Source organism: Cololabis saira, chromosome 15 (genome assembly GCF_033807715.1).
Source record: "Cololabis saira isolate AMF1-May2022 chromosome 15, fColSai1.1, whole genome shotgun sequence".
Taxonomy (NCBI): domain Eukaryota; kingdom Metazoa; phylum Chordata; class Actinopteri; order Beloniformes; family Belonidae; genus Cololabis; species Cololabis saira.
In genome coordinates, this window is record NC_084601.1 from 34,197,534 (window position 1) to 34,269,622 (window position 72,089).

Below are 72,089 nucleotides of genomic sequence, written 5' to 3' on the forward strand. Positions count from 1 at the left end.
AACAACATACACCTGCAGAACAAGAACCAGTAGATTCATATGAGCTGGATGAATTGTTTCTAAGTAGAGTCGTTGTACCGCTCTGAGACAGATAAGATGTCAACCATCTATTCTTGTTCAAACGGATCCCTCCTTATTTATGGGATTTTGCTGGCATGCCCTGTTTTCTTCGTTGATGTTAGAAGTTTTTCATGAAATATTAAAATATAAGTTTAATTTGATGGAATATTTGCTTTCTTTCAGTAAATGTTGCAGCTGCTGAAGGCTTTGCTACCGAGGCTGAAATATTTCATTTATTAAGTAGTTCATAAATCCTAACGGAGGAACTACATCCCCAATCCCAAACAAGTTGGGACATTGTGTAAAATGTGAACATTGAGGAACATTTTCTTGACATTTTAACACAGTTTGTCACATACTAGTGAGGGGGTCTGCCCAGCTCTGAAAATAAGAGGCTTTGCTGTCTTGTCACTGTCAACTTTGTTAGTTGTTACATTTTCCACCAGTTGTGTTTGATTGGATTTTATATATATATATATATATATATATATATATATATATATATATATCGATTTAACGCAGAACCGTAATTCAGGCTTTAAGATCCATTTACACCGTGTAACTGCATGCGAGCGTCCGACTATCGCGTCGAGCTGCGTGACATCGGACGCTCTCTGTCCACACTGAAACCGTTAAACTCGCGGCCAGTTCAGGGCTTTCCACAAGCGCCGGCTGCCGGCCATATAGCCGACTACACAATTAAGTCCAGCCGGCTACTTTAATGACCATTATTTTTATAGCCTATAAATATTATTTTTTGATTTTAATAAAATTAAATGTTTTTCTCACAGACTGACAAAATGTCAAACTGAACCGCACTCATTAAAGTTGTGATTCGCTCTGCTTGTACTGATAATAACCACAAATTACTCTGATAACCGCCGACTTCATTGAGAGAAACTCCGCGGCCCCGACATGGGTGTGTGTGTGTGTGTGTGCGCACTCAGCGGAGTGAATGTGTCGGAACTCGGAGGCAACAAACAGAGCTCACCATGATGCTTCTTTTGTCACCATAAAAACGGTACGTCCTTACTTACTCAGGCTGTCCACAGCAATCATCATCATCAGTTTAATCAGTTCGTATTAAAAAGAGACGCCAAAAAGCCTAACCGCATCGCATTGTTTAGCCCAAAACGTTCTACCGGTAATCCAGTCTTCTCTTCAAGCGTTCAATTAGCACCACCTGCGACACGTGAGTGTATTTTCATACACTTCCTTAGTTACACTAATGAATAAAAGAAGATGCAATGTGTTGTTGTAATAATAATATATAGAGTAGATATTGATGGTGATAATAATAATAATAGAGCAAATGTCTGAAAAATTCATATAGCCTGGCTATTACGCAGGCACACTTAGGCTAATACAGTGTTTCCTACAATTGTACAGGCTTGGCCCCGCCAGGCCAATGAGAGCCCCCGCCAGGCCAGAAAAGAAAAAAATTATATGCTAAAAATAAGCGACGTATCTATCCATTCGTTCAGAAATCAATAATCATTTCCATTTGGGAGCCTCTGTGCGGCGCTGAATATGCAATGCAGTGTTTTGCGACTTGCCGCCGCCTTCTCATTGAAATGACTGGAGGCAACACGTTGCGGCAGTGAGTAAGTCCCTTTAGGCTAATACTGTGAGAAATAACCTCTCATAAAAGCCGCACTACAGTTAATAAATGTAATAAATGCTCCTACTGCTGTTTCTGGTGGAGCAATAAGTTCGCCTGCTGGCTACTGAGTCCCATGAGTGGCGAGTGAGTTTTAACTCCTTAATTACTAACCAGGAATGTGACACCGTCAGAGTCCCGCACAGTACACAAACTGTGATGTTAGAGAGCAACCTTTTGGTCAATTTAAGCAACAGCATTGCCAGCTGCTTGACAGTGGCTCAACTAATATTAGTTTACTGTTTTTGTTGTTAATAATGTCATTGCAATTTAATCTATGGAATTGTGAAAAAAAATTGCAAAATAAATGAAAAACTGTGAACAACCGCATTCGGTAGGCTATTCGGTGCTCATCCATCACCCAAGCCGAGGTCACTGAGGTGGTTCGTAAGCTCCTCGGTGGCAGGGCACCGTGGGTGGATGAGATCCACCCTGAGTACCTCAAGTCTCTGGATGTCGTAGGGCTGTCTTGGTTGACACGCCTCTGCGACCTCGCATGGAGGAAGGGGACAGTACCGCTGGAGTGGCAAACCGGGGTGGTGGTCCCTCTGTTTAAAAAGGGGGACCGGAGAGTGTGTTCCAACTATAGGGGGATCACACTTCTCAGCCTCCCCGGGAAAGTCTACTCCAAGATACCGGAGAGGAGAATACGGCCGATAGTTGAATCTCGGATTCAGAAGGAACAATGCAGTTTTCGTCCCAGTCGCGGAACACTGGACCAGCTCTACACCCTCCACAGGGTGCTCGAGGGTTCATGGGAATTTGCCCAACCAGTCTACATGTGTTTTGTGGATCTGGCGAAGGCATTTGACCGTGTCCCTCGTGCCATTCTGTTGGGGGTGCTCAGTGAGTATGGAGTCCGGGGCCCTCTATTAAGGGCTGTCCGGTCTCTGTATGATTGGAGCAGGAGTCTGGTTCGCATTGCCGGCAGTAAGTCAGACTTGTTCCCGGTGCATGTTGGACTCCGGCAGGGCTGGGCTTTGTCACCGGTCCTGTTCATAATTTTTATGGACAGGATTTCTAGGCGCAGCCAGGGGCCGGAGGGGATCCGGTTTGGGAACCACAGGATTTCGTCTCTGCTTTTTGCGGATGACGTTGTCCTGTTGGCTTCATCGGACCGGGACCTTCAGCATGTGCTGGGGCGGTTTGCACCACCGGGAAAGGGTGGCGTGCCTTCTCCGGGTGGGTGGAGAAGTCCTGCCTCAGGTGGAGGAGTTCAAGTATCTCGGGGTCTTGTTCACGAGTGAGGGAACGATGGAGCGGGAGATTGACAGACGGATCGGTGCAGCGTCCGCAGTTATGCGGTCGGTGTACCGGACCGTCGTGGTGAAGAGGGAGCCGAGTCGAAAGGCGAAGCTCTCAATTTACCGGTCAATCTACGCACCTACCCTCACCTATGGTCATGAACTTTGGGTAGTGACCGAAAGGACAAGATCGCGGATACAAGCGGCCGAGATGAGTTTCCTCCGCAGGGTGGCTGGACGCTCCCTTAGAGATAGGGTGAGGAGTTCGGTCACCCGGGAGGAGCTTGGAGTCGAGCCGCTGCTCCTTCACATTGAGAGGAGTCAGCTGAGGTGGCTTGGGCATCTGTACCGGATCATCTGTACACATCTGTACCGGATCCTCCTGGACGCCTCCCTAGGGAGGTGTTCCAGGCATGTCCCACCGGGAGGAGACCCCGGGGAAGACCCAGGACACGCTGGAGAGACTATGTCTCTCGGCTGGCCTGGGAACGCCTTGGACTCCCCTCGGAGGAGCTGGAGGAAGTGTCTGGGGTGAAGGAAGTCTGGGCATCTCTGCTGAGGCTGCTGCCCCCGCGACCCGGCAACGGATAAGTGGCGGACGATGGATGGATGGATGGAGGATTTTCAGCTGGAAGCAGCCAACAACCCTATGAAGACTTGAGGATCCAACAGAAAACAGTACTGACTGCCAGGCTAGTGAGTGCCCTTGAACTATTCATTTAGGTGTTCAATGATAGCGACAACACCATGGAGGCACTAGCTGGAATTTTGATCGATGCAGTATCAAAACCTGGCCATCAATCTGCAAATGATTTCTGGAAAGTAGTGCATGCTGCAAAGACAACCAGGCCACAAGTGAGGCCTCAGTGCAGCTTAAATGGTCTCTGGCTGATGAGCAGTGAGGAGCTGCATGGACTAAATAGGTGTTGCACATGAAGCTGATGAGGTGGTGTGACAGCGAGTTGTCTCTCACCACAACAACTCAGAGTGTGACACACTAATAACTAAACCAGCCTTCCTGCGGCAGCCGCAGTACTCCTTGTCTGGGGGCCGTACATTGAGCTGCTGATCTTCAAATAACCACCAGAGTCAGAAAAAACTACAATAAACTAATCCTTCTTCTAGATCCAGTTTGCCTTGAGAGACAGCTCCAGGACAACGAAGCTCCAGGAATCATTATGACATGTAAACCTTTTCATCACGATAAGTTGAAGTAAATGACTTCTGTTAATTTAAAGTAAAGTGATTGTGTGTTACAGCTCTTTTAGTCACCCTGGAAGTCAACCAGCTAAAGACCAAACTCAACCAACTTAACACCTACAATCAGCTGCTCAACAATGTTTCTGGTAAGAAAACTACTTATGAGCAGTTTCTCCAGCGAAAGAGACACAGCAAAAAAAAAAAAAAAGGGTCAGAAAACGGACTGAATGATGAACTTTTCCACCTTAATATAATATTTCCAGAGTCAGTGTGATGGTACATCAACTTACAACAGGTTTAATGACACCTCTGTCATGGTCTGAGGGGTCTGTATCACCTTCACTCGCACTATGTAACTTTGAGGTGCATGGTAGGAACCCTTCCACACTAAAAAACTACACATTTTTACGGCTTTGACTGCTTTACGGCATACGTCATTTCCCCATCCTTCCCGATTTGTAGTCGAGACGAAAACTGGGCGGGGCGTGGAGCGCAGAGCTCAGGTTGGTGGTGAGCTAAACACGGAGCTGTTATCATGGCGGAAGCAGCGAAAAAAAACGAAGAAAATAAAAGTTTTATCGGAGGAGGCGAAAAAAGAAAGCGGGAGAGTAGCAAGCTAAATGCACGGACAAAAAAAAATAATAAATGCCCGGACAAGAATAAACATTGGCCCGGCGTTCACTCGCAGGCGTGAGCTGAAAGACGAGGAGGGATGTCCGACAAGAGAGACAGAATTGTTATGATACAAATGTAAATGTAGAGTTCTATGATCAATAAGAATCAAAATTAGAATGTTTTCACATACAGGGGATACAGACTATTTTTCCTGAGAGAGAACTGTAAAATTGTGCAGGGCTGATCTGCAAAATATAAGGAATGGGCATTCAGCTATTCACAGGTTATAAAGTATTTTTTTTATTTTGTCAGTAAGTATGTTGGAGTCCCTCTAAGTCCCTCTAAAAAACGTGACAGGAAAAAGGTGCAGTAGTAGTTTGGGGCGCATTATCTTGCTGAAACAGGACAGGGGGGCGGGGGGGACTTCACTAATAAAGCCAAGTTGAACTTAGTGATTTTCAACATCGTCATATTATATTGTTTAGCCAAAAATAGATACATTACCTCTTTGCTATCCATCCTGCAAACGACCGCTGAAAACAGAAAAGTAGTTTTGAAAGTCAGTCCCGTCTTATTTCACTATCAAAACAAATGCACGCGACGGGGACGGGAGTTTTCCAACAGTACGCACTGGTGCTCATGGGAAATGTAGTGTTCTTTCTGGTAAAGCACTACCGCTTTTGTCCAAAGGAGCCGCCAAACTCAACAAAAGCTGAAAGTTACATTGTGCTGCTTTAAATGTGACATTTTTGTTCCCCACACGATGAAAACACTTGAGAAATATAGACAATGAAAATCAGAGTATACTATTAAAAAAGATCTGAAAGAGAGTGATAGTAAGAAAGAAATAAGTTCAGTTGTTGTCTCTCTTACTTTCTGAATGTGTGCGCGGTCACACGTGCACATGTGAGGCGAGCACATGTCCAGGAGGCTGAAACTGAGTGTATTCAGTTACAACGCTGCCATCTAGCGGTCAATATATGCAACAACATGACACATTTTCCCTTTTATTTCATGTTTCTCCTTCATAGATCAGTTTTCTTAAATCCACTTCCTTAACTCCAGGTACTCAGGACTCCACTTCCCTTCAGGTTTTAGATGTTTATCTGCTCCAACACACCTGATTCAAATGAAAATCTCACCATCATCTTACCATCAAAGTCTAGACAATCCTGTTAATGACATGTTCACTTGAACAGGTCATGCAGGTCTGTGGCCCTCGGGACCTGGATTTGGGAACACTGGGTTACAGTTTTGCTGTGTTATTTATGTTATTTACGTCTTTCATATTCATTTTTTACATTTAGTCTAATTTCTGTACTTCAGTAATGAATAATAGTTCACATCATCTATTCGTTTTTTTTTTCAACTGAAGGTCTGTTTGACCAATTCTTGTTCATTTATTTTATGTTTGACCAGCCGTCCACCATACAGTCTCAGAAAACTAGAGGTTTTTAGGTTTTAACCTGAAAGGTAAAAGTGACACCTGAAGGAGATACCTAAATATTGAAAGAACACTTATAAATGTGATGCTCAGTAACATGAAATCTTTCTAAAACACTTGTCTGTCTGATATCTGATATGAAGGAGAATGTCCTGATGGATGGCGAAGATTTGGATCCAGTTTTTACAGAAAATTCACAGAGAGTAAAACTTGGTCTGAGAGCAGGAGTGAGTGTGAGGAAAGAGGAGATGATCTGGTGATCATAAACAGCAAAGAGGAGCAGGTGGGTGTTTCATGTCAGTGTATTTGATGTTACTGCAGTTTTCTGTTACTTGTGTTCTCCACCTGCTGTCAGTCTGTGTGCTGCTTCTGTCTCCATCCTGATGGATTTCAGTTAATAATGTGTTTTTAAATCATTTATATTGTTTTCACACAATCATCAGGATACTGAGACAGATTTGCAGATTCATGACGGTAGAAACTACTTTTGTCTCGTCATTTAGGATTTTGTGGGACAACTGGGCACAAATGAAAACTCCTGGATTGGTCTGAAATCTGAATGGTCACCAAGTAAACGGGAATTTGAATGGAAATGGGTGGATGGATCACCACTGACAACAACGTAAGACAGTGTTTCCTTTACAATTTCATCAAAGTCATTGTTTCAAATTGTTAACAGGTAAAACAGCAAAACATGTTAAACTGTATCATCATTATTTCTGTAACACATTTATTTGACTGAACAGCTGCGTGAACTCTTCATCAGCAGTATGAGATTAATTTATTTCATAAAAACTCAACAAGAATTCTGATGAAAGACTTCAAACCTTCGTTCTCAACAGTTTTTAAATAGTGAATTTAGTTTGTGTTCTGTATTTTTGACCCGTCAGAACAACAGCAGAATGACAGAATTCAGGTCTTTTCCTCATTGGTGACTTTAAGAACATTAAAGATGAAACACGTGAACGTGAACATTAAAATCTGGGATGACATAAAGAGCAGTTTCACCACAAAGTTTTCCTGCAACCGTTTCAAGGTTTTGTCTGTAAAACTGCTGCACAAACTGGTAAAACAACAGCTCAACTATGACTCCTTTATCACCAATGAAACATGAACATTTAGAGACTGAAAACCTTGACAGTGTTTCTAGTGTCTGAGAGGATTCACAGTAGGACGTCTTCAGAAGAGCTGAGTGTGGTTGGGAACAGAGACACTAATGAGCATGTGCAGGGAGATGAAAAACCAGGAAGCAGATCAGCAGGAGAGAAGAGATTTGTGGAAGATGTGCAGACTGAGCTGCTTTCACTGGAATAAATGAATGGATACCATGTTGGAGTATTTAATGAAGACCTCATCCAACATCTGGAATCAGACCAAAAGTTCCTTGTGATCTTTAAAAAGTGAACATTTCTTAAGGAAATCATCTGATCTGATGGTCAACCAGGGATGACTCGGTGTTTGAAATTCTTTAAGTGTGTAAAACAATTAAAGAAGGCATCAGTTTTATAAGAAAATGAAAATCTTGATTTCCATCTCAGCTGAACATGTTTTAATACTTTACAGGTTCTGGGCTGCAGGATGGTCTCAAGATCAGCATAACCAACGTGAATATGCTGCACTGTGTTGTACTAATGAAGGGAAATGGACATATTCACGTCAGATTTACAAGAAAAACTGGATCTGTGAGAAGAAAATACCAGCTTTCATTGTGGAATCCTGATTAACTTCAGATAACATTTGATCACTTTCATTTATTGTGTTTCACATGTCATTTATGTAGTGATTCTGAACTTCATGTGTCCAGGGTAGTGAAGCTATCATCAGAACTTGATAATGCTGAAGTAAAATATAATGATTGTAAGTAAGTATAAATGCAGCTTTTCTTCACTTTGTTTACTTGGGTTTTTTTTTTTTTTTTTTTTTTTTTTTTTTTTTTTTTTAAATTGTATGTGTGAGAAATGAAGAGTTGTCAGTTAAAATAATTGTCTTTATTCTGCTACATTTACATAAGCATTTGTCCTCTTGCTTCTTTTTCCCAAAAACTAAAGTTACAATTTAGTTGTTTTTAACATAAAAATGTTTAAATCAAAAGATACTTAAATACAATAACACGAGGATGGGCAAACAGTTTTGTCAATTTTACATCAAGTTTATATTATTTTTACTTGTAATGTTCAAGGATTTGTAATAAAGATGCCGTCTTCAACTTAAGTGTGTTATCAGTTTTATTTTTTCCATTTCTTAAAAAGTTGTTGATGTTGAAACTTAAACTGATCAGCCAGAACATCACAGCCACTCGTTCAGTTTCTGGGTTATGGAGCAGCTCCTCGTGGTCCTAAAAGACCTCCAACCAGTCAGGATCTGAACAGAACTATCTGAGGGAGTCCTGCAGTGTCTGGTACCAGGATGTTAGTGTCAAGTCAACTCCAATTTTCTCCAAATGGACAGAAGGACAACAACTCAGCTTCTTTCCAACCTCTTCCAACTTTATTTTTCCAACTTTTCAAATCAATTTGTTGGTCTTTGTTGGGGGTCTTCGAATAGTAGCGTAGTTAGGTTGTTAACCTTAAAACAAGGAAACATATGATTAACAACATTGTCAAAATAAACAATTTTTTAAACAAAAAAGTCCTGTTTCAGTAGTTATATTTTTAAACATTTCTAAACAAATAATGTCTCTTAAATAAACAATTTGGTTTTAAACAAAGTATTTAAACAAATGTCATTTTGAACAAACTAACTGTTTTAAACAATTACATTTTAAATGGTCAAATTAAATTACAATAAACCATCTTTTAATTAAAGTGCCTTCAAACACATTAAACAAAGTGTCCTTTAAACAATTTTAAATACGTTTTAACACTAAAGTTTTTTAAACAAAAGCATTTCTTTAAATTACTTTTACTATGAAAGGTAGACACTTTTAAATTAAAGTCATACTAATCATTTACCAAAGTCAGTTTTAAATTATTAACCATATTTTAAATTAAAGCCATTCTATCCAAAATCATCATTAATTAAATTCAGTTGAAATTAAAGTTAAAGTATTAACGTCAACTATTTAACCAATATATAAATTAAAGTCAGCATTTTAATCACATTATTTTATAAATTATAAAGTAATAATGTCAAGCAGCATTAAAGCCAACATGCTGAAATGTAACTTTGACTAAGTTCACCTCTAATAATAATAATAATAATTCAAATTAAAGCCTACTGCAAGCTTTTAAATATACCATATTAACTTTTATCTAGATAAGTCAAGTATAATTATAATGAATGGTGTAATAAATCAATACTCAAGCAATCTTGTGACTATGACTATGGGCTATGTAGATGTGACCATGAGCCTCTAGCTTAGCTCAAACATTTTAGCAAATATTTAGGCATTTTTATAGTCTTTAAGTAGCCTTTTAAATTCATATAAATATAATAATAAATATAGTAAATGCAATTAATGTTATAGTCAGCATCTTCAAGTTTTAAGTCATTAGCCACTGGACTACTCAACAACTCCAAACTCCAACTGAGCAATACTGCTGTTGTCAAAGTCAAATATAACCAGGTATGTATAATGTTATACTAACAATACATTCAGCCACAGAGGAAGATTTAAACAGACTAAACAAAGCAGCATTCACCGACCATTAGAGCCTTGGAGAAGAATTCCAGGAGTAGACTTGCTTGCTTGTCGTTTGGTGTGTGTCTGCATGCTCATGGCAGCAGCTTTCTCAGGTGTTCTGGGTTGGCCAAACGAGCTCCCAGCAGCCACCTTGCTGCTGGTCCATTGTGGGATTTGTAGTCTTCTGGGTGATTGTCCTGTTCAATATAGAGATCTTTGCTCTCCTGGGTTAGGACTCAACAGTTAGAAACAGATCATTTAGACTTTCTAAACCTTTTCTCATCATGAATTAAAATATTTCAATTTTTTTCTTTTTTGTCCTAATTATTGTATTTTTCTGTAGTGTGGCCGAGCGCTTTAAGGCCCTGGATTAAGTCTCCAGTCTGAAAAGGGGCGTGGGTTCAAATCCCACAACTAAGACTTCAATGAACATTTTATCTGTGAACTACTTTGGAGTTAGAATTAAACAGAGGTGGACAGAGTACTCGACCCCAGTACTTGAGTAAGAGTAGGAATACTACTGGTCAAAATGTACTCAGTTACAAGTAAAAGTAGCTCAGTCAAAATATTACTCGAGTAAGAGTAGAAAAGTACTTGCTTTTAAAGGTACTTAAGTATCCAAAAGTAAATGCTTTTAAATTTACTTTAAGTAAAAGTAAGAGTAAGAGTACATTTCTTATTTTCCACATCAGTAAATTACTATATTTTTTCTAAATTAATTTAAGGATCTTTTAACTCTTGTTTCTGAGAATTGGATGTTGAGTTGTTGAAAGCAGAGAGGTAGTTCTGCTTCGGCAGACACAATAAACATTTGAAAATAAATGTCTGTGGTTTGTCTGTGCCCTCGTTTTTTACTTGGTCGAACTCAAACATTGAGTTAAGATACGGCCAAGGATTTTGTGAAAGTCCCTGCTCCGAGTCCGGCTCATTATCAGACTCAGACGACTCAGCGGATTGTCTTTCTTCTCCTGACGCAGGCGTAGCCGTTGTTGCGGCTCTGTCTTGACTTGTTGCGGCTCTGTCTTGACTTGTTGCGGCTCTGTCTTGACAAACGCAGGCTACTTTGGCGGTATCGTTTTGAGGAGGCTTGACGTATTTCCGCTTTACGTACATCCCAGTGGAGAGCGTGCACTGTGACAGGTCTCTTCCTTTGACAAAAACAGCTTGTGTCCAATAGGATTTTAGGGAAGAAGAAAAAAGAGCAGACCTGAAAGTAACAAGTACTTTTCAGCCTTCCTAGAAATTTACTCGAGTAAAAGTAAAAATATTTGTCTTGGAAATGTATTCAAGTAAGAGTAATAAGTACCAAATAAATCTAATACTCAAGTAAAGTACAAATCCTCTGGATATGTACTTAAGTACAGTACTCAAGTAAATTTACTCCGTTACTGTCCACCACTGGAATTAAAGATATGTTTGCAGCAGAATGACTGTGAATCTCCACCTGGGGTCTGTTTCACAAAGTGTTTTATGTTGAACCTGAACTCGGGGAAACACCAAGTGAGATTTCTTGACCCTGGGCAAGAGGGCTCAGTTCAGTCTGTTTCAGAAAGTGAGCTAACTCATACTTGGAGTCTAAACCGTCAACTAAAATGTCAACTCTCTTTCCTTCGCAGCCGTGTTACATTTTAGTGTGAACATGTGCTCATATGATTGAATGTGACTGCACTCACATGTTCAGTTCTAGTCAACTAAAATAGGAAGATCACTTACTATGCGTTGCCATGGTGAATCATGGTATCTGAGTTCAACTGATGATGGTTTTTTATCGTCGTGGTAACTCAGTCGACATACTCAGAGTTGACTGAACCGACTCTAAACATCTGTTGTGAAGCCCAAAACTCAGACTTTATGAACTCAGAGTTTGTTGAACCTCCTTTGTGAAACAGGCCGCTGTTTATTTGAACTCAGTTGTAAAAGCTTGTTCCCCTTCCTGGGTGTCACATTCTTCAGGAGAACATGTGACCTCGTCCTCTCTTCACACAAGATCATCTCAGTTGAGAATGTGGTCCGACTCCGGCCCTCGAGTGGCTGCTGTCAAATATACAGATCACCATCAGATGGTTCAAATCCCATCGTCCAAGGTGCTGCATTTAGACTCAGTCTCAGAACAGGCGTGGGTTCAAATCCCACCACTGCCATCAAGAAATGTTTAGAAGCTGATCACTACAGTTTACATCAAATATTAAAGCTTGTCTGTAATGATCATTGTTTCAGGGAGTTTTGACTGTTGCAGGTATCGTAAACTATGTGAATGCTTTATTAACTTATTGTTCAGTTTACCATTTTAACTGTAGCTTGACTGTTGTCCTCTGATGTGAGTCACTTTGGATAAAAGGTTCTTCTAAATATTCTGTAATGTTAGAATAAAACCTAGAAGCTTGAGGCTTCTCTTCCATGTACGATGTAGACACCTGAAAATGCAGGAGATCACATCAGTGACGTCACATTTCTGATCTGAACCTCATCTTAACATCCTCACACTTAAGGACTGAATTGTGACCTTCAAAAATTTTGGTTTTAGTTTCATGTCTTCATAATTTCAGGATTTATAAAACATATATTTGAATAATTTAATATTTTAATTCATCCAAATTATAATTTAACCTGCAATTTTGCCTCCTGTCATAAATGTTTACGAATAATTAAGTAAAATAATTGTATTCATTGAGGAGTCTAAATGTCTTCCATTTAACTTTCATTTAAGTTTATAATAATCTAAATCTTTCTGTTTTAAGTAAGTTGAATTCATCTTTAATCTTCTCAAACATAACAGTTTTTTTTCCTCTAAAACCTACAATAGTGGTTTTCATTCAGCTGTAAAGACTCCGGTTCTCTAAATGTAGTCTTGTCCAGGGATCTTCCAGGTCTCAACTCCACGTTGCAGGGACAGGTCAGGGTTCTTGACCGCTCGTTACAATACAGTCCAAGTCCAGCACCCGATCTCCATGATCCCCGCAGGACCAGGACCACTGCTGCCTCCCTGCAACAGCACATGGAGAGTCTGGTGAACGCAGACACCCCTGCTGATTACAGACACATATCCAACCTAGAAAGACCTTGAAGACTTACCTCTTCAAGAAAGCCTTTTAATGAACTGCTACATGCTTAATTTTTATGTTTTATTTGTATATGTGTATACAGTAGGGGTGTAACGATACACTAATCTCGCGATACGGTACGATACACGATATTGAGGTCACGATAACGATACAATACGATATTATAGCAGTATTTTTTAACAACCTTGAATAAGGAACATATGACTGGAAAAAATTGTCTTTTATTTGAAAGACACAAAATACAAAACAATGCTGTGCGTTTGCCCTATTGTTACAGTTTGTAATGCTTTATAACTGTTTAAGTTTTAAAGAGAAAACTTGCCACAAACTGAATAGTTTCTCTCATGTATGATTTGACTTTTTCCTTTTCCAGAAATTTAACAACTAAAATTAAATAAATAAATAAAAGTAAATAAATACATACAATTTTACATCATAAAAAAGATTGATTCATGCTCACCTTATAAGTGTAAGAGGAGATTTCTTTTTGTTAAGAAGGTTATTTTGGTAATTCAGTGTTCATTATTTTATAAATATATTCTTTATATTCTGTAAATCAGGGACTATAATTACACTAGTCAGTTTATCTGTAGTTGTTAGTCTGTTTTAGATTGGGCGGAGTGATACGCCACTGTACGGCACTAGGTGCTGTGTTGATGTTCTAAAATCCTACACTGTTGAGGGACATTAAAGTACACTGGAACTCCGCAGAAGTTGTCCCGTGTTTATCCTACTCACGACCAGAAAAAGGTTTAATTTAATAAGGTAAGGCTTAACTCTACACACCAGACTTACATAAGTAAAGGTTCAGAGCTCAAAACGGGACCGCAAAACGGGACTAGTTTCTTCTGAGCGGAGTAAGATTTTGGTCCGCCGCGGCCGCGGCCGGATGCGCGTTTCTAGTCAACACAATAGATTAATATTAATAACCCAATATCGCGATACACTTTGTCACCTCCACGACACGTATTGTGACGTTTTTGTATCGCGAAATTTCGTGGCACGATATATTGTTACTGTTACACCCCTAATATACAGTAGGCTATCTGTATTTGTCATATGCATGTGTTGCACACGCTGAATGAGGAGACTTTTCTTTCAGGCTCAACTGAATTTATTGGAGGTTGAACTGCAAAAGATAAAAAATAAAAGCCCAAAATGAGCAGAAACTGACGTGTTGGCTGCTGACGATGCTGCTCTTCGTTTACGCTGCTTTCCTACTGTTTTACGCAGTGGTTACAACCCAGTTACACACACGACTAAACCAAACCTGCCACCTATTGGTGGAATTTGTATCACGCTGCAGGAAAGTTGATAAAGTACAGGTGAAAATCCCTGTTGTTAACCAGGGATTTTCACCTGCACAGAAGCCATAAAGAATTGGAATAAACAACCAGAATAAGTATTAGTGGGAGGACAAAGATAAAACACAAAGTAATTATGGTATATCACACGGATACAATATATGCCCACTGCCCAGGGTGTCACACACGTCTGTGTGTTGATACATTTAATCCTGAAGCGCCGTTTCCAGAGTTTACCGCCCTTGTGTAGGCAGTGCGGGTTCGAGTCCCGTGCTGTCCCACCTTGCTGCGTGTCTTTCACCTTTTCTCTCCCCATTTCATGTCCACCTGCTTTCCCAACAAAGTCCACAAGTGCTATAAAAAATGTTAAAATGAAACAAAAGTAACGCTTTCAAACAGAAAAAAACAGGAAAATATCTCCAGTGTGTATAGTGTATAGAGCTCCTTCCACAGATTAATGTAAACTAAAGTAATAAGTAAAATTTGAGAAATACTTTAGTAATACCCACAATAATTCCCCAAGTTCAGGCATGAAAAATAGCCTACATGTGGTTTAATTGAGAGTAGAGTTGATTTAATACATACAAATCTGGGTTCAGTGAGCAAATCAACCGAAGACACACAACTGGTGAATTCAGCGACAGAGTTAACGCCTATTTGTCCCTGTGCACTTTACGTGTTTTCTTCTTCTCTGTCCTGAACTGAGATTAAGACAGACAACTGACCACGTTCAGAACCTTCCACCACATAACTAATAACTCCCAGTGGTATTTATGGTGTGTTTATGGCAGAGACAAACTTCTCATGGTGGCGTGAGATGTTGCTCTCTTTTTTTTTTCTTTTTTTTATCCCGTTTTTTCCCCCATTTTATCACCCAGTGCTCCTACCTAAGTAACAGTCCTGGGCATTGCCATCCTCTACCAACCCCGGGAGGGCCCTGCACTGAGCTCAGGTCTCCTTCTTACCTGAGGAGTGAGCAGGCCGCATCTTTTCACCAGACAGCGTGGAAGGATCACGTTATTCCGGCCGGATCCTCCCCACCCCATCTGGCGCCCCGGTTGGCCAGTGTTGTTTCCCGTTCGTGGACCTTCTCTTCCTGGGTCCTTTGGATTACTTTTTCCAGCCGTGATTTCCCTCCGGTCTGGGCCTTTGTTGGATTTTCCAGCCGTGAGTTTCCCTCCGGTCTGCGCTTTTAGTTGGACTTTCCAGCCGTGTTTTTTTGGTCTGTGATTTTGGGTTTGTCTTCCTTCCCTCCTGTGGAGCGCCTTTTGTTAATAAACTTTGTTATACCTGATCCTTGCTCGTGTTGTCCTGCATTTGGGTCCGCCCTTCTTCCCCCGAGCCATACAGGTGTTAGTGTTTTGAAATGTGTTTATAGTCCAAAAGTTCATACATTTAAAAAATGTATACAAAGGAATGCATCATAGGAACGTTCCATGTCACACAAACCCGGAATAAGCCTTTACCGTTAAGTAGCATCAGTGACCTTGAAACAGGAAGTAAACATTATTGGAATAAAATCCCGATGTGCTTTACAAAGTGCAAAAATTCAGATAAGATAATACCTTAAATGATGAACATATAACTAGCAAAAGGATTAAATAAAATCAAATAAAAGGTGGACATCCAGTTGAAAGGTGTGGATTAACATCCATTAACTCGTGTTTTACAGACAATATGTCTTTTTATGGTGGTAATTGTATGGACAGACCATCTAATACTTCTAATACCGTTTTGCAGGTACGTGATTTTTTACTTTTTTTTTCGTATCTCGTTTTATTATAGTACCGTAAATTAACTGCAAGGTTGTTTTTCTTTCTAGTTTTTCTACTGTAATTTCAGTTTATGTCCAGTAGGGGGTGCAGTGTGATTGTGATGGATCAGTTGGAGGAGTGCAAGTTTGCAACAGTGGACAAATAAATGTCCACTGTTTATGCAGCATTTCACTTGAACAATGTACGGTGGCCGACAAGAGCCAAACGCACTGCAACGGCCTAACGCGTCTCAGTTAAGGAAAACGGCTTCAAGTACAGAAACGATACAAATTCACAAACTCAAAACGAGGTACGAAAAGAGGAACGTGGTGCAAATGAAAAAACGTGCTGCAAAAAACAAAGACAAATGCAGCATCAAACGCGCTGCAAATAGAGAAACAATGCAAAGCACAAAACAATATAAAACAAAAGTTACGACTGACCGCCAGGCGGTGCTGTAAGCACTGGCGTCGGCATGGGATCGGTTCCTAGAATCTTCTCGCGAGAGCACGAGGATTCTGAGTGACCGGCAGGCCTAGCGCTCATCCGGGACCCATAGAACCGTAGTTGCAGTCGTATCTTTCGTTCTATTTCGTCCCTACTGACCGCCAGGCGGTGCTGTAAGCACTGGATGACAAATACCAACAACGTCACAAAGAATCCTGGTCACCAGCCTCACTGACCAGAGGCAGAAGAACCTGGGAGTAGAACCACGCCCAACGGTTGGGGAGTGGCGACGTTGATCCGGTAGGATCTGGAGAACGTGTCAGGCGACGTCCACAAAGCCGCTGTGCAGATGTCCTCCAGAGGCACCCCCTTCAGGGCAGCCCAAGAAGCTGAGACGTTTCTGGCCGAGTGGCACCTCACTCCCATTGGCAAGGGGCGGCCACTGGCCCTGTAGGCGTGCTCAATGGTGTCCACCACCCAGTGGGACAGGCGCTGTTTAGAAACAGCACGACCTCGGTTATGGCCACCATGGCAGATAAAAAGCTGCTCCGACCGTCGCACAGGCGCGGTAGCATCAACGTAAGCAGCAAGGGTCCATACGGGGCACAAAGGGCTTTGCCCACCCTCCGCTGGCTGGGGGTCGAACCGGGCAAGCTGGATAGGCTGATTAACATGAGCGCGTGGCAGGACCGTGGGCAGGAATGCCATGTTCGGCCACAACGTAACCCCTGAGCCATCTGGGTTCCATCTCAAGCAGGATCCGCTAACTGACAGGGCATCGACTCGCTTTGCTGATGTCATGGCGAGGAAAAAAACTGTCTTCATCGACAACCACTTAAGGTCCACCTGGGCGAAGGGCTCAAAAGGTGGAGAAGAGAGGGCACCTATCACCATGGGTAGGTCCCACACTGGGTCCTCGGGGGGCGCAACCTCAGAGAAAGAGCCCCCCTGAGAAAGAGAGAAACTAACCGGTGACACCCCACGGTGGCATTCCCAACCCGGGCATGTTGCGATGAAATGGCCGCTACATACACCCTTAAAGTGAACTGAGCACGGCCACCATCCAGGAGGGACTGAAGGAACTCCAGGATCGTGGCCACAGGGCAAAGCACAGGGTCCTCCGCCCTGTCTGCACACCAGGCAGAGAATCTCCTCCACTTGCACTCATACTGGAGGCGGGTGGATGGCGCACGGGCACTCAAGACGGTAGCCCTGACAGGCTCAGTACAGCTCGACACTAATGGGTCGGACCCTGCAGTGGCCAGACCCAGAGCTGAAGGCGGGGGTCGGGGTGCCAAATCTGACGCCCCAGCTGGGACAGAAGGTCCCTCCGGTTGGGGAGGCGCCATGGTGCACTGCAGCAGAGCCTCCGCAGCAGTGGAAACCATGGTTTCCCTGGTCAGAAGGGGGCCACCAAGAGGAGTCTGTGACCCTTCTGGAGGACCCTCTGCAACGTTAGCTTGCGCCAGGAGAGGAAGTCCGCCACCTGGTTCCTGTCTCCTGGCAGGTACATCGCCCGAAGGCCGGGCAGGCGAGGAGCGGTCCATGCTAGAAGGCCCCGGGACACCCGCAGCAGCTGTGCAGAGCTGGTGCCCCCCTGGTGGTTGATCCAAGAGACAGTGGACACACTGTCTGACCGAACCAGCACGTGCCTCCCCCACAGGTGTTGTAAAAAGTGTTCGAGTGTGAGGTGCAAGCCCGGAGCTCCAGCACGTTGATGTGGCGCGTGGGGACCTGGGCAGACCACTGATGAAACAGCGCCTAAGGGCACACCCCTCAGCAGGAATGCCCCGTCTTTCCAGGGTGCAAGGGCATGGACACACACCCGCGACACCCTGACCAGCCCGCGCCTCTGCCTCTCGGCATCCAGGCGAGGGCTGTCCAGCCACATTTGCAGGAGGCGTAGCGACAGCAGGCCCAAGGTACAAGAGGAGCAAGGGTTGCTGCCACGCACCTGGTGAAAACCCTCGGTGACAGGGAGAGCCCGAACAGAAGCACCCTGAACCGACAACGGCGGCCCCGGTAGCAAAGAAAGAAGAAAGAAAAACGCTTCATAACTACTGTAGTTACCAAACCTGCAGGGGGCGCTCTCAGTGTAACAGCTCTATGGACAGACACACGCGATGTAGAGAGAGACCGAACAGCTGACTGTAACGTTAAAATATAATGAAGAAACGTCTCGTAATGTACAGCGTTGTACAGTGATATAAACCACATTATATCACATTACAGTTCCCGCTGTATGTTTAAATCATGGATGTAAACACTGTGGTTCAGTCAGCTGTTCGGTCTCTCTCTATGTGTCTGTCCATTGAGCTGTTACGCTGAGAGCGCCCCCTGCAGGTTTGGTAACTGGTTATGAAGCGTTTTTCTTTTGTTTGTTTTGTGCTTTGCATCGTTTCTCTATTTGCAGCGCGTTTGATGATGCTGCATTTGTCTTTGTTTTTTGCAGCATGTTTTTTCATTTGCACCACGTTCCTCTTTTTGTACCACGTTTCTCTATTTGCAGCGCGTTTGATGATGCTGCATTTGTCTTTGTTTTTTGCAGCACGTTTTTTCATTTGCACCACGTTCCTCTTTTTGTACCTCGTTTTGAGTTTGTGAATTTCAATCGTTTCTGTACTTGAAGCCGTTTTCCTTAATTGAGACACATTAGGCCGTTGCAGTGCGTTTCGCCCTTGTCGGCCACCGTAACAATGTCATCATGACTGACTATTCTCAGCAGAGTAACTGTGATTATATTGTTGGGTGAACAAAAGTTAAAAGATATATGATTGTGATTTTATCGTGATAATTGCAAAGTACTCAAGCCCAAGTTTAAAATGACTACAATGTCTTCTAGTTGTGTCTTCTAGTTGTGACAAATGAAACATGAACATGGATACAAATTTAATGGATATAGATGATTATATACCACATAAATGACTGTCAGGACGTGTGTAAAAGAGTCCTAAACTTGGAGCAGGTCTTGTTTGTGTAAACTATCAAAAACAGTAGACTGAAGCTCAGACCTTCTTGTCTTGTATTTGTGTTGTTACATAGAAACATGTTGAGCTGACGTTTGTGCATCTCTCTGCTAAAGCAGGTGTTGTAGCTGAATCTGCTTTCTCACAGACTTTTACTTGTTGTTGAGAACTTGCTCTTAGAAATAAACAATACAATCTTGAACTGGACCCTGATAAATACATTTGTCAATTACCAAATACTTAAAGAGCATATTGCAGGTTAGAATTTTTTCAAAAATGATACCTGACCTTATGTGAAAATGACTATGTGAGAAGTTAATGTAGGATTTAATATGTTTTACAAGACATAAGGGTACGTATTCAGAGGAAAAAGTGGCTGATTTTAGCAAAGCTCCTACAAACGCTTTTTTTTCCCAACACCGTGTCATATGATGCAGCACCAGGGAGACGTCTCCACAGCTCTGCCCCATCTGACTGCGCAGACCCCTTACACATGTAGCCGGGTATCTGCTAAACCGAAGATATTTTCCTACGCTTGGACCTGTCATCCACATGAAAACGCAAATAAACGAATGTTTAAAAAAACTCCGGGCAAAGTGAAGATTTTTGAAAACTCCGTTTATGTAGATGCGTGTAGACAGAGACAGAGTCCCTGTCCACACGTAGCCGGGTATTTTTAAAACCGAATATTTTCCCCCCTCCGTTTATAAAATAATTTGTATCCACATTACATCGTTTTATAAAAAAAAACCCTTCCACACATAACCGAAGATCTGCGTTTTCGACCACATTCATAAGCATTCTAAACCTGTAGATCATCTGCGGCTCCCGGGGAAGCTGCGCCGCCGGCAGGTGCGTCTCCTTCTCGGTAAGCCGCAGTTAACGAGCCCGAGTTCCCCCGTGTCCCGCCACGGAGCTGCCGCGTTATCGACGCAGCCCTACGCCGTAGAGTCCGGCGTACGCCTACGGCGTAGGGCTGCATCGATTTAACGCGGCAGCTCCGTGGTGGGACACCGGGGGGACTCCAGCTCGTTACCCGAGAAGGAGACGCCGCTCCCGGGGAAGCTGCGCCGTGGAGGCGGCCCGGAGGCCGGAAGACCAGATGATCTACAGGTTTGGAATGCCTATGAATGTGGTCGAAAACGCAGATCTTCGGTTATGTGTGGAAGGTTTTTTTTTTTAACAACGATGTAATGTGGATACAAATTATTTTATAAACAAAGGGGGGGAAATATTCGGTTTTAAAAATACCCGGCTATTTCAGATGCATTTAATCAGAAAAAAGAGAAGATAATAAGCCTGTTTTCTGTTTAGAAAGTACAAACGTAGACAGATTACAAGTACTCACCCATCTTTTAGGAGTTACTTTCAGGAGCGCACGGCCGGGTGCTGCAGTGAATAAAGGCTGATTTACGGTTCCGCGTAAAATCGACGGCGTAGCCTACGGTGTAGGGTACGCGGCGCACGCAGCGTTCTGTGCGTCGCCGCGTAACCTACGCCGTAGGGTCTGCGTTGGTGTAACGCGGACCCATAAATCAGCCTTTTAAAAAGCGAGTTTCAGCTGTCAATCAAAAGAACGTCGGGGCCGTAACGGGTTCGTAATTATAAGGCTGTGGCCCGTCATATTGGTGTGAATACACATTCACAACCTCTTCAGTGTCACAACTAACATTAAGATCCATTATTTTTCCTATTGTTGAAATTCACCGCGCTCCCTCCAGATACGTCACTTCCGGTTCAGCTTTTTCAGATGCGGAAGTAAAATACTCTCACAAAAACAAAAATATAGTTCCTACATTATTTTCCTACACATTGATTCACAGGGGTCTCCAACCTGCAATATGCTCTTTAACTCTCAGAATTTAACTATAGTACAAACATTGTAAAAGCCACAAAAATATAAACTTCATGAAACTTTGTTCCAGTCAAAGGTTTGCAAGTTCCCTCCCACTGCTCACAGAAGGTGATGCATGAAACATTTTAGAGGTAGTTGTGGTTTTTTATGCTGTTACTTCCTGATGGTTTTTTCTATTGAAAGTTTACTAACCAACAAAGAAACAAAGTGTAGTCAGGTCAGTTACAGATTGCCTCTCAAGATGTCAACAGAAATTCAAACTGCACCAGATTTGAGAGTAAAATTCAGCAGAGGGGTTCATAGATATGGAAGAGACCAAGATCAATGTGAAATAGAGACGTTGGACGAAGGAAACCAACACTCTGATCAGGACTTACAACGAACTGGTAAGCAGTTACTCATGAACTTGTCTCAGTAACGTTGATGCTAAAAGGAAGTTTCTAGTGATTTGGTTTAAAACATAAACCATTATCAGTAATTACCAGTAACAGATGAAATCATCATTCATTTCAGATTCTGTAACTACAACATGAACAAGATTATTTAAAGACTTATTTAAAAAAGCTCATATTATTTTCAAATGTGATTTAAAATTACAAATTTTCTACATTAGTTTAACAAGACAAAGCTTTATAAGAGCTTCAGACAGGAACGTGGTGCATGGAGTGCTGCTTGGGTATTTGCAAAAATAGTATCCCTCAGGTGCTCTTCAGTCGGGGAGATCCATAAATTGTTGTAGACAGAGAACTGAGGCACTCATGAGGGTAAGGTTAATAAAATGCCTTTATTGTTGCATGGCTAATCTATTAAAAGCGTGTCTACGCGTTTCAGCCAAACTGGCCTTCGTCAGAAGTCCTGACGAAGGCCAGTTTGGCTGAAACGCGTAGAAGAGCGTATAAGAGCTTATTTCTGGATTCTGTTTTTTGCTTTTGTAGAGAAAAACAACAAGAAGAACCTCCCAGCTGTGAAAAGAAACTGTTTCAGAGTTTTCAACGTGTTCCTGGGAGTGTTTTATCTTCTGGTTCTGGTTGGATTCATCATACGCTGTGAGTATTTGCAAATTAATATGTCTGATGTGTTATATGCCACAATAGATTTACTTAAAGTGAAATAATTTAGCTGCTTTTGTTTGGTTCCTTATCAATTACAGATTTCAGTTTGAATCTGAAGGAATTAGATGATGAAGTTTCCCATGGAACCTTTAGGGATGAGATAAAAAAGAAAATACAAGTAGCACTTGCCAGACCATTAGGAGACACTCAAACCATCAGGTGGAAAAAACTGGAACAAAAGTGGTAAAAGGACCGATCAGTGGTCTCTGTTCTCTGTTCAGCTCTGTAGCTTTCAGAGTTTCTTTGACTGAATCAAAGTAATAATGGAAATAAGTGACTAGGCGTACTGAGGTAGTTCATAGATCATCACGTAGGAGCTAAACATTTAACCACATTGCTGCAGATCACACGTTTAACATCAGACTTTAATCTTTCTGGACAAACACAATTTAACAAGATGCATCAAATGAACATTTTATAAGAAACTCCATGTGACTGTAGAAGGATGAATGAGGACCAGAGTGAAGCAGTTTGTAACATTTAGAGATTAAAAGATTAAAAAGGTGGTGTTTCTTAAAAACCACTGAAGCTTCCGCTCTGTGTTTGCTCCTTATTTTGGTGTGAGGCACTACTATTTACTCACATTACAGAACACTTCACTCCCCCTTGTTAATTCCAAGTCTCATGAAGTATCTGGGGATGATGTTCTGCATCCAACCTGGGATATAGATTTCAAATTGAGAGTTATTCTATCAACCTGTGTGGTACTGAGCCATATGCTTTGGCAAGTATTCACCACACTACTAAGTTGTGCTCTACATCTTTTGGCACTCTGGATCTGGTCCCAAATCAAGGAAGACGACTGTATCTAGGGAAGCCTGGGATTCCAGCTTCTGGCAGCTGCCGTCAGTATATCCTTTTTCCAAGGGAATTTGGTCAACCTCCTTGCCAAAACAGAGAAGAAGATCTTTCCCTCTAAGTTCAACAACACAGTTGTTGGTGGGGCTGTGGTACCGACCCTGGTGGTGTGGTCTGTCTGTCCTCGTTAAAATAATGGTTAAAACACTTTCAGTCTCTCTACATAGTTACAAGAGAACCAAACCAGCAAGATAACGCCTCATCTCGTGTACAGGATGGTCATTCTGCAGTGTAGCTGTTAGTGTAATTCTTTGAAGTAAAACATGTTGCTGAGAATGGTTTTGAAAAAAACCTCTAAAGTAGAGCAGCCCTCAAAGTCAAGGGTTACTTACTAGGAAATGGACACATTTTAGCAGGTTTGTATTTTTAAATGGCAGTACTTCCTCAAAAATGTATATAAACCACATAGAAGGCTGAACAAGAAACACCAGCAGCTGAACCAGCACGGATGTCACATTGAATATTGTACAAGAGAAGATCAGCACTTCAACAGCAGATCCACAGTTAGTCAAGTACAGCACCTGTCCGGCTGTCTCTGTCCTCTCAGGATGTCCTCAGATATTTATTCTAAACCAGATTTATCAAAAAAGGTGAGATACAACAGAAATGAGCAAGAAGACAGAGCAGGATGGGAGGAGAGGGAGGTGGATATCTATGAGACTGTTGATGATTTATTTAACCTTTGTTTAACCAGGAAGTCCCATTGAGATACGAGATCTCTTTAGCAAGGGAGACCCGGCCAGACAACAGCAGCAATAAAATACACAATACAAAATACATCACTCAAAAACCACATCAAACAGTATATCCATTCTACAACAACTACATTCTTGAAGTAAATTGTTTCTTAACAAAGATTTAAATTCGATGATGTTGGGAATAATCTCACTGTTTTCCAGTTACAGGAAGAAGGTAAGTAAATGACATTTAGTTAATAAAGTTCAACTTTAGAGATAATTATGTTCAGGTATTAAACATTCATGTGTAGCGGCAAAGTTTATGATCTCTGGTTCTGCAGAACGACAGACTCAGGAGCATCATGCTCTGCAGAAAAGACCTGTCAGAGGTGCAACACTGTGTCTAGGAGTGTTGTGCACGGTGGTTTTAGTCGTGGTCGTCATCTTGTTCATATACAGTAAGATAAAATGCTTCACCTCAAAAACTACATGATGCATTTTGGTCACAAAGTAGAGAAATGGCTGTATACTGTATATCTGAAGTACTGATGACGTTGCTGAGTTTTACCAAAAAGCAAACAGAGAAGGTTGTCTGATAATAAGCCAACCTTTTTATTTACCTTTTTACTTGGGGTAGCTTTTACTTTGATTTGATTTTGATTTGATTTGATTTATTCACACTCACACATGTGAATTGGTCTTCTGGAGAAGCTATCAAAAGCTTATGGTAGGAGCCAATGAACATAAATACAGTAGGCAGGAATACATATACACTTGCACTTAATACACACAAAACAAAAGAACATGCACATTATACTAGACTACCACTTACATACAACATATCACATTACAAACACTTAACATGAAACATTTTGTAATCCCGGAGTGTACGTTTATATATATGAGCTTAAAGGAGCCGTCTGTAAGAAATGTCCAGAACTGGTACTGCAGTCACTTTCAAAATATTGTTGAGCGGCGTGTACCCTCCCCCTCCTCCCCCCGACCAGAGGTTGCCAGGTAGGCTGCAGAATGCAGCAGGAACGTAGGCTGCCATGGCTGCCATAATTAGAGCCGAGCTGGCAACCCGGATGCCGAAACAATACTGACTTGGTGATTGGGAGATAGGTGGAGGGTGGAGCTTCAGAAACAATACTGACTTGGTGATTGGGAGATAGGTGGAGGGTGGAGCTTCAGAAACAATACTGACTTGGTGATTGGGAGATAGGTGGAGGGTGGAGCTTCAGAAACAATACTGACTTGGTGATTGGGAGATAGGTGGAGGGTGGAGCTTCAGAAACACTACTGACTTGGTGATTGGGAGATAGGTGGAGGGTGGAGCTTCAGAAACACTACTGACTTGGTGATTGGGAGATAGGTGGAGGGTGGAGCTTCAGAAACAAATACTGACTTGGTGATTGGGAGATAGGTGGAGGGTTGAGCTTCAGGCCAAAACAAAAAATGACAACATAAACATCAGTTGAGGGCTGCAACTCCTCTTTTTAAACTGGAATATCCTGGCTTGAGTGCTGTTGTCAGTGACATAAGTATTTGAAATGAACATGATTTTTAAATGTCTGTTGACATATCGGGGTCATTTTATGATTCGTTTTATTTTTGCTCTTACATACAGCTCCTTTAACAATTGATTCTTTAACTGCCGTTTGAATATGGAGATGGACTGTGACTTTTTAAAGCTCATCATTCAGCTCATTCCAGATCTGTGGTCCCCAACACACAACACTCAAACTTGTTCCCACAAGTTTACGTTTTTTCCCTATAATAAGGTGTTTATGTCTAGTTTTGTGGGTGTGCTGGGGAACGGAGATTGGGATGAGTTGAGTTAGTCCGGGATTCAAACCTGAGACCACCTGATATATTATACAAGCATTATGGAAGTAGTTATATTCTTAGAGGCGAAGAATACCATAGTGGGCAAACAGATGGCGAGTAGGTGAACTAAATTCAGTCCAAGAGATGGCACGGATAATTTTTTTCTGTAAAACTTCTAATTGTTTTAGATGACTGGGGTAAGTATTACACCAAATAATATCGCAGTAATTTAAATGAGGTTCAAACAAGGTTTTATAAAGAGTGAGAAGGGCAGAGCGTGGAAGCAGGTGTCTCAGTTTGAAAAACATATCGACATATTTAGATAGTTTTTCCACAAGGTGATCTATAGTATATGACATTTAAAATTTAGACAGTCATCAATGAGGGCCCCAAGGAACTTTGTAGAGTTTACACTCTTTATTTCTTCATCATTTATTACGATCTGAAAGGCCACATTTTCCATATTTATTTGTTTTTTATTGAAACAAAATAATATATAATTTGCTTTCTTAATATAAAGAGAGAGTTTATTTACTTTAAACCAAATGTCCACTTTAGAGAGCTCATTATTAAGGAGGTCTTGGAGTTCATGAATGTTTTTATGTGATATAAAAAGGTTTGTATCATCAGCAAAAATGATTTTTTGGAAGACCTTTGAGCAGTTGACCAGATCATTTGTATAAATAATAAAGAGTAAAGGCCCTAAAATAGAACCCTGAGGAACCCCATATTTGATGTGTCTATATTTGGATTTGTTGTCATGGATATGTACATATTGTTGTCTCTGTGAAAGGTAACTATTGAACCATTTAAGAGCTGTGCCTCTTATCCCATAGTGGGTCAATTTGTTTAGCAGTATGTTATGATCGATGGTATCAAAGGCCTTTGAGAGGTCCAGACACACACCAATGCCATATTCTCCTTTATCTAGTGCATCGTTTACCCTTTCGAGGAGATCAAGTACAGCCATACAGGTAGTGCTTTTTTTCTGAATCCATACTGAGATGGTGTAATTATATTTAATTTATTAAGATAGTCATTCAGTCTATTGTAAACAACTCTCTCCAGTATTTTGGAGAATGTAGGTAGTATTGATATGGGGCGATAATTTTCTCTGTCATTTTTGTCACCAGATTTATATACAGGAATGATTTTAGCTATTTTGGTCATTACGGGAACAATACCTGTAGATAGGGAGAGATTGAGACAGTGGGCTAGAGGCTCGACAATTATATTTGCAATATATTTTAGGATTTTACTATTAATCTCATCCTCACCTGCCGAATTGGAGCTTTTCTTAGCCATTATAATGTTTAAGACTTGATTTTTATCCGTTGGTTTCAGAAAAAAATAATTTAAATAATTATCTGTCAAGTATTGCTTAAATGACATAGTCAAGAAACCAAGAACTACTGGGGTTTTTCTACTTACAACATGTGGGACATTTCTGTGGACAAATGCTTTAAGAGTTACATGTTAGGGTCAGAGATTATTGTTTTCATTGTAGTACACGTTATCTGTCATAAGTCTTGGACCATTCATAAGTATTGATCCTGATCAGTGAAACAACAACATACACCTGCAGAACAAGAACCAGTAGATTCATATGAGCTGGATGAATTGTTTCTAAGTAGAGTCGTTGTACCGCTCTGAGACAGATAAGATGTATTCTTGTTCAAACGGATCCCTCCTCACTTATGGGATTTTGCTGGCATGCTCTGTTTTTTTTTAATGAAACATTAAAATATTATTTTTTTTTATGATCAATTTTTTTATTAAGAATGTCATGGATACAAGATGATCAAGGTATTGTGATAAATGGGATATAGAATGGGAGCAGTATGGTCAGAGATTCCTCCTTTTTCTTATATTAAATAAAACAAAAAAAGAAATAAAAATTAAAGCTGCAAGCAGCGATGAACGGGCCCTCGCGCCTGCAATTTTCACCAATAAAAGTCAAGGACTCAAAACTTAAGTCCAATGACACCACCCATGACTCTTTATGTCAAACCATTCAAAAGTTATGGCAGAAAATAGGAACTATCAAATATCGACCAATCAGAAGAAGGGGCGGGGCTAATTAAAGCCAATGAAGGTCAAGTACTCAATACCGAGTCAGATGACACCACCCACGAGTCTTTATATCAAACCATTCAAAAGTTATGGCAGAATTCAATTCAATTCAATTTTATTTGTATAGCATCTAATACAACAGAGTTGTCTCTAGACGCTTTCCAGAGACCCAGACATGAATCCCCGAGCAATTATTACATAAACACTGGCAGGTAAAAACTCCCCTAGTGGGAGAAAAGCCTTAAGCCAAACAGTGGCAAGAAAAAACTCCCCTTTAGGAGGGAAGAAACCTTGAGCAGGACCAGGCTCATAAGGGGGGACCCTCCTGCCGAAGGCCAGACTGGGGGGTCGGGGACGTCAGCAGCACAGCAGGCAGGTGGAAGCAGCAGCGGGAATTGTTATGGAAAAGAAACCAGGCCAAGTTGAGTCGAATCGAGCTGAGATGAGTACAGTTGAGTAGGTACTAGTGGAAAAGAGCCAATAGAACCTCGGCAGAGTAGCTACAGAAAAAGTATCTACTCGGTACGGGTAGACCCCTAGTGGTAAAGAACCATACAGAGTGGACGCGAGTCGGGCTGAGAAGGTACTAGTGGAAAAGGACCTTTAGTGCTGGAAAGTAGTGCATGCTGCAAAGACAACCTGACTGCACATGAGGCCTCTAATGGCCTTAAATGCTGGCATGACATGAAGCTGTTGAGGTGGTGTGACACGGTGGTGAGTGAACGCACCACAACAATTCAGAGTGTGACACTAATAACTAAACCAGACTTCCTGTCTGGATCCAAGTGGCAGCGGAAGTACCGCTTCTTATTGAGCTGCTGATGTAAATTTAAATGTACTTTATTTATATAGCCCTTTTCAGCCACCTCTAGGTGAGCCAAAGTGCTTTACAGAATAAAACATACAGAAATACAACATACAATCATAAGACAGAGCAAAAAAATAAATAGAATAAAAGAAAAAGAGTAAAAAGTGTCACCAAACTACTGGGGGGGGGGGGGGGGGCTATTGAAAAGGCTCGGTCACCCCAGCGCTTGACCTTTGTCCTGGGCACTTCCAACAACAGTTGGTTTGAGGATCTCAGCGCCCTGCCATGCTCACACGCCATTAAAAGCTCCGATAAATAGGGTGGGGCAACGCTGTTGAGGGCTTTAGAAACAAACATTAACAGTTTAAAATCAATTCTAAAATGGACAGGATACCAATGGAGTGACTGGAGGACCGGAGTAATGTGCTCACGTCTTTTAGTGTTAGTTAAAAGACGGGCAGCTGCATTCTGCACTAGTTGAAGGCTAATAGAGGACTTGGAGACGCCAACATATAGTGCATTACAATAGTCTGATCTTAAAATAACCATTAGAGCCAGACAAACCACAATACATCTGATCCTTCCTAGAACTAGTTTGCCTACAGAGACAGATTAAGTGGAATTTCCCCCAGACAACGAAGCTTCAGAGATCGTTAGGACATGTAAACCTCTTCATCAGAATAAGGTGCAAGTTTGAGGAGAAGGTTAAACTTCTGCAGACACTAAAAGGATATAAACATGATATAGAAGGTAACATCTGAGAAGATGCTTGACTTTCATATATATACACACACAAACACACACCGTTACATCCCAGTGATGAAAATAATCAGTTATAAAATTCCAGTTCCTAATTTCCTCAGCATGTCAGATTTACTGTCATTACGCCGCACTGCTTGTTGAATTAAAACATATAACTACAATTTGTAACAGTAGAGCATTATCCAATAAAAACCTTAAAGTAAATGGTTTCTGTTTATTAAAAGCAAATGTAATGTGTGTTACAGCTATTTTACTCACCTTGGAAGTCAACCAGCTGAAGACCAAACTCATCCAACTGAATAACTACAATCAGCTGCTCAACAATGTTTCTGGTAAGGAAACTTTTAAAATGAGCAAAAAAACTCAAGCTACACAATCACCACCTAGAATGTAACTTTCATTAATTTGTTTACCAAAATTTCATGGCATAGTAATTATGATCATTTTCTCCAACGAAAGAGACAAAAAGCAGAAAAAAGAGTAAGAAAACGGACTGAAAGATACATTTAAATATGGATTTTTTATTTCCCATGATGAAAACACTTGAGAAATATAGACAATGTAAATCAGAGGATAATGTTAAAAAAAGATCTGAAAGTAAGTGATAGTAACAGAGATAGATGTTCAGTTGTTTCCTCTCTTACTTTCTGAATGTGTGCGCGGTCACACGTGCACATGTGGGGCGAGCTCATGTCCAGGGGTCCGTTTCACAAAGCAGGTTCAACAAACTCTGAGTCTAATCCTGAACTCTTAGTTGATCTACTCTGAGATAGGAAACTCTGAGTTTTCGGTTCCAGAACAGCGGATTTGAGGTAATTTACTCAACTCTAAGTAGTTTCACCTGAAGTTAAGCCTGTGCGTGAGGGAAATAAAAAGCCATCATCAGTAGAGCGCTGATACAAGGATTCACCATGGCAACCGGCGACACAAAAGAGCGACATATATTTTCTTTTTTTTCTTTTTAACTTTATTTATCTTTTCAATTTACAAAATCCCTTTGAGGAAACATTAGTTTGCATCTCAAGATCCACATACTCCACGCCACTGGAGTTAGAAGTGTTACGTGCATATGGCGAGTATGAGAGCATATTTTGGAGAAAAAAAAAAGAAATTTTATTGTCATTTAGATCAGGGCCGTCAATTGGGTACGGCAGCTGCCACACCTCGGCTTCAGGGGAAAATGTAAATGTTTTTTTTTTTTTAAATACATTTATGGAATTACTCTGCATCTATTTGTATTGATTTATTCTATTACTTAATACATATAAAATAACTACAAATGCATATCAGAACAACATGATGGATTTCAGTAGGTATTATCTATCCCAACACTTGTATATCCCCCTCATATCTTGAAATGTCCCAGCGTCCCTGACGACAGTGGTCGCTATCAATCTGGTTTTTAGTGTGCTCTGCAGTGTTACTAACTTACAAAAATGAAAAGGAAGCAGACAACCACGCAATAAAAAAAAAAGAAAGAAGGCAAGTGATGGGTCCAGAAGATATTAACGAGGCTGTTAGCCACTGATGGATTAATTATGCAAGTTCATCTTAAAGTAAGATAAATCCTCTTATACATCTGTGGGAAATATTTGACTTTTTTTTACTCTCCCTCTCCTTTTTGCATTTGGACTTTAACTGTTTGAAGTTAAACTGGGATGTCCCTGTAATATTGTTGCACTGACATAGTGAATAAAGTGAACGAGTTAAATTGCATTTGTTAGATAAGCCTTTTCTGCTCTCATATCTGCCGCTTGCTGTCCGTGGTGCAGAAAACGGATGCGTATCGCGTAAAGACCCATTGGCTGAATTGACGCCACTGAGGGAGGAGACGGAGAGAAACTCCAGGTTCGCTGAGATAAACCTGCAGGTCCCGACCAGGTTAGGTTCAGAGCGTCTGTTACTACGGTAACTGACCGAGACAGGGTCGGCGCCAGAGCAAATATTCAGAGGGGGCACGAGGCTTATTAGGGCGGGCACCAAATCAGTCGTGTAGGACAGCATTTTAAGGAAAAAAGTGCATTCTCACTACTTTCCTATTAATAATCTGTCTAAAACATGTGGAGAAATCAAATCACTTAGGTGGAAATAATGCAAGGAAGCGCACATTTTACTTTGACTGAAAACGTTTTAAGCCTTTTTGTGTGCGCACAGCGGCAGCCGCCGCCGGCTTTGCCATTCATTGTGTATGTGCTGCGGCTCCGCGCAAGGGCGCAGGGTCTGCAGCCGAGGTCGGCGGCGCGCATCCTGGCGCACGCCGGGATGGGCGTCTCTGTGAGTCTGTGTGAGGAGCTGTGGGATGCGAGACTGCAGGCCTATCGGGACATCAATAAAAAGGGACAAACTTGGAGAGAAATCTCCTAGAATATGGACATACCTGGTGTGTTTAAAAGTGGTAGAAATGTGATATTCTTTTGCTCTTTTAACAATAAAATGTTCATTTAAAATAAAATATAGCATTTCCATGCCTCATATCAGGATCAATTGAATCATTTATCAATATTATGAAACTTTTTTTCGGTCGCCAAGCAACCTGCAACAAATATATACAGAGGTCTCCCTGCTCCTGGATCCACCTATCCAGCATGTTTTAGGTGTCTCCCTGCATGAGCACACCTGATTCTAATCAATGGTCGTCATTAACTTGTCATCAAGGCCTGGACAGTTCTGTTGTTGACACAGCTCCTTGTATCATGGTGTGCTGAAGCAGGGAAAGATCTAAAACATGCTGGATAGTGCTCTCCAGGACGCGCATGCGCGCCCTGCTCTGTGACGACTCTGCGCCACCCCGGCGCTGTTGCCGAGGCTTTACTCGTAACACACAACGAGGTCACATACATGTTTTTAATATATCAAGGTGATCCGTTCATGCCCCGACAGAGCGGGGGAACGGCAGGCAGCAGGCCGGCTGTCAGAGCTGACAGCCGGCTCTGCTGCGCCGGGTGAGGCGCTGGGCGAGGCGCAAAGTGGGGCGCAGGTTTTTGCGCAGAGCGAAGCGACCAGTGTACAGAGCTAGATGGCAGAGTCTAGAAGTTAGGCTCTGTTGAAGGGGCTGACTGGACAGACTGCCACCAGGTCTGTGTTGGATGGAGAGGAGGATAATGTAATGGAGGAGCGCTTTCGGGAAATTTGTTTACCGCCAAAGAAGAAAAGTGAGGGGGCACAGTGACTGAAGTAAGCGGGCACTGCCCCCTGGTGCCCCCCCATGGCGCCGACACTGGACCGAGAGCTTAAGTTACCTCTCTTTGTGAAACAGGCTAGAGTTACTCCTCTTTCTCTGGTTTGAGTTACCTCCCTTTGTGAAACGGAAAACTCAGAGTTTCCCTCATTTCAGGGTTAACAGACTCAGAGTTTTCACTAAACCTGCTTTGTGAAACGGACCCCAGGAGGCTGAAACTGAGTGTATTCAGTTACAACGCTGCCATCTAGCGGTCAATATGTGCAACAACATGATGCTTTTTCCTCTTTATTTCATGTTTCTCCTTCAGATCAGTTTTCTTAAATCCAGGTCCTCAGGACTCCACTTCCCTTCAGGTTTTAAATGTTTATATTCTCCAACACACCTGATTCAAATTAAAATCTCACCATCATCTTGTCATCAAAGTCTACACAATCCTGTTAATGACATGTTCACTTGAACAGGTCATGCAGGTCTGTGGCCCTTGGGGACCTGGATTTGGGAACACTGGGTTACAGTTTTGCTGTGTTATTTCTGTTATTTACATCTTTCATATTCATTTTTTACATTTAGTCTGATTTCTGTACTTCAGTAATGTATAATAGTATTTGTCCATTTGTGTTTTTATTATTATTAATCTATAATTTTTTTCAACAGAATGTCTGTATGACCAGTTCTTGTTAATTAGGGCCATTTTGTATCCGTAGGAATTATTATTTTTTCCTCGTTTTTATTTTTCTGACGAAATGAAGGCCTTTTTTTCCCCCTAAACGTGCCCCACAAGTCACCAAATTTTGCACGCAAGCCACGCCTGGCGAGAAATTTGATATTTAATTGTTTGCATTAATGAGCGTGGCCTAATGGCTCAACAGCGCCCCCTTGAAAACTTTGTGCCTCAAGCCCCACAATACGGTTTGACGTACATGCACGGAAATCGGTACACACCTGTATCTTGTCGCAACTTAAAAGTCTCTTGGTGTCATGGCCGAAACCGAACAGGAAGTTGGCCATTTTGAATTAATCGTGTAATTTTGCCGCAATATATGCCATTCCTTTGGCCACTTCTTCGCCCGAACCGTAACGTGCACCCAGGTATGTTATACATCAACATGTGCGTATCGATCCTGCGACGATGCACATTACTTTTCTCAGTCAAAAGCATTAACGTGGCGACGCTAGAAGCCAAAAAGCGCGCCCCTCCTTCATCAGATTGGTCCATATTTGATAGTTCCTACTTTCTGCCATAACTTTTGAATGGTTTGACATCAGGTGTCAAGTAACGAAGTACAAATACTTTGTTACCTTACTTAAGTAGAAATTTTGATTATCTATACTTCACTGGATTAATTATTTTTCAGACGACTTTTTACTTTTACTCCTTACATTTTCACGCAATTATCTGTACTTTTTACTCCTTACATTTTAAAAACAGCCTCGTTACTCTATTTCATTTCGGCCTTTAAAAAAAAACTATCCAGTTAAATTGCTCCATCCGGATAGAGTGAATTTGGTTGTGGTTGGATGAGAAGTATAAACATAATACCATTCTGACACCCTATTGGTTTGTACGCGATCCATTGCACGTGCACATGACACATGGCGCTGGTCACGTTAGTCTGAAGTCCGTGGCAGAGACGCAAGAGAACTCGTCGGGAGAAAAACCAAGCACCAGCGAGGAGATTGGTAGCCAGGCCCAGGAAGACCAACCAACTGTTGTACATCCCTGGCCGTACCTGGAGGAATTGTTCCAAATGGTTGGATGCAAAAACAACTTCTTTAGAATGCGCTGCAAGCTCTGCGCAACGAAGTACCACGAGCTAATGGCTTTCAAAAACTCGCCGTCTAATTTGAAAAAGCATATTGAGGTAAGATGAAACTAAAATTTCTTATTATCAGTGGGTTATGGGCAAAATACTGTAGTAACGTTAACCTAGTGATGTAGGCCTACTCATGGTTAATTTGCAGTGTTTGCTATGGGGAGATAATGTTAAATTACTTAATTACTTAATTAACTAGCTGACATTAACTAGCTACATGCTAAGACATGCCATCAACTTTGCAAGTTCGTTTGGTGGGCATGGTGAGATTTGAAATTCAACTTTTTAGCCAAATGTTATCTGAGCTTATATTATTGTTATATGCAATATTTTTAAGTTAATTGTGCAAAGCTATAATCTGCAGCTTGTTGATAAAGCATGTAACGTTAAGGATAGGCATGGTCCTGTCTGTGTATGAGTGCGCGCGCCTGTGTTAATTAGTTTTGTTAGTTTCAATTTATTGTCCTTTCGGAAATTCTTTTTGCATCTGTGGCAGTCAGAATACATACAGTCATGGAAACAATGATTAGACCACCCTTAGACCACTCCTTCTATTCTTGTTCATTTTAATGCCTGGTACAACTAAAGGTACATTTGTTTGGACAGACATAATGATAACCACAAAATAGCTCATAAGAGTTTTATTTAGGAGCTGATATCTAGCCATTTTCCATGGTTTTCTTGATAATAACCTACAACATCACTTAAGTTTTTACATCAATAGCTATAGCACTGTACTGCCAAATACAGTGCTTTTCTGCATTCAATGTTTTCTTTTCTTTCTGTTTTAGTCACATGATACACTTTAGTGGTACCAGGCATTAAAATGAACAAGAAATTGAAGAAAAAAGGGTGCTCTAATAATTTTTTCCATGACTCTAGAACCGACATAAAACAATATAGTGCAATACAGTACAATACATTGAAAACAATTATGACACGGCATAGTAGAATCCTTGTTCCCAAAGTGCTTCACACCAAACCTAGTGGAAAATTATGAAATTAATAATTTATCTATAATTTATTTAGCAGAGCTATACTAGAGGGTATGAAAGATGGGGCAGACTAGTGTTATTTGGGTCTTTGTAAAGAGGTAATAGGCCCAACTAGCACCTATCAGCCTCTCAGTTTAAAATGAATTCAAGTCGGACTATCTCATCAATAATGCCACTTTTCAGATATGCCAGTTGTTTGTAGTCCTAATTCCTAAAACAGCTTTAAGTGGCAATATTCTGGTCTGCTCAAGATAATTTCATAGACCAGTGAAACAGTGCACCCTAACTTGTAGTCTGACCTTCATTCATGAACTTCACACAGGGCATTTAATACAGCAGAAGTCCCAGATGTCTGAGCTTGTGGTTTGAGAGAAATAAAATGAATCTCAATCTGTGCCTGTGCATTTATTTTCTCCACAGAAGAAACACCCCACTCATCTAAAGAGGTACATGCAGCATACTTCAGCAGCCCTCAAAAGGAAGTCATCAACTGAAGGTTCTTTGGCCCCACCCTCTCAACAAACCAAGCTGTGCGAGACTCAAAGAGTGTCGCAAACAAGTGTGGATAAAGCAGTCCTCAAATTTGTTGTCCAAAGCTTGCACCCATCACACATCGTTCACTAACAGGGCTTCATTGATCTTGTGCAACATCTTCAGCCAAATACGAATGTCATGACACGCAATACTGTTGTAAACAAAATCACAAAGGCGTCTGCTGAAATGAAAACAAACCTGAAAGCTGCTCTTAGTGAAATTGAGTTAATCGCAACAACAACTGACTGCTGGACGGCATACCGTCGCGGTTTCATTGGTGTCACTGCACACTGGTTTAACCCCCAGACCATGCAGAGGTCCTGTGCTGCCCTGGCATGCAAACACCTTAAAGGGTCACATACATTTTCTGCTCTGGCTGGTGCCCTAAATGATATTCACACAGAATACAACAATCAGAGAGAATATTGTTCGCACTACCACTGACAACGGATCAAACTTCCTGAAAGCCTTCAGAGTTTATGGGCAGACTGAAGAGAACAATAATCCTGAACCGGTAGGAGAGGGTGATGGAGAAGAGCATGATGGTGGCCAAAATGATGACGATGAAGAAGAGGAAAGCTTTGAAGGTGTTGAATTTGTTGATACCGGAGCCCTGTTGGACGAAGATGACTACTTGGAATACCAGCTGCCCAAGCACCATCGCTGCGCCTGCCACCTCCTCAATTTAGTGTCCACAGTTGATGCTTCAAAAGCAGAGGTCACCTCATTGTATAATCGTGTGTCAAGGTCCACATTTGCCAAATGCTCTAGCCTGTGGAACAAAAGTTCAAGATCAACCATCGCATGTGAAGTAATTGAAGACCATTGCAAACTCCAACTCATAAGGCCTGTTGCTACGAGGTGGAATTCACTCTTCTCAGCAGTAGAAAGAATAGTGCGAATAACAAAAGAACAAGGTGAAGGAGCCCTTGCAGCTGTCTGCAGTGAACTAGATACACCTAAGTAAGTGTCTGCTTTTCTGCCTTTCAGTTGATGAAGTGATTATAGATTAAGTCACAGTTTTATACTCTGAATGCCGTAGAACAGTGTTTCTCAATCCTGGTCCTCAAGTACCACTGTCCTGCATGTTTTAGATGCTACCCTGCTTCAGCACACCATGATAAAAGTACCTGTGTCATCAACAGAGCTGTGCAGACCTTGGTGACAAGCTAATTAGGACCTTTAATTAGAATCAGGTGTGTTGGTGCAGGGAAACATCTAAAACATGCAGGACAGTGGTACTCGAGGACCAGGATTGAGAAGCACTGCCGTAGAACATATGCCAATATGCAGTCCCCATATTTACTATGGATGTGATTTGAACACAACTACATTTCTAAAAGTCTCGGATGATAATATTTTTCCTTTTTAATGATCAGTTCCTTCAGTTGAAGGTGCTACATCAAGTAGGCTAAATGTTCCATATTGTTTTTTTTCCCTTCTTTGTACAGGTTTACTCCAGTGGAACTTGCATTTCTTGCAGAGTATGCAAAGACAATGAGCCCAGTTGCAAAGGCACTTGATGTTCTCCAGGGAGAAACCAGTGTGCAGATGGGATGGTTGGTCCCCACCATAACTCTCCTAAGGACCAAGCTCCAGCACCTTCAAGTCACCTCCAAGTTCTGTGAGCCTTTGATCGCTGCAGTTGTTTCAGGCCTTGAAAAACGTTTCGGAGAGATGCTTGCAGATCCAGAGCTGATAGCCGCAGCCATTCTAGTTCCCAAATTTAAGACCTGCTGGACAAGTGACGAAAATATACTCAAACTTGGTAAGTGTCTCACTTTTCAGCTTCCCCTCAATACGTGTCATTTTTATGGAGACAGTGAAATGAGTTTGAAATGACTGGTTTCAATGATTTACACACACACACACACACACACACACACACACACACACACACACACACACACACACACACACATATACATATATATATATATATATATATATATATATATATATATATATATATATACACACACACACACACACACACACACACACACACACACATATACATATATATATATATATATATATATATATACACACACACACACACACACACACCAATATCCAGTACACTATTACAATACTGTCTAAATCTAAATTATACAAAATGTTTTTATTCCACAGGTCTTGACTATATCAGAAGCCACTTGGACTGTCATGCCGAGAATCAAGTCAGCGAAGGCTCCCCGTCCTCTGAGGAAGAGGACTTCTTTTCCTCCTTGAAGAAGACGAAACGACCCAGCAGTTGGATGCGTACCTGGGGTGCCCCGGAGACACGGTAGAGGTTGCAGGGCTGATCTTCAGGCCAAGAAGAGCCTGCATTGGCTCAAAGAACTTTGAGAACCAGTTGCTTTTGCGGCTGAACCAAGCCTATTGGTAACTCTTTGTTAAATATTCTGTGCTTGACTGATGCAGATCTGATGTATAAAGTTTGTTAAATCGACGGATCGATCCTCCCTTTTACTTTATGATCTTTTTATATTTTTTATATTTTTTAACTTAAAAAGTGACAAAAACAAAAGTGGGAGAGGAAAAAAAAGTTATTAATACCGGTGTGGTGTTTGTTTACAGTCGTTTCATTTCCATATGTAACTAACTTGGATGTACATTTTAATAAAAGTTAGGATAAATGATAACATGCCTCTGAAGTTTGACTTTTTGCACCATTACAATACTTATAGGCAACTAGTCATCATATCTCCTGCTCTCTGAAACACTTGTTAATGCTCAATAGTACACATATATGGTTCTTTAATATATTTGCATTATACTAAGATGCATTCATTTTCAATGGCTTTTGTGCTTAATGACTTTTTTACATTACTTTTACTTTTATACTTTAAGTACTTTTGAAACCAGTACTTTTGTACTTTTACTTGAGTAAAAAACTCTACAGGAGTATTTTTAAACTCTAGTATCTATACTTCTACTTGAGTAATGAATGTGAATACTTTTGACACCTCTGTTTGACATAAAGACTCGTGGGTGGTGCCATCGGACTCGGTTTTGAGTCCTTGAACATAATTGGTGTAAATTAGCCCCGCCCCTTCTTCTAATTGGTCGATATTTGATAGTCCCTATTTTCTGCCATAACTTTAGAATGGTTTGACATACAGAGTCGTGGGTTTTGTCATCCGCATTTAGATGTCTTCAGGCCTGAAGACATCTAAATGCGAGTCATACAAGCGCTTCCACTGCAGCACGCCTGAACGTGCACAAGAGTGCGAGGGCCCGTTCATCGCTGCTTGCAGCTTTAATTTATTTTATGTTTAACTAGGGATATAAATATCTTATTTCTATGAGTGTAACTTTATTAAAAATGAATAAGACAGAAATCTAGAGCTAAAATGTTTTAACAAATAAACTGAAAGGTAAAAGTGACACCTAAAGGAGATATCTGAATATTGAAAGAACACTCATAAATGTGATGCTCAGTAACATGAAATCTTTCTAAAAACTTGTCTGTCTGATATCTGATATGAAGGAGAGTGTCCTGAAGGATGGAGAAGATTTGGATCCAGTTTTTACAAAAAATTCACTGAGAGTAAAACTTGGTCTGAGAGCAGGAGGGAGTGTGAGAAAAGAGGAGCTGATCTGGTGATCATAAGCAGCAAAGAGGAGCAGGTGGGTGTTTCATGTCAGTGTATTTGATGTTACCTCAGTTTTCTGTTACCTCAATTACATCCACCTTACAATAATACAATGGGCGCATTGCATCATTTTTTTTTAAATAAGACGTTTATATGCGCCTAATGGTCGCAAAAATACGGTACTTGTTTTCTCCACCTGCTGTCAGTCTGTGTGCTGCTTCTGTCTCCATCCTGATGGATTTCAGTTGAAAATGTGTTTTTAAATCTTTTTGATTCTTTTCAAACACAATCATCAGGATACTGAGACAGATATGCAGATTCATGACGGCAGAAACTACTTTTGTCTCGTCATTTAGGATTTTGTGGGACAACTGGACACAAATGAAAACTCCTGGATTGGTCTGAAAGCTGAATGGTCACAAAGTAAACAGATATTTGAATGGAAATGGGTGGACGGATCACCACTGACAACAACGTAAGACAGTGTTTCTTTTACAATTTCATCAAAGTCATTGTTTCAAATTGTTAATAGGTATAACAGCAAAACATGTTAAAAACTGTATCATCAGGATTTCTGTAACACATTTATTTGAATGAACAGCTGCATGAACTCTTCAACTTTAGTCTGTGATGAATTTATTTCATAAAAACTCAACAAGAATTCTGATGAAACAAACTTCAAACCTTCGTTCTCAACAGTTTTTAAATTGTGTATTTAGTTTGTGTTCTGTATTTTTGACCCATCAGAACAACAGCAGAATGACCGAATTCAAGTCTTTTCCTCTTTGGTGACTTTAACAACATTAAACATGAAACACCTGAACGTCAACATTAGAATCTGGGATGAAATAAAAGAGCAGTTTCACCACAAAGTTTTCCTGCAGACTAACTGGTTCAACCAACATCAACAGACAACCGTTTCAAGGTTTTGTCTGTAAAACTGCTGCACAAGCTGGTAAAACAACAGCTCAACTATGACACCTTTATCACCAATGAAACATGAACATTTAGAGACTGAAAACCTTGACAGTGTTTCTAGTGTCTGAGAGGATTCACAGTAGGACGTCTTCAGAAGAGCTGAGTGTGGTTGGGAACAGAGACACTAATGAGCATGTGCAGGGAGATGAAAAACCAGGATGCAGATCAGCAGGAGAGAAGAGATTTGTGGAAGATGTGCAGACTGAGCTGCTTTCACTGGAATAAATGAATGGATACCATGTTGGAGTATTAAATGAAGACCTCATCCAACATCTGGAATCAGACCAGAAGTTCATTGTGATCTTTAAGAAGTGAAAACTAATTAAAGAAAGTGTCAGTTTTATCAGAAAATGAAAATAATCTTGATTTTCATCTCAGTTGAACATGTTCTAATACTTCACAGGTTCTGGGCTGCAGGATGGTCTCAACATCAGTATAACCAACAACAATATCCTGCACTGTGTTGTACTACTGAAGGGAAATGGAAATCTTCATATTACAATACCAATAAAAACTGGATCTGTGAGAAGAAAAAACAAGATTTCATTGTTTAATTGTGTTTCGTGTGTCATTTATAAATGTGGTTATTCTGAACTGTACAGGGTAGTGAAGCTGTCATCAGAACTACAGGAGAACTTGATAATGCTGAAGTCAAATATAATGATTGCAAATAAATATAAATTAAGCTTTTATTCACTTTGTTTACTTGGGTTGTTTTATTTTTTTGTGTGAGGAATGAAGAGTTATCAGCTAAAATAATTGTCTGTATTCTGCTACATTTACATAAACATTTGTCGTCCTGCTTAATTTTCCCCAAAACCCATCAGAAAGTATATTAACAAAATGCAAAGTGTATTTCAACAGAGGAAGAAACATCAATAAACAAGGAAACTTGACAACAGTTGTTGGATTAAATGTTTTGGATTAAATGTTTCAGACACAAAGTCTAAAGTTACAAATTAGTTGTTTTTAACATGAAAGTGTTTAAATTAAAGATACTAAAATACAAGAACATGAGGATGTTCATGATGTTCAAATATTTGTAAATAAAGAACGCCGTCGTCAACTTACGTAAGTGTGTTATCTGTTTTATTTTTTCCATTTCTTAGAAAGTTTCTGAGTTTGAAACTGGAACTGATCAGCCAGAACATCACAGCCACTTGTTCAGTTTCTGGGTTATGCAGCAGCTCCTCGTGGTCCTAAAAGACCTCCAACCAGTCAGGATCTGAACAGAACCATCTGAGGGAGTCCTGCAGTGTCTGGTACCAGGATTTTAGAAACAGATCATTTAGACTTTATAAACATTTTCTCATCATAAATTGAAATATTTCCATTTTTCTTTTATTTTCTTTTTTTTCTTTCTCTGAGATTCTAATGTTTTTCTCAGTGCTCCATAAAATCAGTCTTCTTCTCACTGAATGTTTAAACTCTTAGATCTTTCTTTTAAACTTCTAAACAATAAGTTCTCTTTTCCAAGTTCTTCATTCTCTCCCTGAAGGTCTCTGTCTCATCCAGATGAGTTTGACACAGGCCCAAACCAAGCAGACTACCAGAAGAAACAAACTCTCTCCATCAAATGTCTATGTTTTGATAGAGACCTGAGATTCAAGATGGGAACCAGTTTGAGTTCATGCATGAATGAATGAATGGATGGAAACTTCAGATCACTTTTGTTGTGAATTGACATGAAAAAGGTAAAATGAAGTGAAATGAACTGGAAAGAATAAGCAGCTTTTGTCTCCCCAGTAGTTGGTAGTGTGGCTGAGTGGTCTAAGGTGCCGGATTAAGGCTCCAGTCTCAAAAGAGGTGTGGGTTCAAATCCCACCATTGCTATTAAGTCTTCAATGAAGCTTTCATCTACTGATAATTGTATGTGGCCTGATCTAAAATGCTTAGTATGAAGAAGTTAGAATGGGTGTTGCGTTCATCAGGAGAACATCATGTGACCTCGTCCTCTCTTCACACAAGATCATCTCAGTTGAGAATGTGGTCCGACTCCAGCCCTCGAGTGGCTGCTGTCAAATATACAGATCACCATCAGATTGTTATGTTGAACTGCAAAAGTTTGTCAATGACACTCATTTGAAACAGCTGTGTTGAGGCAGGGAAACATATAAAACCTCCAGGACAGAAGCCCTTGAGCCCTGGAATAGAACACTGTCCTCTGTGGTTCCTCAGTGGTGAAAAGTGGAGAGTTATGAGAACAGCAGAGCCAAGCTGCTCTACGTAAACGCTGTAATGTCTTAACTCGCCCCTGAATTCTTTATTAACTTATTGTTCAGTTTACCATGTTACTGTGACTTGACTGTTGTCCTCTGATGTGAGTCACTTGGGATAAAATATTCTTCTAAATGTTCTGTAATGTTAGAATAAAACCTAATAGCTTGAGGCTTCTCTTCCATGTGTGGCGGCACGAAGAGGTAGTTTTTAGTCAGAGTTGTATTTTAAACGATTTGTACTGTTGCCAAACAACGCCACCCTGGGAGTTTCACCCAGGGAAATTAAAGTAAGCTATTTCAGAAGAAAAAGAGCACTCAGGTTCATCACAAAGGGAGGCAGAGACGGTGCTTCAATTTATACAAAAATAGGGTTGTTTTTATTCAATTGTTTCGTTTTAAAAATGATCTATTAAAGGAAATCATTCGAGGGGAGGTTTAAAAGGGGACCAATCAGGGCTGAGACTTTCTGGTGTGGATGGGTCAACTAAGAGGGGATACTTAAAACACCACACGTGCAATAAAATAAATAAAGTGAAAAACTTAAACACAGCACACAACAAAAGGCAGGGGCACCACCACCAGACACCAATCCACCACCGTCAGCTCAGCACCTGAGAGGGAGGAAATCAGAGGACAGTTAGGGAACAAATTAACACAAATTAACACAAAAAGGAAATTAATAGACTTAAATTAACGTAATTAGGCTCAACAATCACTTGCTGGCCACTCAAAATATACAAAATCACAAATACCTAAATAAACAGAACCAACAAACACACAAAACAACAACTAATAAACCAAGTCCCACACTGTTTTCTCTCACATACACACGCGCACACACACACACACACTAAAATGTGGCTCAACAGCAAACAGCGTGCGGAGCAGCAATACGCCCAGCCAGCCAGCAGTCAGCCAGGCAGAGTGAACACGGGCCGGGTCAGCCGTGACAGCGGTGGTTAGCTCGAGCAAGCAGTCTTTTTTTTTTTTTTTTTTTTTTTTTTTTTTTTTTTTTTTTTTTTTTTTTTTTTTTTTTTTGACAGTTAATAAACAGTCATTTAACAGTTCATAAACAAAAACAAATAAATACATACTGAATAAATAAGTGAATACAAAATTAAATCTTTCATCAAAAACATCAAATTTCAGGCAGCATAGTAAATATTGTAGTATACAAAATTCATTTTCAACAATTCATAAACAAAAACCAATACATAAATAATTAATAAATAAATACAAAATTAAATAATCTGATCAAAAACTTCATCAAATGTCAGGTAGCACAGTAAATATTTTATCATAGCTATCTAAAAATGTTTTATTCTTTTTATTATTAACAAGGGCTAAGGATTTATAAAGTGAGTTAAATTCGATGAGAAAATGTGGAAAGGTTGGCTTGGAGGCTGCAAATTTTTGCTTATGAATGAAATATTTTCCAAACAAAATGAAAAAATTAACTAAGTACTGAAGGCACTTGTTCTTATTTTCATAATAACATATAACATCTTTAAGAGAAAAACAGTATGACATATCAACAAAGGTGAAGATATGAGAAGACATGTTCGACCAAAATTGCATTGTGATGTTACATTCAAAAAACAGATGGTTTAAAGTTTCATCAGCATGCCCACAAAAAACACAAGAGCTATCCACATCTGTGAATTTTGAAATGAAAACGTTAACAGGATATATCTTGTGAAGAATTTTGAAATGAGTTTCTTTTACTTTGTTATGAATACAGTACTTGTAAGGTAATAGCCATGCTTTTTCCCAGTCTATGTCCTCTAAATAAGAGCGCCAATAAAATTTTCCTCGTGGTGAAAACCTCTTTTTTTCTTGAAAAATGTTCCTTATATGTTTATTGTTACATTTCTTATCTTGTATGTTAATACCATTCAAAAGTAAAACAGACAAGCCCTCTGGTCTACTTTCTTGACAGAAAGATAAGTGACTTTTCATTAAATTGAGTAAGCCAGAAGGGATTGCTTTTATCACCGAGTTGTATTCCTTGAAAGGTATAGGAAAATTATGACGAGATATGAAACTCTCATAAGACAGGACAAGACCATGTTCATCCAAAACTGATAAGATATTATTAATATTTCTCTCAGACCATTTGGGATAGAAAAGAGACTTATTCCTAATAGTTATACATTGGTTATTCCATAACAAAGTTTTGTGAGGAGAAAAATTGTGAATGAAGCACAGCTTCCAGGAAAGAAGTGACTGCTGATGAAATTTAGATAGTGTGATGGGAAGTTTGTCAGGTAGGTAGTTACAGTTTAAAACAAAAGCAAGTCCACCAATACTATTAAAAATATGATTGGGGATGAAGAACCACAATGAATTTTGATATTTTAAACATCTTTTTAACCAATTGACTTTAAAAGTATTAATGATATCAATGAAATTAATCACTTCAAGACCACCTTCCGCTCTGCGATTAGATAGAACTGCATCTTTAATTTTGTGCGTTTTATTTCTCCAGATAAAATTCAGAAATAGCCTGTTAATTTCATTAGCAGTTACATCATTCACAAAAAGAGAAAGAGATGGATAAACAAAATGAGAAATCCCTTCAGCTTTTGACAAAAGGACTCTTCCATATAATGTTAAGTCTCTCTGCAGCCAAAGGTTAAAAATATCTCTAGTCTTTTTAATTCTTCCAGAAAAATTGAGATGTTGCCTTGCTATTAAATTTTTTGTTATTTGAATGCCTAAATACTTGACTGTGGTTTTTACAGGGATATTATCTATGAAAGTATCAACACAATTATGTATGGGTAATAATTCACATTTGGATACATTGAGTTTCAGACCTGAAGCTAATGAGAACTGTGTAACTAAGTCAAAAGCTTTGACCAACTGTTCTTTGTCTTTCAGGAAAAGTGTTGTATCGTCCGCCAGCTGAGAAATTCTTATTTCTCTATTAAATATAGAAATGCCCTTAAATTCTTCATCATGTACTACATTTAATGACAATAGTTCGACAACTAAAATAAAGAGAAATGGTGCGATCGGACATCCTTGTCTTACGCCGCGATTTATATCAAATCTATTCGAGGTGTTGTGATTGATAATCACCGAGCTATTAATTCCTTTATAAAACATTTCAATAGTATCAATGAATTGACTTCCAAAACCAAACAATTTAAGACATTCTATAAGAAACTTATGCTCTATAGTGTCAAAGGCTTTGTAAAAGTCTAAAAATAAAATGAACGCATCTGAGTGTACTGAGTCTGCATAGTCCAATAGATCCAAAATAAGTCTGATGTTATTACTTATGTGTCTATCTTTAATGAACCCTGATTGTGTTTCAGCAACAATATGAGGTAGACCTGTTTTTAATCTAGTTGCATAAACTGAGGCCAGAATTTTGTAATCAATAGTAAGGAGAGTAATAGGCCTCCAGTTTTCTATCAATAAATTGTCTTTATCTGGCTTTGGGATTAGCGAGATAACACCCTGTTTCATAGTTGTACTCATCTGTCCCTGACCAACACACTCACAGTACATACAAAATAGAGGTTCCTGAATGATATCCCAAAAGTGAACATAAAATTCAACTGAAAGCCCATCTACACCAGGGGCTTTACCCTTTTTCATTGAGAAAAGAGCAGTTTTGATCTCCTCTCTGGTCAGATTAGAGTCACAAGTCTTTTTCAAGTCTTCATCAATTGTGACTATGTGTTTTTTAATTTTATCCATAAACATTTCACAAGAGGGGTTGTTGAATTCTGATTTGTACAAATTGCTATAAAAGGAAAAAACAGAATCAGATATTAATTTTTGGTCCATACAATTACTACCGTTAATATTTAGCATACTTAGTGACTTCCTTTGACCATTCCTTTTCTCCAAAGCAAAAAAATAGCTGGAGTTTGCTTCCCCTTCTTCCAACCACTTGGCTCTAGATCTTACAAATGCACCCTTGGCTAATTCAATGTAAATCTGATCTATTTTTAATTGTATCTCCTTTACTTCTAACTCCTCTTCAGAAGACATACTGGGCTTAGATAAGAGGAGACCAATCCTGCTCAGTAACTCAGCCTCAGTTCTATTTTTTAGAGCTTTTAACTCTTTACCTCTCTTTACAGCAATATTTATTGTCATAAATTTGAAGTATTCCCATTTTTGTGTATATTCATTGCCCCTAATGTTATTAAAAAGTTCACTAGCAAGATGTTTTATACTGTCATTGAAGCAGTTATCATTAAGGAGGGCATTATTAAATTTCCAGTATCCTCGTAATTTAGATGTGTTTTCTAACCTCCCTAATTTCAATGTGATCTTCTTATGATCCGACAAAGGGGCAAAAGAATGGGAGACATCTTTCACATACTGAAGTGCAGAGGAAGAAATTAAAAAAAGATCGATTCTAGATCTACATGTAAGGTTACTCTTAGACCATGTAAAATCCTGTGTATCTGGGTTGAAAAACCGCCATGTATCAGTCAGGGAGAGATCCGAGCAAAGTTTTGAAACAATATTGTCGCTCACAAGAGATTGACAGAGCTTTGGGGGGAATCTATCTAATGTATCATCAGGACACTCATTAAAATCACCACCTAATACTACATAAGAGTTAGGATATTTGTGTAAGAGTTCATTTATTTTTGAGGTTATCCGACAAAAAAGTATCTTATTGGACGAATGAGAGTTATGCCCATAAATATTACATGCTATAAAATTTGAATTATCATGCTTCAAGATGACAAGAATCCATCTACCATCATGTGAAGACACCACCTCTAAGACCTCCCCTTTAAATCTATGCAAAAAAATAGAAACTCCAGCAGAACGGTTGGTACCATGACTGCAGTAAATCTTATTTCCCCACTGCCCTTTCCAAAACTTTATATCTGACTCACTTGAATGTGTTTCTTGTAAAAATACTAGGTCAGCCTCACTACTTTTACAGAATAGAAAAGTGGCTTTTCTTTTCAGCAAATCACGTATACCTCTGACATTCAATGACATAACCGTTAAAGAATCAAACTTAAGATCCATCAAAAAAATAAATAAATAAATAAGTAAATAAAATTAAAAAAATTTAAAAAAAATACAGAAATACAAGAATGAAGTAGCTCTCACAAATAGATAACCAGGACTTTAAAGTGTGTTTTAAATTCCTGAAACAAGGCTGTGATAGACAGCCAAAACAAAATTGTGACTATAGAAAAATTACATTTAGGCACCATAAATGTTTTTAGTTAAAACTGATTTAACCAATAACAATTAAAGATGTTTAGTTAAACCCAGAATAATGCCATTTTAACATAACAAATTTTCCTTCTGTTTTTAACTGTAAGTTATATAAACTAAATATCATGAATATATTGTATAAGCTATGAACACACAATGAATTGTTATGAAAAGGCAAAAGTGTGAATATCTTATAGAATCATTTGGAACAAACAATTTGTATAGACTTGTATAGAAATGTGGAATTAATCCACTGAATGTAACTGCTGGTGGTTTTAACAACGACTTTCAACTACAAGGAGTCTCTTAAAGCTCAGTGTGGAAACATCTGCTTCGGTCATCTCTGACCTAGATAATCTTCCTGGAGATGTGAAATGTTTGGAAGAAGCAACCTTCCGTCACCCCCCAGAGTTAATAGTTCATAGTCAATAAGTCTATTAGTTCTTTTATAACCATCCTGGAGGCGTGCAGTAGGCTATATGACACATCTCTTCATTTATCTGACTTACTCAATGTCTAAATGGTCAATTTTCTTCCCCTCTATCAGAGCATACGGTCCTAGGAAGGACGCCTTTTTACCTTCTTTCCTTGCTTTTTCCACAAGTGGCCAGAGTTTTTCTCTGGCCAGTCGGTCTTCTGGAGAGAGCGCCTCGGTGAGACGCAGCTTGTTGCTCCGCAGGTACTTGCAGCCCCTGGCACTTTTCCAAACAGCATCACGCATGCGGCGCAGCGCGAAGAGGATGATGAGGGACCGGTGGGACCCGTCCTTCCTCCTCGGACCAAGGCGATGCGCAATGTCGACACTCTCTTGTAGATATTCCTGAAGTCCCGGAGCCACTTTCCCGAGGATGTCAATCACCACTGTTCTCACGTCCTCGTTCACCTCCTCTCTTACTCCATGTAGTTTCAATGCCCATCTGTAACTGTAGCGCTTGTTTTCAGCAACTCCTGCTCTCAAAAGCCGGTTCTCTCTTTTCAGTTGTTCAATGTCTGTTTCTGTCCGCTTCAAAATTTCTTTGTGGTGATTAATATCAACCACAAGCTGCTCAACTGTATGAGAGAGTTTTTCAATGTGTTGAGACGTTGTTTCCGTCGTGGATTCAATCACTGAAATCTTACGGTACGTCTCGTCATGTTTAACAGAGAGCTCCTGGATAGCTGCCAAAATGTCCACACTTGCACTGTCACCGTTGAAGTCTCGTTTCTTCCTCTTGTTAGCACTCCTCGCTTGAGTGTCAGACTGGACCGAGAGTGTGTCCATTGTATCTTCGGGGGTAATTTCTATGTCCTCCTCACTTGTCGCAGCAATTTCAGCGGACTTTTCAGAGTCATTCATTTTAGCATTCGAAGACATCTTTCTTTGACGTTAACGTCCGTTGGCGCGTTAGCTAGCTTGTGTTCAAACTTTTACCTTCACGTAGTTCCCGACGTTATTTACTTTTTCCACAGGTTTTTAGTCCTGGCACCAAAATATTAATTTATTAAAGTCACTTTTGTATCATAAAAACGTTTAAATTACCGCATGTTCTGTCTGCCTATTCACAAAGCCTCAAGTTGTTTGACGGAGAAACTGCGCACCAAACAACCTACGCCACCGCCATCTTGGCTCCGCAACTCCTCGAGCAAGCAGTCATTCAGCAGCCCAAAGCGGCGTCTGACGTCACGGAGCTCCGAAGCGACACGGTGCTCCGGCAAGACAAAGCAGCTCCAAAAGAAGGCAAAGCAGCAGGGGTTTAGCGGTGGCTACATGGACATCTTTAACCGATCAGGCAGTCCTGGCCAATACGGCATGGAGAGAGGTGTAAGCGCAGCCCATGCGCAACCGGCAGTAAACAGTGAGTGGCGCACAGAACGGTGAGCAGCATAAGCAGCATGCAGCCAGCAGCAACACCCAAGAGAGCCTCACCCAGGGGCGGAAGCGACGGACGTCAGGTGACAATGAAGCCCAGCCTCCGGGAGCAAGAGAAAGACAGGTATGCAACTCCCCTTTTATACCGTCACTAAAAGTGACGTCACAGGACCGAGGACTGTCCTGCTACAATCTGCCCCCCGCAATTAAATCGTCGTCCCATGTATGATGTAAACACCTGAAAATGCAGAAGATCACATCACTGACGTCACATTTCTGATCTGAACCTGATCATTTTAACAACATCCTCACACTTTACATGTCTAAGGACTTTGAATTATGACCTTCAAACATTTTGGTTTCATTTTCATGTCTTGATATTTTGAAGAGCAATAAATAGTCAGATGGTCATATCCAACCATATCTCCTACATATATTTGATTATTTATAGTTCTCTAAATTATATTTTGCCTCCTGTCATAAATGTTTGGGAATAATTAAGTCAAATTATTGTGTTCATCGAGGAGTCTAAAGGTCTTAACGGATCAGAAAACTTAAACTCATTTAAATTCCATTTAACTTTCATTTAAGTTCATAATAATCTAAATCTTTCTGTTTTAAGTAAATTGAATTAATCTTTAATCTTCTTAAACATAGACAGTTGCTTTTCCTCTACTAGAATCTATAACAGTGGTTTTCATTCAGCTGTAAAGATGGTTCTCTAAATGTAGTCTTGTCCAGGGATCTTCCAGGTCTCAACTCCACGTTGCAGGGACAGGTCAGGGGTTCTTGACCGCTCGTTACAATACAGTCCAAGTCCAGCACCTGATCTCCATGATCCCCGCAGGACCAGGACCACTGCTGCCTCCCTGCAACAGCACATGGTGAGTCTGGTGAACGCAGACACTCTTCAACAATTTCAGTCACCGTCTCCTCTCCCCCACCCTGGACCCGGAAGCCCCTGCTTATTGAACTGCAAAAGATAACGAATAAAAGCCCAAAATGAGCAGAAACTGACGTGTTGGCTGCTGACGCTGCTGCTCTTCGTTTACGCTGCTTTTCTACTGTTCTACGCAGTGGTTACAACCCAGTTACACACACGACTAAACCGCTCCTGCCACCTATTGGTGGAATTCGTATCACGCTGCAGGAAAGTTAATAAAGTGCAGGTGAAAAACCCTGTTGTTAACCAGAGATTTTCACCTGCACAGAAGCCATAAAGAATTGGAATAAACAACCAGAATAAGTATTAGTGGGAGGACAAAGATAAAACACAAAGTAATTATGGCATAACACACTAATACAATAAATGCCCAGGGTGTCACACACGTCTGTGTGTTTATACATTTAATCCTGAAGTGCCGTTTCCAGAGTCAATGGCCCTCGTGTAGGCAGCGCGGGTTCGAGTCCCGTCCTGTCCCACCTTGCTGCGTGTCTTTCACCTTGTCTCTCCCCATTTCATGTCCTCCTGCTTTCCCAACAAAGTCCATAAGTGCTTTAAAATGTCAAACAGAAAAAACAGGAAAATATATCCAGGGCGTATAATGTAACAGAGTTCCTTCCACACGTGCAGCCGATTAATGTAAATTAATAAGTTAAATTTGACAAATACTTTAATAATCCCTGAAAGACTTCCCCAAGTTCAGGCATGAAAAATAGCCTTCATGTGGTTTAATTGAGAGTAGAGTGGATTTAATGCATACAAATCTAGGTTCAGTGAGCGAAACAACCGAAGACACACAACTGGGGAATTCAGCGACCGAGTTAATGCTTATTTGTCCCTGTGTACTTTACGTGTTTTCTTCTTCTTCTGTTCTGTTTACACACAACTAGAATATGGACAGTTACGGTGCAAAAATAGGTCAAAGGTCTGATTGCGGTACAGTTGTGTTCATTATGTATCCCATGTTGGTGCAACAACGTGCATCTCTATTTTCTTCATTTTAGCTGCTATGTGTCTTGCTATGGCATCATTTCTACGCAATCCTCGGCTGGTCACTGAACTGAAACTAGACAACTGACCACGTTCAGAACCTTCCACCCACAACATAACTAATAACTCCCAGTGGTATTTATGGTGTGTTTATGGCAGGAATTACTTCTCATGGTGGTGTGTTTTTCCCCCAGCTGGACACTGGCATAAGATGTTGCTCTCTTTGATCACACTAGGCTCCATTTATATACACACACATTGTTGTGCGTTATATAAGAACGGTGTTAGTGTTGTTTTGAAATGTGTTTATAGTCCAAAAGTTCATAGATTTAAAAACTTTATAAAAAGGAATGCATCATAGGACCGTTCCATGTCAAACAAACACAAACCCGGAATAACCTTTACCATTTAGTAGCATCAGTGACCTTGAAATAGGAAGTAAAATGTATTGTACTTTTCACAGATAAAATCACAAAGTGCTTTACAAAGTGCAAAAACATAGATAAGATAATCACTTAAATGATGAACATATGACTACAAAAAGATGAAATAAAATCAAATAAAAGTGGGACACCCGGCTTAAATGTGTGAATTAATATCCATTAACTCGTGTTTTACAGACAATATGTCTTGTTATGGTGGTAATTGTATGGACAGACCATATAATACTTGTGTTTTGTATGTATATATATATATATGTGTATATGTATATTCTTATCTCGTTTTATTTCTTTCAGTTTATGTCCAGTAGGAGGTGTAGTGTCATTGTGATGGGGTCGGTTGGAAGAGTGAAAGTTTGCAGGTTGAAAATCGATATGGATGGATTTCACCATATTAAAGAGAATTCATATTAATACTGATCATGAATTTGAACATATGAAATAATTTTCAGGTTCAGAAATAATTGTCCACTGTTTACGCAGCATTTCACTTGAACAATGTCATCATGACTGACTATTCTCCTCAGAGTAACTCTGATCACATTGAAGGTTGAATAAAAGTTAAAATATATTTAGGGCCCGAGCACTTACAGTGCGAAGGCCCTATTGAATCTGTAGGAATTTTTCTTTCTTTCTTTTTCCTTCTTCTTCCGACGAAAGGAGGGCCTTTTTGCCCCCCTAAATGTGCCCCAAAAGTCAACAAATTTTGCATGCAAGCCAGGCCTGGCGATAAATTTGATATTTAATGGTTTGCATTAATGGGCGTGGCAAAATGGCTCAACAGCGCCCCCTAGAAAACTTTGTGCTCAAGCTCCACAATACGGTTTGACGTACATGCACGAAAATCGGTACACACCTGTATCATGTCGCAACTTAAAGAAAAGTCTCTTGGCGCCATGGCCGAAATTAACAGGAAGTCAGCCATTTTGAATTAATCGTGTCATTTTGGCACAGTTTATGCCATTCCTTCGGCAGTTAATACAGCCCGAACCGTAACGTGCACCCAGGTGTGTTCTACATCAAAATCTGCGTCGTCTGTGACGACGCGCATTCATTTTCTCAGTCAAAAGCGTTACCGTGGCGGCGACGATAGACGCCAAAAAGCATGCCCCCCTTCATCTGATTGGTCCGTTTTTGATAGTTCCTACTTTCTGCCATAACTTTTGAATGGTTTGATATAAAGAGTCGTGGGTGGTGTCATCGGACTCGGTTTTGAGTCCTTGAACATAATTGGTGCAAATAAGCCCCGCCCTTTCATCTGATTGGTCGATATCTGATAGTTCCTACTTTCTGCCATCAATTTTGAATGGTTTGATATAGAGAGTCATGCCTGACTCAGGCCTGAAGACATATACCGTATTTTCACGACCATATGGCGCACTGTGTGGAAAGGCGCACCCTCAGTTTTGTGTGTCATTTTTGGTTTTAAAACACACATACGGCGCACCGACCCAAAAGGCGCCGTCTACAGAGAAGGAGCTGCACACACACGCGTTGCAAAACACGCGCTAAAAATAGAGCAGAAGCAAAACTTAGTTTGATATTTTATTTCACTTTTCACATCAATCAAACCCTTCAAAGGTTCATATTCTGTTTCTGCATTAAAGAATTAAAAAAAACCACGGGTCGCCGCACATAAACCTGTCTCAGCCACCCGATCATCTCCTCATCCATCCAGCCCTTTTCATTTCACTCTGGCTGGAAAAGTCTGTTTAGGCAACCCTTTTCTTTTAAAAATCACCATAGCCTGCAGTTTCTGTCCATCAGCGTGGCAGGCAACACAAGAGTAAATAAACTTTTCATACCCCGTTGTGCTGCGGATCCCGACCGCGGCGGTCCCGGGTCCCGCTCCCCGTCTGCTCCCTCGCGCTGGACCGGGTCCGCTCCCCGTCTGCTCCCTCGCGCTGGACCGGGTCCGCTCCCCGTCTGCTCCCTCGCGCTGGACCGGGTCCCGGGTCCCGCTCCGCCCCCCCCCCGCGCTGGTCCCGCTCACACACACGTGCTGTCGGGGAGCCGGTACCGGGTTGTATCCGACAGGAGCTCCGCTAATTCAGCTGCGCCAGTCCGAATTCCCAGACCTGTCTCAGACACCTGATCATCATCCCTTCATCCAGCCCCCCCTTTTCATTCGTCCTTATAATGACTCCGGCTGGAAACGTCTTATGCAAAGTTTTTCTTTTAAAAATCACCATAGGTTTCTGTCCATCAGCTGCGCCAGGCAAGCACCACATAAATGAGAATGTGTGTGTGTCGCGCCGCGAATACACACACGCAGATGTCGGAGATCCGGTACCGGGTTTGTAACCGACAGATTTGGCTGGAAATCTCGGAGAGTGAAGCTGATCCGACCTGAGACGTACCCCAGAAATCCCTTCTCGCAAAGCGGCCGGGAACCAGGTCATCGGACCCCGCTTGGGGAACCAGGAAGTCGGCTGCAGCAGCGTGCATCACGCGGCTTTAACCGGGGAATGTGGACGGTTCCGACCGGCCGGGACCGGAGGAGCCCGCCTGCACTGGTAGTAGGGGCTCCAGGGGAAAGAGCACCGGCATTTCAGCCGGATCTGCCCCGTGGATGCGGCGATCGGACCCGCAAACCCACGGCAGGTGCATCCTCGGTTCCGACATGCAAAACACACGCGCGCTGCAGAACACACACACACTTGTGTGCTTATTTAAATCGAGCGGAGCAAAACTTAGTTTGATTGTATTTTATTTCACTTTACACATCAAGCAAATCCTTAAAAGTCTTCATCATCTGTTTCGCATTAAACAGCTCAGTGGAGTCTCATTCACGTCGCAACTCACGGGTGCTTCACCCGCCCCCTTCTCTTTTTACCGTTCTCATGGTGGGCGGCCTTACATTACCGTAATTCAGGTAATAGACACGGCGCACCGTTTCATAAGGCGCCCGGCACATTTAAAAAAAATAAATAAAAAAAAAATGTGCGCCTTATGGTCGCGAAAATACGGTACATGCAAGTCATACAAGCGCTTCCACTGCAGCACGCCTGAACGTGCACAAGGGTGCGAGGGCCCGTTCATCACTGCTTGCAGCTTTAATTATATTTGTGATTTTGTCGTGATAATTGAAAAGTAAGTTTTACTCGAGCTCCAGTTTAAAATGACTACAATGTCTTCTAGTTGTGCCAAATGAAACATGATCATGGATACAAATTGAATGGATATAGAAAATGATATGTCCCATAAATGACTGTCAGGGTGTGCGTAAAAGAGTCCTAAACTTGGAGCAGGTCTTGTTTGTGTACACTATCTAAAATAGTAGACTGAAGCTTGGACCTTCATGTCTTGCATTTGTGATGTTACATAGAAACACGTTGAGCTGACATTTGTCCATTTCTCTGTTAAAGCAGGTGTTGTAGCTGAATATGCTTTCTCACAGACTTTCAATTGTTTGTCCAAATGTCAGCAGGTGCCGGGTTCTGCCTGATATTTTCTCAGATCTGAGGGAGGCGATTTGTAGTGCTTTGGCTTTGCACCAAGAGAGTTCCAGGGAGGACTTGTGATTTATTGCCATTTGCTCCCAGCTCCTGTTGCGTCTTGGTGGTGTTAGTTAGCTTTCTGTTAGCCTGCTTCCTTTCACTGTTTTGGGAACACGTCAGAGTAGATTTGTTCCCATATTGTCCATTTATCTCCCCATTCACTTCGAGCCTGTGCATTTTTGTTTCCAGTAGCCTACTGATATCTTCTGGAGCAGTTTGTGGTAATCATCCATGGAAAAGGAAAAGGGAGGCATCTTGCTGCTTATTAGCTTCTGCTAGCTGCTGCTAGCTGAGTTCCTCAATCCCCGACACGATAGCGCAGGCTTGTGCTGCTGATAAGCTACGCTCACAAAATACTAAAACTGTTTAAAATAAACGTGGTAGACTTTGGTAACTATTATAAATAGCTCCCGTGGTAAGGTATCCAGGTCCTGTTTTCCAGAAATTGTTTTGCAGAAAAGAAAAGATTAATGGTGGAAAGAAGAAAAACAAAGCGGGGGAGCAGAGAGCGAAGTGTCAGCGAGAGGGCAGAGGGACAAAGGATCGATCAGTGGTCTCTGTTCAGCTCTGTAGCTTTCAGAGTTTATTTGACTGAATCAAAGTAATGATGGAAATAAGTGACTAAGACGTACCGAGGTAGTTCTTAGATCATCATGTAAGGGCTAAACATTTAACCACATTGCTGCAGATCACATGTTTAACATCAGAGTCTGATGTTAAAGACAACATGGAAGCCAAGTGGAGAGAGAGCAGGAAAGATGCAGAAAGAGAGAAAGAAGATACAACAACCATTGAGGAGGACAGAGAACAACAGAGAATGTGAGTGGAGACAGGAGAGAAAAGGAAGAGTAAAATAGTTTTAGTGCCTGTTGTCAATGCAGTGTCCAATGTAGGTTATAGATGTCCCTCTTCTTCTTCTCTCTCACCTGTATTTAATAGCGCATCTGGTTAAAATAATCTGGTTAAAATAATCTAAATTCTATAAAGCTTTTTGCCTATTAAATTTGCTATTAACATCACACAATCTTGTCACCTCTCTCTTTACTTTATAGTTTGCAGGTCTGATTATGTTTGTCTGATTATGTTTGGCGAACCCAAATGGGCCCCATGGGCTATCCTAATGGGCCCCTGCGAAAAACATTTTTACACCCCTGTTCAGCTGTTTACTGCTGTGTCTCAGCCAGAGGCGTCACCAGACCTTTATTGGGTCACATGACCCCGTAAAAATCATTAGTGACCCAGTAAAAAATGTCACCAGAATTGTTTTTCTTGTGGTTTTAAATCTCATATTTTCGGTCATTGATTAACTGTAGGCCTGCTGACAACAAGAAATAATCTACAATATTGTCAAAGCATGCAATTTATCACTAAAATACCATGCGAACACATTATGATCCTAGATCCTTGTCTGTGCGCCTTGAATGTGCTGCCGTTATGCGCGAGCTGCGAGATCACCACCACCTGAAATCTCCACTGTCTGTGATAGTCTAAATTAGATTAAGGTTAGGCAAAGGGCATGCATCAGTTCATTCAGGTGATTAATTAAAGATCCAGTCAATAAAATACATGTATTTGTACAGTTTAAAGCATTATTTATGTGTTATTTATGCGTTATTTATGCGTTTTTCATCATAAAAAAGAGCAAAAAAATTATAATAATGCCGATGGTTTCAGCCCCTGATCATTTCTCATTAGCCCCTGATGTCTTTGGATCCTAAAAACGCCCCTGCATCAGACTATTATCTTTCCAGACAAACAACACAATTTAACAAGATCCACTAATTTAACATTTTATAAGAAACTCCATGTGACTGTAGAAGGATGAATGAGGACCAGGTTGAAGCAGTTTGTAACATTTAGAGACGTTAAAAAGGTAAGATGTAATATTGCTTCAGGGTAAGTAGTTTTCTCCAGATTATGTTATTTACTTCAGTTCCCACTGTATACAAATAAATATTCACTGACCACAAATCAGGAAAATTAAAAACAAATAAAAGTAAAAAACTCAACACCATAATCCCCATCGGGCTTCAGATATATTTTTGATCAAATATAAAAGGATTTACTGTTTAGAACAGAAAACCTGAAAATAAATAATACAGCAGATGGATATAATAAGATTTCTTTGAAAATGAATGCAGGAAAATAAACATATTTGAAAATTTAGAACATTGAACTATCTGTGAAAATATCAAGTGATCAACCAAGAACATTGAGTTCGTCTTAGTTGGAGGGATGAAGGTAGATTTAATTTCCTGCTGGAGCTACAGCAACTGCATGTCTCAGTTTCACATGTTCTTCCTCTCTCAGAGCAAAAGAAGCTAAAAATAAACCGTTTGTCCATCTGGGTAACTGTCAATGAAATGTGTGTGTTTTGTGTTTGTTGTAAATTTGATGTACAAAGGCTGAACAAGAAGCACCAGCAGCTGAACCAGCACGGATGTCACATTGAATATTGTACAAGAGAAGATCAGCACTTCAACGGCAGATCCACAGTTAGTCAAGTACAGCACCTGTCCGGCTGTCTCTGTCCTCTCAGGATGTCCTCAGATATTTACTCTAAACCAGATTTATCAAAAAAGGTGAGATACAACATAAATGAGCAAGAAGACGGAGCAGGATGGGAGGAGAAGGAGGTGGATATCTATGAGACTGCTGATGATGTTGGGAATAATCTTACTGTTTTTCAGTCACAGGAAGAAGGTAAGTGAATGACATGGAGTTAATAAAGTTCAACTTTAGAGATAATTATGTTCAGGTATTATACATTCATGTGTGGCTGCAAAGTTTATGATCTCTGGTTCTGCAGGACGACAGACTCAGAACCATCGTGCTCTGCAGAAAAGACCTGTCAGAGGTTCAACACTGTGTCGAGGAGTGTTGTGCACGGTGGTTTTAGTCGTGGTCGTCATCCTGTTCATATACGGTAAGATAAAATGCTGCACCTCAAAAACTACATGATGCATTTGGATCACAAAGTAGAGAAACTTCTGTCTATCTCTGAAGTACTGATGACGTACTTTCATAAAACATTGCTGAGTTTTACCAAAAAGCAAACAGAGAAGGTTGTTTGACAGTAAACCAACCCAAGAACTACTGGGGTTTTTACCTCACTTATGGGATTTTGCTGGCATGCTCTGTTTTTCTGTTTGATGTTGGAGGTTTTTTATGAAATATTAAAATATTAGTTTAATTTGAAGAAATATTTGATTACTTTCAGTAAATGTCATTTAGCTGCTGAAGGCTTTGCTACTGAGGCTGAAATGTGTCAAAGTAGTTCAGAAATCCTAATGGAGGAACTACATCCCCAATCCCAAACAAGTTGGTGTGAGTATCATTGTGGAGACATGAGGGCTGTTATGGATAAGCAGGTGGAGTCGTCATCCACCACTCTGGGGAGGATTTGATCCCCAGACCTCCAAATGTCAAAGCATCCCTGGACAAACACTGAACACCTTTTTGATTAGACATAATGTGCTGCATATGGTGTACTGAGTGCATCTAAATAATAAGAAACTGAGTGTTTTCATATAAAGATGGATGATATTCATCGTAAAGTATTTTGGAGAAATTATAAAAGGTTAAAGAGGTAGTACATAAGTTTGAAAGTTTTTCCATTTACGTCCACATCATCTCACAACCTTTTTCACACCATCATGTTTGAGCCTGTAAATAAAAATGAAACTTCTTTCTTTCACACCTCACAGCTCACTTTGACGAGTGAAGCACTTCCTGTAAACAGTTATACTGCACTTAGCTTTATAGTTAATTCATAGTCGTGTACTGTGTAAGTGGAGACAGATAATGTGAAAGCTGGGCCCGGTTTACATGCATGGTACCAGGTGTGGTTTTATTTCTTTTCCCCAGAGAAGAGTGTTCCCCAGTTCAGATCCTCGAGGGCCTGTTATGTTGTAAAAGATAACGTGACACGTAACTCAAGTCGGAGCTGATGTGACTCCATTTATTCTTGAACCACACATGAACGCATGTAAACACAGACTGCCGTAAACCGGAACGGGGAGTGTCGTAACCAGAAACAGTTCTTAAAGTGACAGTGTATGTCTGTTAACTACCAGACATAACATTTCCCCCCCCTTCACACAACCTAGGTGTGATACTCCATCTCAAAGTCCCCCAGGTGTTTAGGCCTGGTGCGAGTCCGAGCTGCGCGGCCCTCGGGTGCAACAGCAATGTCCGGTGGCCGCTCTTCGACTGCGGCCTGTGCTTGGACAGCTGGGGCGGCTGCCACATCGAACTGTGCAGCCGGCGTGGCTGTAACGGCCGGCACACCCAGTCCGGGCGCCGGTGGGGCCTGCACCTTACGCAGGCGGTTAGCATGCCAGCGAGTGCCGTCGGCTAACCTGAAGGAAGCTGGACCAAGCCGTTTGGTAACCTGGACGGGGTCTGACCAGAACGACTGGAGCTTGTCGCCTCAATGAGGTCGTCGGATCCTGACCCAATTCGAGACAGCGATGGCAGGTGGTCTAACCCGTCGGGTCCTGTCGAAGCGGTCCTTCATCTGGCGTTGACGGGTAGTGACTGCGGCATGAACCGGGAGAACTGGGACCTGAGCCAGTGTTGGGCGGAGCCTATCCAGAGGCAGCTGGAGCTCCCGCCCCAGCATGAGGGAGGCTGGGGAGACTCCTGTGGTGGCGTGTCGGGTGGCCCGATAGCGCAGCAGCGTCTGTAGGAGACTGTGCCAAGTGAGCCCTGATCCCGTTTTTCAGCGTTTGATTTAAACGTTCCATTCCCCCGTTCGCCGCCGGGTTGTAGAACGCCGTGCGGATGTGGCGAATCCCTTTCCCCGCCAGGTATGAGGACAGTTCATGGGAGATCATTTGGGGCCCTCCGGCCACTTAGAGTGGAGGTCGTAGACCACGACGAGGAACCTCTGATGGTGCGGCACCCCATGCAGCTCACCACAGATCTCAAGCTGCAGGTGCTCCCAGGGCTGTGACGGCCAGTCTAACGGCTGCATGGGTGTGGCGTTGGGGCCGGGGCCCTGGTCTTGCCGCTAAGAAGGCAAGCAGTGCAGTCCCTGACCAGGGCCTCTATTTCCCTGTCGATGCCCGGCCACCACACGACATCAAGGCACCTCTGTTTGAGCCTGACTATGCCCAGGTGACCCTCGTGCGCCATAGCAAGGACACGCGCCCGGAGGTCACCAGGGAACACAGTGCAGAGCCTGCGGGCGACACAGGTGTCGTTCCAGCACGACAACTCCTCCCTGACCCTAAGGGAGGAGCTCGTCGGGGACCTTCCCAGGCCAGCCTTGCCTGACGTAGGTCAAGAGTGTGGACAGGACGGGGTCGTCCGCTGAGGCGTCCCGAAGCTCCTGGAGCGACACTGTCTCGTGGAGGGGTTTGTGGAGGAGCTGGATGAGGTCCTGTTCAGCCTGGTCCCGTTTGGGGGCCAAAGGTTGGGCTGTGGGCGGGCTAGGGATCGCACGTGACAGCAAGTCAGCCACCACGTTGTCGCGGCCTGGCGTGAACTGCAGGCGGAAGTTGTACTGCTGCAGTCGGTCAGCCCAACGATGGAGGCGGAGCGGTTTGTGACCGGTGCCTGACGTTGCCACGAGGGTAGTGAGGGCCTGGTGGTCGGTCCTAAGTGTGAACGTACGCCCGTAGAGATACATGTGCAAGCGCTCACAAGCCCAGAGGCACGCTAAGGCCTCCCGCTCCCCCACCGAGTACCTCTGTTCTGTGGGGCTGAAGGCGAAGGCGATCGGTCTCTCGATGCCCCCCTGCAGCTGGGACATCACAGCGCCGATGGCGAGGGCAGAGGCGTCGCACGTGATCAGGGTGGGGCTGACCAGGTCGAAGTGCGCCAGGACCGGTGCAGAGGTGAGCTGGGACTTTAGTAGGCGCACTGCGTCGGAACATGCCGGTGTCCAGACCCAGGGCTCGTCCTGCTTCAGCAGCTTACGCAGTGGCGCAGTCGTGGCAGAGTACTGTGGCAAGAAACGGAGGTAATACGCCGTCATGCCCTGGAAAGAGGCCACCTGATCGGCTGAGGTTGGCTCCGGGACACAGTGGATGGCCTCTGTGTTTGAGTGGAGCGGGTACGTGCCACCCGCTGAGAGGCGGAACCCGACAAAGTCAATGGCTGGTGCGGCAAAGACACACTTCTCGCCATTGAGTGTGAGGTGATGCTTGGCCATTGCACTGAACACCCTGTGAAGGTGCTCATCGTGTTCCTCGACCGTGGCCCCGTGAACCACAATGTCATCCAGGTAGACGGCCACACCCGGTATACCTGCGAAGACGGAGGCTATCATTTTTTGGAAGCAGCTGGGGGCGGAGCTTAGCCCAAACGCCATGCGCTTGTAGCGGAACACCCCTCTGTGGGTGATGAAAGCGGTGAGGTTGCGGCTCTCGGGGTGCAGCGGCACCTGGAGGTAACCCTAGCGGAGGTCCAGTTTCGAAAAAACGGTGGACCCGTGGAACTGGGCGGTGAGCTCCTCTGTGGTCGGCAAGGGGTATTTGTCGGGGATGATGGCCTTGTTCACCGCTCGAAGGTCCACGCAGAGTCGCAGCCCCCCAGACTTCTTCCTGGCCACCAAGTTGGAGATCCAGGGTGACGCGTTCACCTGCTCGATGATGTTGTCATCCAGCATACTTTGCAGCTGAGCAGAGATGTCATCACAGAGGGCCAGGGGAGAACGAACGAGGGGCTGTATGACAGGCGTCACAGTCGGGTCCAACAGGGGCTGGTGGGCGAAACCCACGAGACAGCCCACCCCGCTGAACAGCGCAGGCCACTGTTGCTGCCAGGGGATGACAATGGCGTTGATCTCTGAGCCGGTGGTGTCCAGCAGGGTGAAACAGAGGCTGGTGAAGAGGTCGAGGCCCAGGAGGTTGGTCCTGTGGCGTGCAACATTTCACCGTATTTTACGGCCAGCTGAAGGGAGCCCACAATGTCAATTTTGGAGTTGGCGTAACCACGCAGGGTGGTGATGGGCGGTCCAAGTGGCTCGCAGGGGAAAAACTGTGTAACAGTCGCCAGGTTCAGGAGAGACACTGTGGCTCCTGTGTCTAGGAGGAGGGGCAGAGTGACATCTCCAACCATTACCGAGCACGTTTTGAATGGTGCTCGTCCTGAGCTCACGTTGTGGATGACTGTGGTGGGTGGATGAGAGGCTCGAGCTGGGGCAGACCTGCAGACTTTGTGGAAGTGGTTTAATTTTCCGCAGTTGGAGCAGGTTTTACCACGGGCAGGGCAGTTCAGGGCTCTTGAGTTGTGTGCAGAAGAGCCACAGTTCCCACACTGCTGTCGGTAGTGATCGCGTGGCCGAGCGGCTAGTAGGATGTTCTCCTCCCCGCTGTCTGCACTCACATGAAGGAGGGGCGTCTGTGAGGTGAGCGCGCCCGCTGCCTGTGTCTGTGGCGGGGGAGTAGAGAAGCTCGCCGCGCACTCCAGCGCAGATTCAACCTGAACCGCGAGGTTTATTGCTGCTGCTAAAGTCAGGTCATCATTTTCCAGCAACAGTCTTTCTCTTATTTTGTTGCAGCTCGTGTGCAAAATCAGGTGGTCTCTGACCATTTCGTCCCGCAGTCCTCCAAACTTACAGGAATTAGCCAAACCCCGCAGGTCCGCCACGTACTGAGCCACTGATTCTCCTGGCCTTTGATGTTGCCGCCAGAACAGGACCCGGCGGACCAGAGCACTTTGTGGAGCCGCGAAATGTCCTTTCAATAATTCCACGGCCAGGGAGTATGACGGTGCGTCGCCGAGTGTTCCGAACACCCGCTGTCCCTCCGTTCCCAAGCAGTGCAGCAGCAATGCACGTTTCCTCCCGCCGGACACGTCCGTCAAGCCGGCAGCCAGGATGAACGTCTCGAACGCGGAGATCCAGCGGTGCCACGGGACTGGTGGTTCCCCCGGGAGGGCCAGGAAAGGAGGCGGTGGTGGTAGGGAACAAGCTTCAGCCATCTCTCGTCGCCAATGTTATGTTGTAAAAGATAATGTGAAACGTAACTCAAGTCGGAGCTGACGTGACTCCATTTATTCTTGAACCACACATGAACGCATGTAAACACAGACTGCCGTAAACCGGAACGGGGAGTGTCGTAACCAGAAACAGTTCTTAAAGTGACAGTGTATGTCTGTTAACTACCAGACATAACAGGGTCCAGCATGTTTTAGAAGTTTCACTGCTCCAATACGCCTGATTCAAACTTGAATGCAGACCCTGTTGAAAAGACGATGGTGTTCTGTTTAATGACACTTGTGTGTATGTATATATGTACAGTATTAAATATTTAAATATTCAATATTTGAATATATTGAACAAATATACAGCTAATAATTGCTAATAATTCATTTAAGCATGTCAGATTTACTGACACCTTTACAGTAGAGCATTATTCAACAACAGCCTCAAAGTAAATGGTTTCTGTTGATTTAAAGTAAAGTGATTGTGTGTTACAGCTCTTTTAGTCACCTTGGAAGTCAACCAGCTGAAGACCAAACTCAACCAACTGAACAACACCTACAATCAGCTGCTCAACAATGTTTCTGGTAAGAAAACTTTTAAAATGAACAAAAAAACTCAAGCTACAAAATCACCACCTAACAACCTTTGATCTTTTCTTTTATAACACAAAGCTCATGAGCAGTTTCTCCACGAAGACACACAGCAGAAAAAATAAGAACCACAAAAATGGACTGAATGATACATTTAAATGTATCTGTGATGTTTTATGCTTCCCACACAATGAAAATACTTCAGGAATATCCACGTAGACAATGCAAATCAGAGGATAATGTTTAAAACATGTAAATGTAGGTGACAGTAAAAAGTAAAAAGATGTTCAGATATGCGGTCACGTCACACGTGCACATGTGGGGCGAGCACATGTCCAGGAGGCTGAAACTGTATTCAGTTATAACGCTGCCATCTAGCGGTCAATATATGAAACAACATCACACATTTTCTTTGTATTTAATGTTTCTCCTTCGTTGATCAGTTTTCTTGAATCAAAGTCCTCAGGACTCCACTTCCTTTCACGTTTTAGATGTTTATATTCTCCAACACACCGGATTCAAATAAAAAGATCACCATCATCTTATCATCCAAGTCTAGACAATCCTGTTAATGACATGTTCACTTGAACAGGTCATGCAGGTTTGTGGCCCTCGGGGACCTGGATTTGGGAACACTGGGTTACAGTTTTACTGTGTAATTTTTCATATTTACTTTTTACATTTCTGTATTTCAGTAATGAATAATAGTTTTTGATCATTAAAAAACTAAAATAATCTATAATTTTTTTCAAAAGTCTGCCTGTTTGACCAGTTCATTTTATTTTATTTTAGGTTTTACCAGCCTTCCACCACCCAGTCTCTCTACCATCAGATATTTAACCCACACAGGATGAAATGCATTTTGATATTCCACTTAATTTATTTTTCATGTTATACTTCTAACCAGATATGACTTTGGAGAAAGAGCAACTGCGGAGGGAACACGACCAACTGAACAACACTTATAATCAGCTCAAAGTCAAACTTTATGGTAAGAAATATTTAAAACCAAAGAAATGAACTTGAACTTCAGCATTAGCCCCCATAACTTCTTAATTCTATTACTGTAATTAAAAATAAGTAAGATAGAAAGATAGAGCTAAAATGTGTTTACAAATAACCTGAAAGGTAAAACTGACACCTGAAGGAGATATCTGGATATTGAAAGAACACTCAGAAATGTCCATCCATCCATTCACCTTCTTCCACTTATCCCGAACCGGGTCATGGGCGCAGCAGTCTTAGCAGAGATGCCCAGATTTCTCTCAGCCCAGACACTTCCTCCAGCTCTTCTGGGGGGAGACCTAGTCTCTCCAGCATGTCCTGGGTCTTCCCCGGGGTCTCCTCCCGGTGGGACATGCCTGGAACACCTCCCTAGGGAGGAGGGACATGCCTGGAACACCTCCCTAGGGAGGAGGGACATGCCTGAAACACCTCCCTAGGGAGGCGTCCAGGAGGATCCGGTACAGATGTTCAAGCCACCTCAGCTGACTCCTCTCAATGTGAAGGAGTAGCATCTCGACTCCGAGCTCTCTAAGGGAGGGTGCAGCCACCCTGCAGTGGAAACTCATCTCGGCAACTTGTATTAGCAATCTAGTCTATTCGATCAAAGTTCATGACCATAGGTGAGTGTGGATTGACAGATACATTGAAAGCTTTGCCTTTACACTCAGCTCCTTCTTCACCACGAAGGTCCGGTACCAGTTAATACCCAGTAGTGAGCCGACACTTTTTTATACTTTGGTCTTGATGGTATCTTTTATTCTTGTTTTATTCTGCAAGCACTTTTGGTCTTGATTGTATGTTTATTATGTAAAGCACTTTGGTTCACCTGTACGTCGATGTACGGTGCTATATAAATAAAGTACATTTACATTTACCTGTCATTGCCCACGTGAGCAATGAAGTTCCACTAGAACAATGGAGTCCCCAGTTGGAGCAAGTATTTCTCCCAGGGACTACAAGAAGGCCGTGTACTCTGTACTGCTCTTCGGCCCGTAGGCACAAACAACAGCGAGAGACCTTTTCCCGACCTGAAGGCGCAGGGAAGCGACCCTCTCGTTCACCGGGACCAGCTGCAGAGGGAACACAACCAACTGAACAACACTTATAATAAGCTCAAAGTCAAACTTTATGGTAAGAAAGATTTAAAACCAAAGAAATGAACTTGACCTTCAGAAGTTAGCCCCCATAACTTCTTAATTCTATTACTGTAATTAAATGTAAATAAAAATAAGTAAGATAGAAAGATAGAGCTAAAATGCGTTTACAAATAACTTGAAAGGTAAAAGTGACACCTGAAGGACATATCTGGATATTGAAAGAACACTCAGAAATGTCCATCCATCCATTCACCTTCTTCCACTTATCTGGAACCGGGTCATGGGGGCAGCAGTCTTAGCAGAGATGCCCAGACTTCCCTCAGCCCAGACACTTCCTCCAGCTCTTCCTCTAGCTCTTCCGGGGGGAGACATAGTCTCTCCAGCGTGTCCTGGGTCTTCCCCGGGGTCTCCTCCTAGAGGGACATGCCTGGAACACCTCCCTAGGGAGGAGGGACATGCCTGGAACACCTCCCTAGGGAGGCGTCCAGGAGGATCCGGTACAGATGCCCAAGCCACCTCAGCTGACTCCTCTCAATGTGAAGGAGCAGCGGCTCGACTCCGAGCTCTCTAAGGGAACATCTAGCCACCATGTAGAGGAAACTCATCTCGGCAACTTGTATCCATGATCTTGTCTATTCAGTCAAAGTTGACCATAGGTGAGGGTGGGAGGGAGGATTGACACTCAGCTCCTTCTTCACCATGAAGGTCCGGTACACCGACCGCATAACTGCGGACGTGGCACCGATCCGTCTGTCAATCTTACACTCCATCTTTCCCTCACTCGTGAACAAGATCCCGAGATACTTGAACTCCTCCACTTGAGGCAGGACCTCTTCATCTACCTGGAGAAGGCTCGTCACCCTTTTCCGGTGGAGAACCATGGCCTTAGTTTTGGAGCTGCTGATCTTCATCCCCACAGCTTCACACTCGGCCTCAAACCGCCCCAGCACATGCGGAAGGTCCAGGTTCGATGAAGCCAACAGGACGTCATCTGCAAAAAGCAGAGATGAAATCCTGTGGTTCCCAAACCGAATCTCCTCCGGCCCCTGGCTACGCCTATAAATCCTGTCCATAAAAATTATGAGCAGAACCGGTGACAAAAGGCAGCCCTGCCGAAGTCTAGCATGCACTGGGAACAAGTCTAACTTACTGCCGACAATGCCAATCAAACCTCTGCATTGATGGACACCCTTATTCTTGAACATGGTGTTCGTTATGGACAATCTGTGATTGGCACAGACGTCCAATAACAGAGCACCGCTCAAGTTCAGATCGGGGAAGCCGTTCCTCTCCATCACGCCTCTCCAAGTGTACCTTTTAACGGTGCGTGAGCATGGCAGAGCTCTGAGATCCTCCAACCAACGTTTGGTTGGTCAAAGCATAAGCATTGGGGTGACCGAGTCTTTTCAGTTGCCGGCCCCAGGCTCTGGAATAAGCTCCTCTGTGACTTACGTGCGATCTCTGACCTGGGCCTTTTTAAATCTAAACTGAAAACATATTTATTCAGGGTGGCTTTTAATACCCAGTACTGTGGCAACACTTTTTTATACTTTGGTCTTGATGGTATGTTTTATTCTTGTTTTATTCTGCAAGCACTTTTTGTCTCGATTGTATGTTTATTATGTAAAGCACTTTGGTTCACCTGTAGGTCGATGTACGGTGCTAAATAAATAAAGTACATTTACATTTACCTGTCATTGCCTGTCACGTGAGCATTGAAGTCCCAGTAGAACAATGCAAGCAATGCCCCAGTTGGAGCAAGTACTCTGTACTGCTTCTCGGCCCGTAGGCACAGACAACAGTGAGAGACCTTTCCTCGACCCGAAGGTGCACGTTGCTATAACCAAGCCCACACCAGCTCGCCGCCTCTCACCCTGGACAACTCCAGAGTAGTGGAGGGTCCAGCCTCTTTCAAGGAGCTGGTTCCAGAGCCCAAGCTATGTGTGGAGGTGAGCCCGACTATCTCTAGCCGGTATCTCTCAACCTCACGCACAAGCTCCGACTCCTTCTCCCCCAGCGAGGTGACATTCCACGTCCCTATTGCGAGGGTTTTGGTCCAGGGATTGGGTCGTCAAGGCACCCCGCCACTACAGCTACCCAGACCATATTGCACCAGCCTATCATGGTCCGTCCTGCGGGTGGTGAGCCTACTTGAAGGCGGGCCCACGTTGCTTGTTTTGGTCTGAGCCCGGCCGGTACCAGGGCAAAGACCCGGCCACCAGGCACTCACCTTCGAGCCCCAAGCCCAGGTTCCTGATTTGTCCTGAACCATGTTTGACTGTTGAACCGCTCTTAGTCTGGCCCGTCACATACATGGGCGCAATTTCCACTGGGGACAGGGGGGACATGTCCCCCCCACTTTTCAAAATCGTGTTTTTGTCCCCCCCACTTTTTATAGTTTAAAAACTAACCGTGGGCTCAGCCTGTAATTGCGAATCATCAAGACACCCTGTGCGACGGTACTGACGGCCCGGCAGCCCCGCAGCCCCTCCCTGCTCCCCTCAGAGCTGCTCAAGGCTGATTTATGGTTCTGCGTTACACCAACGCAGAGCATACGACGTAGGTTACGCAGTGACGCGCCCCGCATGCCGTAACCCTACGGCGTAGGTTCTGCGTCGATTTAACGCAGGACCATAAATCAGCCTTCACAGACAGACAGCCAGGACGCGGCAGCAGCCGAAATGACGACAGCTCAGTTTAAAATCCATTTTTGCAGCGGGACAAAAAAGCAGCAGCACTGCTGTGTTGCAGGTAGGCTGTTCAGAGATGAGTAGCCAAATATTACTCAACTTAATATGTTGTAAATGGTTAGGTGATTTTGGTTTGTTTATAAGGAAAGGAAGGAATGAACATGATCTATTTTCATATTTCATAGGAGAAATATGTGGAAACAGGTGCAAGTGAAGAAGTGCAGGCAGGAACCTGTTGAAGAATATTACAAAGTCCAGTTCAAGAGTCCGCTGTGGTATTGAGAGATTTTATTCTAGCCGGCGTTCAGCAGACAGATACAGACAGTGTCTGGTTCGGTGGCTGACATCGAAATGGTTCGTAACAAGCTTTTTTATATACAAGAACAAACAACAGAATTAAACAAGTCAGAGGCGTGGCCTTGCGGGGGGCTGGAAGCTGGTGCCTGTCCCAGCAGGGAGACAATGCGTTGCCGGCAAGGTGTCGTACCGGCAGGGGTCCTTAGCAACTGGAATTGCATGTCAATGAGCTGAGGGGGAGTTCAGGAGCCGTCCGCAGGGCGGCGTCGTGTCCCCGCAGGGGGTCTGCAGGGGCAGGGGTCCTTAGCAACTGGAATTGCATGTCAATGAGCTGAGGGGGAGTTCAGGAGCCGTCCGCAGGGCGGCGTCGTGTCCCCGCAGGGGGTCTGCAGGGGCAGGGGTCCTTAGCAACTGGAATTGCATGTCAATGAGCCGAGGGGGAGTTCAGGAGCCGTCCGCAGGGCGGCGTCGTGTCCCCGCAGGGGTCTGCAGGGGGCCTCATCAATAAGGACCCCTGCCCCTGCAGACCCCCTGCGGGGACACGACGCCGCCCTGCGGACGGCTCCTGAACTCCCCCTCAGCTCATTGACATGCAATTCCAGTTGCTAAGGACCCCTGCCCCTGCAGACCCCCTGCGGGGACACGACGCCGCCCTGCGGACGGCTCCTGAACTCCCCCTCAGCTCATTGACATGCAATTCCAGTTGCTAAGGACCCCTGCCGGTACGACACCTTGCCGGCAACGCATTGTCTCCCTGCTGGGACAGGCACCAGCTTCCAGCCCCCCGCAAGGCCACGCCTCTGACTTGTTTAATTCTGTTGTTTGTTCTTGTATATAAAAAAGCTTGTTACGAACCATTTCGATGTCAGCCACCGAACCAGACACTGTCTGTATCTGTCTGCTGAACGCCGGCTAGAATAAAATCTCTCAATACCACAGCGGACTCTTGAACTGGACTTTGTAATATTCTTCAACATTTGGTGCAGGTGACCCGGATTGACAATAAACCTTCGACGGAAACTCCTTTTCCAGACCAACGACACAACCAGCGACTCTATCTAAATTTTCAAAGGTAAGGGATCCATTTAAATCCCAAATTATTGTTTCTGGGCTGTTGTCGAAAGTCTGTGAACTGGAGTGCCAGAGAAAGTTGACGTTATCCTTAAATTTAGGTAAGTCCGCTGTGTGGTTGTGAAGGTTATATTTTTTATTATTATTTTGTGTTATTGGGAAGGTTATTGTAGAGATGTTTTAGGAATGCTGACAATTTCATAACACTTGAATTTGATTGTGTTGTGAGAATGTTCTGCTTCTCCTGCCTTAAGAATCTGACTCGCTCTTCTAAAAAAAGGTTTAATATCTCGGGTAACATTAAAGAGAGAAATGGCCAAGAGCGCCATGGTTGGTCTGGTACCAATAAAAAGATAGTCCAGGGGGACTATTCTTATGCATATGCAGGACGTGGGGTCCGTAAGTGTTGGAACACTGATATATTAGTGAGAAATAGACGTGGGGATGACACGCTCTCCCAAAATGGAGTATATTTCATTTCTGCAAGAATCGACTCGCTCTTCTTTGCATCAACAGGAATGATTTATATGCTCAGGTAGACTGATAGTTGGAAAGTTTTTGGGAAGTTTTTCAGTTCTTTAAATACATGTATGGTAATCACGGTACCGATAGTTTTATTTGTTAGTTTTGTTTGTTACTTAGTTAGTATTAAATATTGTTAAAATAACTAAAAAGCACTTCAAACTCCCTCAGATTTGTGGAGGGATGAAGGTAGACGCCGTAATGCAGAATCTCAAATAGCTTCGCTTACTGATCAAAATAAAAAGCTGATGGCTAGAAGGATTTAAAAACACAACGCAGACGAAAAAGAAATTAGAGAACCAGTTAAATGATAAAATCAAAACCTTTATCCGGTGAAACTGATTAAAGAATCAAATGACGATGACACTTCTGATGACGACTGGATTTTACAAAAATCCAAGATCTGTTGCCTACAAAATTTGGAGCCAAATAATGGTAAGAGATTTTAAATTAATAAACAAAATGGCTAGAGGAAACAGCGGTTAAACTAACTTTGCCACATGATTTGAAAAGTAAAGTACTTGATGCGCAAAGTACTTGATGCTTGTAGAATTCCCTTTTAATCCCACAGCTGTTGCCAAAATCACACCAGAGCAAGCTCAGACCTTTTTTCACAGTATTTATTGCCTTAACAGTTCAAAGGGAAAATTGATAATCCCAGGGAACTTTATGCTAAAACAATTTTGACAGCAAAAGAGAATTGTGGTCTGTCACGAGATCAGATTGATGGATTCCCTCCAGGGTACATGCAAAATATATATTTGCTAATTGCCCTCCACAAAGGGTAGGCCTGGATAACGCAAAAAAAAAGAATCTGAAATGTATGAAAATACTAATGTCTTTTTCAAAAGTGTTTCCTACACAGGTTGAGCGCTGAGAGGAGGCGCAGAGGAAACAGCCAATGATCGGCTCCCATTGGGGTGAGCCAAATCAGAACATCCCAATTTACATAATCTTATCCTGCCTATGGTAAAATTCATCATGTAAGTGCATGGAAATCTGTCTGTGGCCTACTATAACGTCTCTGAATGCATGTATAACTAATCTCTAACTAGAGGTGTCAAGTAACGAAGTACAAATACCTCATTACCTTACTTAAGTAGAACTTTTGGTTGTGTATGCTTCACTGGAGTAATTATTTTTCAGACGGTTTTTACTTTTACTCCTTACATTTTCACGCAATTATCTTTACTTTTTACTCCTTACGTTTTAAAAAAAAACAGCCTTACTCTATTTCATTTCGGCCTTTAAAAAACTATCCAGTTAAATTGTGCC

At 42.2% G+C, this 72,089-nt stretch overlaps 2 protein-coding genes across 3 annotated transcripts; both read left to right on the top strand.

Moving 5' to 3' along the window:
• Positions 1–21,446: 21,446 nt before the first annotated feature.
• LOC133461287 (C-type lectin domain family 6 member A-like) lies at positions 21,447–41,509 on the top strand. Of its 2 annotated transcripts, none has more exons than XM_061742147.1 (6): positions 21,447–21,619; positions 22,169–22,279; positions 29,599–29,685; positions 39,374–39,513; positions 39,836–39,954; positions 40,861–41,509. In XM_061742147.1, exons 1-6 carry the CDS (start codon positions 21,475–21,477, stop codon positions 41,009–41,011), a joined length of 753 nt encoding a protein of 250 aa, XP_061598131.1. In that variant the 5' UTR covers positions 21,447–21,474; the 3' UTR covers positions 41,012–41,509. The 2 variants fall into 2 exon arrangements, with proteins under 2 accessions (XP_061598131.1, XP_061598132.1); XM_061742148.1 differs by lacking the exon at positions 40,861–41,509 and adding an exon at positions 40,227–40,610.
• On the top strand, positions 36,081–38,171 carry LOC133461366 (uncharacterized). The gene is made up of 3 exons (XM_061742255.1): positions 36,081–36,840; positions 37,329–37,645; positions 38,014–38,171. Exons 1-3 carry the CDS (start codon positions 36,266–36,268, stop codon positions 38,169–38,171), a joined length of 1,050 nt encoding a protein of 349 aa, XP_061598239.1. The 5' UTR covers positions 36,081–36,265.
• Positions 41,510–72,089: the final 30,580 nt, after the last annotated feature.

Bases quoted from the DNA above. Each gene is read 5' to 3' on its own strand.
- LOC133461366 (XM_061742255.1), top strand. From the start codon at position 36,266: ATGATATTCACACAGAATACAACAATCAGAGAGAATATTGTTCGCACT. The intron at 36,841-37,328 runs GTAAGTGTCTGC...TTCTTTGTACAG, and splicing joins AGTGAACTAGATACACCTAA to GTTTACTCCAGTGGAACTTG. The intron at 37,646-38,013 runs GTAAGTGTCTCA...TTTATTCCACAG, and splicing joins CGAAAATATACTCAAACTTG to GTCTTGACTATATCAGAAGC.
- LOC133461287 (XM_061742147.1), top strand. From the start codon at position 21,475: ATGTCAACAGAAATTCAAACTGCACCAGATTTGAGAGTAAAATTCAGC. The intron at 39,514-39,835 runs GTGGGTGTTTCA...CTCGTCATTTAG, and splicing joins TAAGCAGCAAAGAGGAGCAG to GATTTTGTGGGACAACTGGA. The intron at 39,955-40,860 runs GTAAGACAGTGT...AATACTTCACAG, and splicing joins GGATCACCACTGACAACAAC to GTTCTGGGCTGCAGGATGGT.